The sequence below is a fragment of the Heloderma suspectum genome, chromosome 11 (genome assembly GCF_057233095.1).
Source record: "Heloderma suspectum isolate Gila_16-S chromosome 11, 16-S_ref, whole genome shotgun sequence".
Lineage (NCBI taxonomy): Eukaryota > Metazoa > Chordata > Lepidosauria > Squamata > Helodermatidae > Heloderma > Heloderma suspectum.
In genome coordinates this window covers 44166185-44227132 of record NC_139468.1, presented here as the reverse complement: position 1 = coordinate 44227132, position 60948 = coordinate 44166185, and the positions used below count along the sequence as shown (strand labels likewise).

The 60948-nt window shown below is 54.8% G+C and overlaps 2 protein-coding genes across 11 annotated transcripts; both read left to right on the top strand.

The window, feature by feature from the left end:
• The first annotated feature begins 783 nt into the window (after positions 1 to 783).
• Positions 784 to 23432, top strand: FURIN (furin, paired basic amino acid cleaving enzyme). 2 transcript variants are annotated; one of them, XM_084817716.1, is made up of 16 exons: positions 784 to 1236; positions 4662 to 4992; positions 9445 to 9543; positions 11123 to 11218; positions 12007 to 12135; positions 16537 to 16613; positions 16880 to 16968; positions 17118 to 17290; positions 17375 to 17587; positions 18970 to 19070; positions 19208 to 19311; positions 19398 to 19515; positions 20383 to 20562; positions 20644 to 20768; positions 21431 to 21547; positions 21952 to 23432. In XM_084817716.1, exons 2-16 carry the CDS (start codon positions 4813 to 4815, stop codon positions 22491 to 22493), a joined length of 2343 nt encoding a protein of 780 aa, XP_084673842.1. In that variant the 5' UTR covers positions 784 to 1236; positions 4662 to 4812; the 3' UTR covers positions 22494 to 23432. The 2 variants fall into 2 exon arrangements, with proteins under 2 accessions (XP_084673842.1, XP_084673841.1); XM_084817715.1 differs by having other exon boundaries at positions 964 to 1236; positions 11123 to 11251.
• Positions 23433 to 25423: 1991 nt separating this feature from the next.
• On the top strand, positions 25424 to 51582 carry FES (FES proto-oncogene, tyrosine kinase). Of its 9 annotated transcripts, XM_084817708.1 has the most exons (19): positions 25424 to 25497; positions 25936 to 26169; positions 32763 to 32936; positions 33129 to 33225; positions 38542 to 38725; positions 38859 to 38996; positions 39108 to 39233; positions 40448 to 40570; positions 42912 to 43098; positions 43467 to 43544; positions 43750 to 43959; positions 44975 to 45097; positions 45198 to 45251; positions 45785 to 45903; positions 46643 to 46737; positions 47445 to 47568; positions 48098 to 48255; positions 48562 to 48684; positions 51086 to 51582. In XM_084817708.1, the coding sequence occupies exons 2-19, from the start codon at positions 25954 to 25956 to the stop codon at positions 51226 to 51228; spliced, it is 2472 nt and encodes an 823-aa protein (XP_084673834.1). In that variant the 5' UTR covers positions 25424 to 25497; positions 25936 to 25953; the 3' UTR covers positions 51229 to 51582. The 9 variants fall into 9 exon arrangements, with proteins under 9 accessions (XP_084673834.1, XP_084673831.1, XP_084673837.1 ...); XM_084817711.1 differs by lacking the exons at positions 25424 to 25497; positions 48562 to 48684 and having other exon boundaries at positions 25873 to 26169; positions 51086 to 51565; XM_084817706.1 differs by lacking the exon at positions 25424 to 25497 and having other exon boundaries at positions 25873 to 26169; positions 38859 to 39233; positions 51086 to 51527.
• The last annotated feature ends 9366 nt before the right edge of the window (positions 51583 to 60948 follow it).

Sequence of the window (60948 nt, the reverse complement as noted above, 5' to 3'; positions counted from 1 at the left end):
TGAGCAGTTCCTTGGCATGGACTGCCCCGAAGGAAAACCTGAAGATGACATTGGTCTCTAGTTCCCAGTTTCTTATAGCTCTCATAAAAGTTTGAAACAGAGCTGAAGGAGCAGCCTCTATGAAGAACATGTCCTTATTTGTAGGTGCAGTCTGGGGTCATCATGCAAGATAGCCTGTTGTGCAAAAACAAGATCAGCCATTATAGAGAAAAATTATTCCCAACACCCTCCTCTGGAAGTCCAGAACCACACTGGGTATGAAGCTGGCGGGGGGCGTCCGCAAGCAAGCACGGAGGTTGCTGAAAGGGGTCAGCACCCAGTGGGAGAGCCCCTCTGATGCCCCAGGCCGAGTGGTCTCTTTCTGTGCAGCAGGAGATTGGCTCGCTTAGCGGAAGCACATCTTGGAAAGAGGGCCAGTGTGAGCTGCCCTCCGCAGCTCTGGCTTCCATCGCACAGAGGAAAAGCCTCCTGCCAATTCAAACCGCCCAACGGGGCACGCTGGGCAGGCAGCATTTCCCGTGACGGGGCGAGCAAGGCGTCGTCTGGCTCATTCCCCGGGTCGGCTAAAACAAGCAAACGGGCCTCTCACGGGGCGGGACGCGCCGGGAGAAGATCCGAGCGGACGCGGGCCGGGGGGAGGCGCGCCAGCTGCCCCGGGGGCTGCGCCTTCCCGCCCACGGACGGAGCCCCCGTGTCCCGTCGCTCCTCGGCGCCTCGAAGGGCCCCGGGAGGCGCCGCCGCCGCCGCCAGCGCCGAGGAGGGGCCTGCGCGCGCGCGCACGGAGGCCCCGAGCCGAGCTCGCAGGGCGGCGGCGGCGGGCAGAGAGGGGCTCGGCCCTGCCGGGCCAGCCGGAGCCGCCGAGAGCGCAGCCCGGAGCTCTCGGGCCCGCCTCGCGGCGGCGGCGGCGCCTCGCTCTCGGGGCCGGGCGAGGGGCGCGCGGAGGACCGCCTCCCGGCCGCTGCTGCAGTCGGGAGTGACGGCATCCGGGGGCGTCCGCCGCGCCCCGGGCCCCGGTCGGGCGAGCCTCCGAGCGAGAGGCCGCCCGCTGCGCCGCCGCCGCGCGAACAAGCCGCGCCTCCTCCGCCTCCTGCCCGCCCGCCCGCGGGGCGGGGGCTCCTCGGGCCGGGCCTCCGGTCCCCCCGCCGAGATGACGCCGCGCCGCCGCCGCCGCCGCCCATAAAGGGGCCGCGGATCGGCGGGCGCGGGCAGAAGCCGGAGCCCAGGGCGCCGCGCAGGGTAAGAGCGGGCGGGGAGCGCGCTCCTGGGCGGCGGCGCGGGGCGCGAGGGGCGCCGGCCCTGCCCGGCCCGGCCCGGCCGGCAGCAGGCGCGGGGTTCCTGGACGGGCGCCGCCGTGGCGCAGCAGCTGCTGGGCCAGCTGCGCCGGGAGCCCCGGACGGGCAGGCTGCAGCCGGCCTTCCCCGGCCTGTGCTGCCGAGGCCCCTGGCTCGAGGCCGGGCGCCTCCGTGCGCGGCGGGCCCGGCGCACCCCGCGGCCGTCCGGGCTGGGCTCGGGAGGGGCGGCGGAACAGCCCCACGGGCGGGCTGCGCGCTGGCGCCAGGAGCCCCGTTCGCCGCCGCCGCTCGCCTGCCTGCCTGCCTGCCTGGCTTCCTCCTCGCCATCTGGCCCGGGTATTAAGCCTTCAGCCGCGGCGAGGGAGGAGTGAGTCACGCTGTTTTCCAGACGAGCCTGGCCGGCCAGCTGAACGGCCCGGCCCAGGCTGCGCCCTGCAGCTGCGCGGCCTTTGCTGGCCGGGAGTCGGCCTGGGAAGTGCTGCTTCGCGCAGGCGTTGGTGGCCTTCCGGGGCGGCAGGCGAGGCGGGGGTCGCCTGAGCGGGCCCCGCCCGCGGGTCTCCTTGCGCTGCTCCGCGGCTGGGCTCCTTCCAGCGGGGCGGGCCTCGTCAGGGCGTGGAGAGCGGGCCCGGCGGCCAGTGGTGGGTTTCCACCTCGAGCCCCGAACTGTCCCGGGGCTGCAGCGCCCTGGACGGGGCCGGTCGCCCTGGTTCCCCGAGGGAGCAGGGCAGGGCAGAGAATGGACGCTGCGTTTGGGCCAAGGCCGCTGGCCCGGTGCAGCTGGGCGGGCCCGGGCGGGAGCGGGTAAGGCGGGTGGAGGCGGCTGGCCGGACCTCCCCTGCAGCCGCGAGAGTCAGTCGGGACGACCCCGCCGCCTCCTGGCCGCTCCTCGAGAGGCGACCGAGTTCTGCCGGATCGCAGGTGCGCCTTGAGGCGCCCCGGCCACTCTTCGTGACTCTGGGAGGAAGAGCGTCCCGCGCCAGAGACCTCTGGGGCTCGCGGAGGCTGAGCAGGCCACCCGGCGCTCGTGCGGCAAGGCCGGCCCCTTGATCCGCCTGGGCCTGGGCCTGGGCCTGGGCCTGGGCCTGGGCCTGGGCCTGGGCCTGGGCCGGACAAGTGCGGCGGCGCCATCAAGGCAGGAGCCTTCCGCTGAAACCACTGTAGAAGGTGCTGTTGCAGAAGGATTTGAGCCGAGTCGATGGGATTCCCTGGCCCTTTAACAAAATGATGCCCCAGAAATTTAGCATTGTGTTAATTTTGGGCTGAAAAATGAGTGCTGGCTACTTCATGCACTTTGCAGGAAAGCCGCTAGTATTTCAGGGGCTGTTCCCTTGCTCAGCTCTCCTAACACCTCCTTGGCTAATAAAAGCAAACACTGCTGGTCCTGCCACTGCTCACCCACAAGGTGCGAATCAGAATCCGCCATCGGGTGGCTCCAGGCCCAAAGAGTGACCAGCAAAGGTGCGTCAAGGAGAAAGCGTATTCCTGGACTCTGCCCTGAGCCTGAAGCTGAGGTCTTGGCGGTGGCCAGGAGTGCATTTGCACAGCTGCGGCTAGTGTGCCGACTGCACCCGTTCCTGGAGACATCTGATCTGGCCACAGTCATGCAGGTGGTTACTTCTTGTTTGGATCACTGTAACAGTGCTCTACAGGAGGCTGCCTTCAAAAACTGTTCAGAAACTTCAGCTGGCCCAGAATGCTGTGGCCAGGCTGTTGACCGGGGCCAGTTCCAGGACTCCCTTGTTAGCTACTAGTCTGTTACTGGCTACTGGACTGTTGCCGGGCAGAATTCAAAGCGCTGATGATGACCTGTAAATCCCTATATGGCTTGGGACCAGGCTACCTGAAAGGCTGCCTTCTCCCAGACAAGCCTGCCCTGGCCTTAAGATCTTAAGGAGAAGCCGCTTCCAGAGGCATGTTTGGTGGCGACCTAAGAGAGGGCCTTCTCAGTGGCTACTCCCTGCTGCGGGAGGGGAGGTTCGCTCTCTCTCTGCCTCCTTCCACCGGCAGGCAAGGCCATGCAGAGGGCAAATGGAATCGATACCTCACGTTCTGTGGCGAAGTCTAAAGTCCTTTGTAGTATTACTAAATCAACAGCAAGGGCTGAGGGCTCCGTGGGCGGCGTGGCTGGACGTGCAGGCAGGCCGAGTCCTGGATGCTTCTGGTTCTCTCACCGCGGCACACACGCGCATGTTCTCCACCCTGCTGGAGTGTCTGGTGCTCTCCGTCCAAGCCTCCTACAGATGTGTATATGGGAGATCAGCGGAGCGATGCAGATGTCTGTTGTGGTGCAGAAGGCAATGGAGACGCCTTGGCTGGGGAGATGGAAATGGGGGAGCAGCCAAGGCCAGAGGCGACGGGGCGGGGGGCTTCCTTGGACCATCAGCATGTTGCAGGAGGGATTATGAGTAGGTGACTGAAGGTATGACTGGTGATTCGCCCTTCCCACAAGTGGGTTTCCCATCTCTGCTGACTTGTTGGACCCAACAGCCTCATGGGTCTCCATGAGTCTCAGCCCAGTTCTTTTCTACCCGCCCCCCCAAAGCAGTGATAAATAAGGAATTGTGCAAATTGTGTGAGATGTACAAATATATATGTATTTCAGATATTTTTATACTGCCCTTCAGTGAAAAAACTCCCTGGGAGGTTCCCATATGTAAATGCAGTAGGCCTAACCTTGAGTGCACAGCATTTCCCTGTAGAATTCCGGAGCCCGTGATCATGATGTACGGCATGATGTACAGATTCCTAGTGCAGAAGGGCCCAAGTCTGATCCTTTGGCCCATGAGGCTGCCCCTCAAATGCCTTTTGAGCCGAGTGTGTAGTGAGGAGGCCAAGCATGGCCAGGGCGACCTGGTGGTCTGTTTCTGTGTTCCCAGAGGCCTGTGGGATGGGCAGGGGAGTGCTTGCACACGGCCCCAGCGGGCCCCGCTCTGTCCGTAGGCCTCATGGAGGCGGAGGGAGTCCTGATCTCTCCGCTCCCCTCCTTCACAGGGGCCTCTCGTACCCCCTGGAGGAGGGTCCCTGTCCTGTCTTGATGTTGACAGTGGAGCGAACAGGATGAGGCTGGCTGTGGCCACCCAGTGCCAGAGAGCTTTGGAAGTGGCCCATCAAGAAGGGGGCCTCCTCGCTTTCAGCACAGCTCTGTGCCCTCAGGCGTGTGGTAGAGCTGAGTGAGTCTTTGCAGGCCCTGGCAAGGAGAGGAATCCCTGTTCCTTGGCAGCCATTCGCAGTCTATGGGCTCTTCGTGTGTGTGTGTGTACGCGCGCGCGTGTGTGTGTGTGTACGCGCGCGCGTGTGTGTGTGTGTGTGTCTGCCCGCCTGCCTGCCCGTCTGTCCGTCCAGAGGCTGAGTCTTTCCCTTTGTCCCCAGGTGCTGTGCAGTTGAGTTCAACTTGTGAGCTTCTGCTCTCCCTGTCTGCCTGAGCTCCACCCTGATGGTTCCTCGGACTGACTGGGGCTTTGCTGGGCAGAGCGAGAGCCTGCTTTGAGGTGCTCCCTGGGCTCCCCCCCCCCCAGCTTTCATGGATCTGAGACCACCCTTGTTGCTTTTGTGGTGGACGCTGACAGCGGCCCTGGCCCTCCTGGTCAGAGAGGTGCTAGGCCAGCATATCTATACCAACACCTGGGCCGTGTTGGTCCCTGCTGGGCCCCAGGAAGCAGAACGGATGGCCAGGAAGCATGGGTTCCTCAACCTGGGTCCGGTGAGTGAGGAGTGTGATGCCAAGTCTGGCCCTGCAGCTCAGGGGAAGGGAGGCTATGTGAGCCCTTTGCAAGCATCACGGAGAGGGGAGAGAAGGACATGCGGGGAGCTCATGTCTCACGTTCTGAAATGGTCTCTGTGAAACAGATGCTTGCTGGGGTTTACGTATAGCTAGGTAGCTTTCAGAAGGACATGTTGTCTTGTCCACTGCTGGGGGTGGTGAGGGTTCCATGCACAAGGATCCACCCTTCCTCCTAGGCGCAAAGGGATGGTGCCACAATTTGTTGCAGGGCGTTGGGGGTGGATGGGACCCCTTTTGAAGGTTCTTTGGATGATCACAGCAGTTGGGACGAGGAAGGAATTTACTCCCAGGGACCTTGGCCTTGTGTAGCCTGCAGGGTTTCTTTGCCCTGGAAGACATGGATTCGTTACCTTCCAGAAGCTGCTTTGAGCTCTTTGCTCTGTTGGCCTCTCCTACTAGAGGAATATTTCCATTTCCTGCACGTGGGTCCCAGCCTGGAATGGGATTTGGGGAGAGTCGTTTCCGACCTCTGTGCAGGCCCTGTGGGTGAAACGTGGCAGGTTCCAGCTAGAGCTGGGGCACTCAGCCACGTATTTGTCCTTTCCAGCTGCGTGTGCTGCTGGGGCGGGTTCCAACATGAAGTAGGGAGCTGATGTTTGCCTCCTTTACAAGACAGCATTTGTTGCTGGCTGTTTGGGAATTGTCCTTTTTGGGTGACTGGTCAGCTCCGTGCTCCAGTGGGCTCTTATCTTGGCAGTGTGGATGTGGGCAGTGGGCCCAGCTACCCTGTGTTGATGCAGGATGGGTGCCTGCTCGACCTGGCAGCAGACGCGGAGATGCCCGTCCCATCAGCAGAGCAAGGGTTGAAGGGTTCTGTGCATGGGCCTGGCTCCTGGGCCTGGCTGCATGTCACCTGCCGCTGGATAGGACGGCACTTGCCTCGGGCTTGTTTTCTTGCCCTGGAGCTGGCTGTGTTCTCTACAGCTGGTATTTCCCGCAGCCTCTCCGGGAGCTCAGCTGCCCTGGGCGGCCGCAGCTGCTCTGGGCTTCGGAGGGCCAGCACAAGCACCAGTCCTGCAGCAGCCTCCAGCAGGAGACGTCTGGAGGGAGTGCGAGGGAGTGAGTCAGGCTTGCGAGACCCACCTTGGGCTGGGCTGAGGACGGCAGCAGCCTCCTGTGGCTGTCGGGGGAGGGGAGGGGAGGGAGTAACACCCTTGAAGAGAGTTCTCTAGGAAAGCACTTCCGACATGGACTGGGAGCCCCCTGCCCCCGGCCACCTCCGGCGTGTGCGTGAGCGCAGCCCTTCAACGCGTGGCAGCCCCTGCGGAAGGAGTATGGCGCCCCGGCAGGACCTCCTGGGCTGCCTGCCTGCCTCTGTGTTCAGGCTCCCCCTGCAGAGCTAGGCTGAGGGCCCCTAGCCCCCTGGCACCTCTTCTGTGGGCAAAACAGGTTCTTCCTTCCAAAGACGTGCATTCTCAGCCAAGCACATGCTCTAGCCTCCCCGCTCCTCTGTATTTGAGGATCCACGAAGGCTGCCCTTCATTTGCCAGTGGCTCGAACCAGCCCAGGTTAATCTCCTGCACTGAGGGATGCTTTGTCACGGGAGCCTAGTTCAAGGCAATCCAGGAAATGGGAGGCACACAAGCCGAAGGGCTCTCCCTGCAGTGGTTTTGTGGAATCACCGAGTCATAGAGTTGTAGCGTTGGAAGGGGCCTGCAAGACCCTCAAGTCTAACCCGCTGCTCAATGCAGACATCCAAATCAGAGCATCCCTGACAGATGGCTGTCCAGCCTCGTCTTGAACGCCTCCAGTATGGGAGAGCCCACCGCCTCCCTAGGTCATTGGTTCCATTGTCATATTGCTCTGAGAGTCAGGAAGTTTTCCCCGATGTTCAGCTGGAACCTGGCTTCCTGTACCTTGAGCCCATGATTCTGTGTCCTGCACTCTGGGATGATAGAGAAGAGATCCTGGCCTTCTTCTCTGGGACAACCTTTCAAGTACTTGAAGAGTGCTATCATATCTCCCCTCAGTCTTCTCTTCTCAAGGCTAAACATGCCCAGTTCTTTCCATCTCTCCTCAGAGGGCTTTGTTTCCAGTCCCCTGATCATCTTTGTTGCTCTCCTGTGAAACCTCTCCAGCTTGTCTGCATCCTTCTTAAAGTGTGGTGCCCAGAACTGACACACAGTACTCCAGATGAGGCCTACCCAGTGCTGAGTAGCGGGGAACTAGTACTTCCCAGGATTTGGAAGCAGTGATTCTGTTAATGCAGCCCAAAGGAGCATTTGCCTTTTTTGCAGCCACATCTCATTGTTGGCTCATATTCAGCTTGTGATCGACAACAATTCCAAGATCCTTCTCGCTTGTAGTGTTGTTGAGCCACGTATCCCCCATCTTGGAACTGTGCATTTGGTTTCTTTTTCCTAGGTGCAGAACTTGGCATTTGTCCCTATTAAATGTCATTCTGTTGTTTTCTGCCCAGCACTCCAGCCTATCCAGATCACTTTGAATTTTGTTTCTGTCTTCCAGGGTATTGGCTATCCTGCCCAATTTTGTGTCATCTGCAAATTTGATCAGCATTCCCGGCACCCCCTCCTCCAAGCCATTCATACAAATGTTGCAGAGCACTGGGCCCAGGACCGAGCCCCGTGCTACCCCGCTCGTTACCTCTCCCCAGTTTTAGAGGATCCCATTGAGAAGCACTCTTTGAGTCCGATTCTGTAGCCAACTGTGGATCCACCGGATCGTTGTTTGATCTAGTTTCTGGCAGTGAAATCCCTTGGGACCAGGCGATGTGGGGAATAGTGCCTGGAAGCCTGTTAATTCCATGTGCTGGACTTCTGCAGAGTCTGCCATGCTCCTGCCAGTGTCTGGGCTCATGACACTCAATCTGAGGCAGGGTGCCAGCCTTCTGTCAAGCAGCTGTTCTCCTTGTCCTCCAGTATTTTTCTGAGACAGCCTGTTGCATGCAGAAGGCAAAATAGCTCAGGACCCCTATATTTCCATGCTCGCTAGTGGGGCAGGCAGGCGCTGTAGGCACGCAGAAGTGTGATCTCCCTCTCTTGGGCCTGAGTGAAGAGAGACCCCACCCTGCGCCCAAGCTACACATTTGTCCTGCTGGGCTCTCGATTTATGTCTCTACGGAGGCAAGAAGGAAGCAAAGGGATGACACCTCTTTGGGAAGCTGTGCTGCCCCAGGCACTATTGGGCTGGGAGGGGCAGGGGTGGCCTGCTTTATGCTGGGCCCAGATTTCATGCAAGAACATAAGAACAGCCGTGCTGCATCAGTGTCCGTCTAGTCCAGCATCCTGTTCACACAGTGGTCAGCCAGCTGCCTGTTGGAAGCCCATAAGCAAGGCATGAGGGGAGCAGCACCCCCCGCGCAGCTGGTGTACAAAGGCATACTGGAGGCAGCGTATAGTCAGGACTAGGAGCCCTGGGTAGCCCTCCCCTCCATGAACTTATAAAGCCATCAGAATTGGTGGCCATCATGGCATCTTGTGGCAGCCAGTGCTGTAGTTCAGCTATGCACTGTGAAGGAGGACTCCCTGTTTGTCCTCCGCCTCTCACTGATCACTTCCTGGGATGGCCCCTTCGATGCCAGTATTATGAGAGGGAGAGGGAGGAGAGCCCCCCTGGCTTCACAACATGCGTGATTTTGTTCCCCCGTCATGTCCCGTCTGGCCTGCCTGCTCCTGAGCTGAGGAGCCCCGGGCGTTGTCCTGGGCACAGCCCTCCCCGCCGCATTCCGTGGCAGCAGCGTCACAGAATGGCTCACTTGGCCCAAGATGTGGCTGAGGGAAGCGCCATGGCTGCTGCACTTCCCCTGTGCAGGCTGGAGGACCCTCATGGGCCTTGGACGCAGAAGTGCTGCCTGTGGCCCAAAGTGCACCGGGGGGCACCTGTGGCCCTCGGCCTCCTTGCCAAGGCCCCTCTGAGAGCCCTCCGCCCAGAGGGATCTCGCTGTCCCCTGACAGCCCGCCCTGCCCTGGCTGGTGCCGCTCCCCAACGGATGCCCCTCGGGGTAGAGGGATTGTGCCTGGGGTGGGGGTCCTGTGGAGGGCAGCTGCTGTGCCCTTCTCTCCGCCTCCCCCCGGGACCAGCACTGAGGTTCCTGGAGCTGCTGCTCTGATCTGGCACGTGGTGCTTCTCTGCAGGGGCCTGTTTAAAGATGAGAGATTGAGGCGAGAATCTCCTCAAGCCTGCAGCAGGGGAGCGTGGAGATGCCAGAGGGCCGCCTGGCAGGAGCGGAAAAGGGCCTCCCTGCTTGGGCAGGAGCATCTCCTCTGTGTGGCTGGGCACAGCACGGGGGCCTGCAGCTGTGGGCGGAGGCATCTCTCCTGTCTGGGGCAGGGGGGCCGGGGGTGCTCTGCTGGAGCCAGGCGTGGGTTTGATTTGGGGTTTCGTGTCTAACTCTCTTCTCCCACATTGTAGATCATTGGAGACTATTACCACTTCTGCCACCGGGCTGTGGCAAAGCGATCCCTTTCGCCCCACCGGTCTTGGCACAGCTCCTTGGGCAGAGAGCCGCAGGTGAGTGCGTGTGTGTGTGCAGGCATGCAAGAGACCCTGGCAGAGTTGGCCCCAGTTGAGAGCAGCAGCTGACAGGGCTTGCTGTCCCAGTGCATGGCAGCCACCTCTGGCCCGTCTGCTGTCGAGGAGGTGTAGGCCTGCTGGGTTGCGGGGCCTGGGTGGCAGCCGCCCCTCTGGGCTGGCTGCAGGAAGCCGGCTCCTCTGAGCTGAGCCTGCCCCAAATGTCCCAGCTGGGGGAGCAGAAGCGACAGCCCGGTGCACCTCCTGCTGTTCTGTGCCCCATGTGTGGCCTGCGGCCTGTGGCAGTGGAGGCAGTGAGGCTGGTTTTGGGCCACATTGGCATGGCACCCTGGTTCCTGCGTGGGCTGGCCAGGGAAGCCCGGAGGACTGGCAGGCTGTGTGGGCACGTTCTCCGAGGGAGAGGAGCTCCGTCCCTCCCGGCTGTTTGTGTTCGTTTCATTTGTGTTCCCCCACACCTTCCTCCGAGGACTTCAGAGCAACACACACGCTCCCCCCCACCCCACCACACACCCTTTTTATCCTTGTGAGAGAGGTTAGGCTGGGAGATCGCGTGACTGGCCCTAGGTCACCCCCCGAGCTTCATGGCTGTGCAGGGAAAGGAAGGTGGGTCTTCCCTGTCCGAGTTGGATGCCCTCGCCGCTCAGGCATACCAGCTAGAGGGAAACCAGCCTGGCCTGCAGCGCTGGGGGTCTGCAGGCCAGAGCTGCAGGGAAGGGCCCTCTGTGGAAGAGGCAGGGCAGCCGTGCTCTGGAGCCCAGGTCCACGCCAGGCTGCCTCACGGGTGAGCTGATGGTGGAGCTGAGAGGAGGTCATCCTCGCAGAGCGACTTATGAGCAATGGCGAAGTCTCTCCGGGCGAAGGAAAGGTGGTACACTGAAGCAGGTGATGCAGCCTGGAAAAACTGATCACCTTTCAGCTCTCCAAGCCAGGGGTACAAAGCCAACAGCCCGCGGGCCAGCCCAGCCCGCGTGGCCTCCTGGGGTTCCTCTTTGGGCTTGGGCTCCAAGCACTGCTCCCTGAAGGGATTCCTTCAGAAGGCCCCCCCACCGCTATCTCCGCGCTCAGACTGGAGCTAGCAATGGGGTCGGGGGCATCGGGGAGAGTGGCTGCTCTTCCCCGCATGGGTGAATCCTGCCGCCCCTTATCCCCACTGAGAGCAGAGGAAGCAGTGGAGCTGTGGCTGGCCTGGGTCTCCTTCTCCATGCTGGGACACCCACTGAGCCATCTCTGCTCCTGCTCGGCGACGTGAGCACTGTGGGCCCTGTGGCCGGGTCTGCTGCAGCGTTCTCTGGCCTGGCTGCCCTCGGCCCTTTGGGGTCAGGGCCCGCTCCTCCCTGAATGGCTGACCTGAGCCACGGCCACCGCGATCTTTGGGTCCCCCTGCCCGAGGCCCCTGGCGGCCTGGCAGGCTCCCAGCTCAGCCTGTTGCTCTCGGGCCTGCGCTGGCCCAGGGACCCGCCTGCCCTTGAGGATGTGGTGCGCCTGGCACCTGGTGGAGTGGGGAGGCTGGCCAGCTGCCCATACGTGTCTCCCCCCCCCCCCCCGGTCGTTGCCTCAGGTGCACTGGCTCGAACAGCAGGTGGCAAAGCGCCGGACCAAGCGAGATGCCTTCCTGGAGCCAACAGACCCTAAGTTCCCACAGCAGTGGTACCTGGTAAGCGCCCCTGGCAGGAAGGAGGAGCCACAGGTAGGCAGGCAAGGCCCCCTGCATCTACTCTGGGAGAATGAAGCAAGCCCCCGGCCAGGCAGGCGGCCCCACCCTTGCCCAGTGCCAGCAGTGGCATCCAGCCCCATGGAGGGTCAGTTGATGGTGCCCTGATGAGACGGCTTGCTGGCTAATCCTCCTCCAGGGTCAGTCACTTGCTGCCTTGGGGATTAGTGGGCGCTTGTGAACAACCCCCCTCCTTGCTTGGGCACACCGGAGTGAGCCCGGGCACTCACCCTCGTCTGCCTGGTGGGCGGCCCCGATGTACTGGCGGGGGAGCGCACAGCAGCTGCCTGATCCTGCCTTCAGTAGGGATCTGCTCGCCCTCACTTTGGCAACAGCCCTCCCCGAAGGCTGGGGCCTCGCCTTGCGTGGCTGGTTTTCAGAAGGGAATTTGACACCAGCACAGAATCCGTCATGACGGAATCCTGATTGCACAAACAGTAACCAAGGATTCTGCTTTAGCAGTGGGAACTGAGGCGGGGCCGGGGGGAGCGTCGGCAGTCTGGTGGGCTGGAGTTTGCATTCTCCTATCCAGATGCTTGTGGGGGGCTTGATCTCGCCAGTCTAAGGAGGTGGGGAGGGAGGCAAGTGAGATGGCCTTGGCTACCCCAGCCTAGTCCAGGGGGAAGGTGGGGTGGTTGCCCTTGGGGGCTCTGCAAGCAGAACTGGGCAATGGCTGTGGCGCTCTGAAGCACCCTGGTGGGGACTGGCCTGCTGCTCGTTTCCCCCTCCAGTCTAACGGGAACCAGAGAGACCTCAATGTGCAGGAGGCGTGGCAGCAGGGCTACACTGGCCGTGGCGTCGTGGTCTCCATCTTGGATGATGGCATCGAGAAGAACCACCCGGACCTGGAAGCCAACTATGTGAGCAGAGGACAGGCAGGGCCCAGTGTGGCAGCTCCCAGCATGCCCCCCTGCATAGTGCCCACCTGCTGTGCCTTCTGGGAGCCTCCTTTGTCATGGCGCTGGGGTGGCGGGCAAATGTCCTCCCAGGACAGGCCTCTCCAACTGCCCAGGCCAGGGGTCTCCCACCTTTTGGGGCACATTTGGCCATCTGATAAACTGTCCTAAGCACCACCACAAAATGGCTGCCGTGGGAGGCCTGGCTAGTCACAAAGCACAAGGAACCTGCTCAGAAGACTGAGTACAAGGCAGGGGCAGGTTCTGAGCACCAGCACTCTAAACAGCTCCTTTGAACCCACAGTTTTCAGCGCTAACAGAAACCTATTTCATAGAAGGCACACTCTTTTTCTCCAACACTGGCCCTCCTGCCAGCCACCTCATTCCTCCTCCCCCTCATATGTACACACACTCGCTGTATGCACATGCCCCTCCATTCTCCCCCTCACTGCAAGCACATGATAGGATCCAGGATCTTTTCCAGGATCCCTCTGAAATCCCCCTAAGCCCCTTTCTCCCTCCCTCCCTCCCCCCCTTTCTCACAGACGTTCAGCCCCTGTCCATCAGACATACAAGCACACAGCCCTCCCAACCCCCAGCCCCTGCTGGCTTCCTCCACCCCCGAGCTGGCTTACTGCTGCCCTGCCTAGCCGCCCCCCCCAGCTTACCAGACAGAAGTGACAGGAGTCCCTTGTTCTCCCCCCACTCCTCCTTTTTCTTGGCAGCTGGCTGCAGTGCAGAGGAGAGCGTTGGCTTGCAGCCGCCCACCACCTTCACTTCCCGGAATGTCCCCGAGCCCCTTGTGTGGCCCAGAGGCGCTCATGGGAAATGGAAGTGGCTGGAGGCCCTCGCTTTGCTTGGGCGCGATCCCAGCGAAACCTTTACAAAAACCAAAGTGGGAGAGGCCAGGCACTGGAGCGGGAGCCAAGGAAGATGGCTGGGGACACATTGGCGCCCGTGGGCACTGCATTGCCTACTTCTGGCCTGGGCTGCATTTGCCCCAAATTGGGGCAGTTGCGCATTAGGAAGGAGCTTCCAGAGCAAAGACCTCAAGGAGGAAAAAGGAGGTGGAGCTGCAGCTCAGCGATTCCTGGGCGGCCTTGCAGGCAGGAGGTCCCCAGTTCAGGCCCTGGCTTATACAGTCCGGGAATCATAGAATAGCAGGGTTGGAAGGGGCCTACAAGGCCATCGAGTCCAACCCCCTGCTCAGTGCAGGAATCCAAGTCAGAGCATCCCTGACAGATGGCTGTCCAGCCTCATCTTGAATGCCTCCAGTGTGGGAGAGCCCACCACCTCCCTAGGTAATTGGTTCCACAGTCGTATTGCTCTCACAGTTAGGAAGTTTCTCCTGATGTTCAGCCGGAATCCGGCTTCCTGTCACTGGAGCCCATAATTCCGTGTCCTGCACTCTGGGATGATCGAGAAAAGATGCTGGCCTTCCTCACTGTGACAACCTTTCAAGTACTTGAAGAGCGCTATCCTATCTCCCCTCTTCTCAGGGCTAAACATGCCCAGTTCTTTCAGTCTGTCTTCATAGGGCTTTGTTTCCAGTCCCCTCATCATCTTCGTTGCCCTCCTCTGAACCCTCTCCAGCTTGTCTGCATCCTTCTTAAAATGTGGTGCCCAGAACTGGACACAGTACTCCAGAAGAGGCCTAACCAGTGCTGAGTAGAGGGGGACTAGTACTTCTCTGGATTTGGAAGCTATGCTTCTGTTAATGCAGCCTGAAATAGCATGTGCCTTTTTTGCAGCCACATCACATTGTTGGCTCATCTTCAGCTTGCGATCGACAACAGTTCCAAGATCCTTCTCGCTTCTAGTGTTGTTGAACCACGTATCCCCCATCTTGTAACTGTGCCTTTGGTTTCTTTTTCCGAGGTGCAGAACTTGGCATTTATCGCTGTTAAATGTCATTCTGTTGTTTTCTGCCCAGCGCTCCAGTCTATCCAGATCACTTTGAATTTTGTTTCTGTCTTTCAAAGTATTAGCTATCCCGCCCAATTTTGTGTCATCTTTAAATTTGATCAGCATTCCCTGCACCTCCTTCTCCAAGTCATTAATAAAAACGTTGAAGAGCACTGGGCCCAGGATGGAGCCCCGTGGTACCCTGTTTGTTACCTCTCCCCAGTTTGAGAAGGTCCCATTGATAAGCACTCTTTGAGTCCGATTCTGTAGCCAACTGTGGATCCACCGGATTGTTTTTTCATGTAGCCCACTTTGAGCTAGTTTGCTCATCAGGATATCATGGGACACTTTGCGAAAGCTTTGCTGAAATTGAGGTATATGATGTCTACAGCCTGCCCACAGTCCACAAGGGAGGTGACTTGATCAAAATATGAGATCAGATTCGTCTGGCAGGATTTGTTCTTGACAAATCGATGTTGGCTTCAAGTCATCACTGCATTGTTTTCAAGGTGCTTACAGATGGATTCCTTTATCATCTGCTCCAGAGTTTTCCCAGGGACTGAGGTCAGACTGACTGGTCTGTAGTTCCCAGGTTCCTCCTTTTTGCCCTTTTTGAAGATAGGGACAACATTAGCCCTCCTCCAGTCATCTGGCACTTCCCCCGTCCTCCATGATTTCTCAAAGAGAATAGACAGTGGTTCTGAGAGTTCTTCTGCCAGTTCCTTTATTACTCTAGGATGCAGCTCTTCTGGCCCTGGAGATTTGAACTTATTCAAAGTAATTGGACATTCCTTGGCCATATGCCTGTCGATCTCAAGCTGCAATCCTGCCCCTTCAGCCTGTACTTCGCCTTTGCTGGGGGGTCATAGACCCTCTTTTGGGAGAAGACTGAGCCAAAGTAGGAATTGAGCACCTCTGCCTTTTCTTTGTCCTCTGTTATCATTTTGCCATCCTTATTTAGTAGCTGAGCCACCCTTTCTTCCCTCCGTCTTTTACTATGCACGTAGCTGAAGAAAGCCTTTTTGTTGCTTTTAGCATCCCTCGCTAACCTCAGCTTATTCTCAGCTTCAGCCTTCCTGATGCCATCCCTGCAAGTCTGTGCTACCTGCCTGTACTCTTCCTTTGTTACTTGGCCTTCTTTCCACTTCCTATATGTGTCCTTTTTTGTTTTCAGGTCATCTCTAAGCTTTTTGTGAAGCCACGTTGGCTTTTCCTGTTGTCTTCCACCTTTTCTTCTTATTGCAATTGTTTGTAATTGTGCCTTGAGAATTTCCTTTTTTAAAAGCGCCCAGCCATCTTGGACTCCTTTTCTCATTGGAGTCGCTTGCCATGGGACCTTACTGATCATTGTTCTGAGTTTATTAAAATCAGCTTTGCTACAATCCAGGGTACGCGTTTGGCTACACTCGGCTTTTGCTTCCCTTAGAGCCAAGAACTCAAGTATAACATCTTCACTTTCCCCCAGAGTTCCTGTAACTGCTACTTTATCCACCAAATAGTTCCACCATTCTGTCCAAGAGCTCTTCATGTTCTCTTATTCCCTGGAGGGTCGACACTCGCCGCTCCAGTCCTCTTACTTTTTCTTCCACCATCGTGATCGTCTTGCACTTGTTGCAGGTGTAGGCCATGTTCTCAGGCAGGAAAACAAACATGGCACACACCTTGCAGGCCACCAGCACTAGAGGGTCTTGTCTTTCCATAGTCTCTTTTCCCTTTTTATATCTAGCTTCCCGGTTGTTTTAGAGTAGCCTGTGCCTGTTGCTCTGTTCACTGCACATTAAAAACAGAGTCCCGCTTGTATGGAAGTGTGTGTAACAAGACAAATAAATCTTTAAAAAATGTTAGCAGCCTCCCCCTTGGCCTCCCCTGCCAAACTCCTGTTTGCTCCCCCTGTTTGCTTGCTCTGGTCGCTCACTCTCTGGGAGCTTGCTTGCTTCTGTAGTCCCTAGACCAGCTGGAGCAGCTTCCTCTGCTCTGGTCTGCTCTTCTATGCTCTGCTCAGCTGGGAGGCGGGAAACAGACTGAAACCTCCTGCCCACTCAGCTGCTGGGAGTACTCAGCCCCCCCCCCCCAATTAATTGAAGCTCTCAGGGGCTTTTCCAGGTAGAACTGGGAATGGCTCCTGCCTGAACCCCTGGAGAGCTGCTGCTGCCAGTCGGTGTTGATGGTCTTGGGCTGGATGGACCCAGGGGGTCTGTCTCTGTCTGCAGCAGCTTCTGCTGCCCCCAAGACCCCTGCCAGGTTTGCCTGTGGAACGGTTCCCAGGCAAGTGGACTTGGGCTCCCAGCAGTGCTGCTGCCTCCAGTGGCAGCTGTTCTCCAGGCCTGCCTGGAACACAGGCGAGGGAGGCAGCAGCCCTAACTGACAGGAGCCCTGGTGCCTCCAGGGCAGGGAGCTTGAGGCGGAAGCAAATTCCCAGGCGACTTGGGGAGGGGTGATGCTGGACTCTTGTTCCTGCAGGACCCTGCTGCCAGCTTTGATGTGAATGACCAGGACTCTGACCCCCAGCCACGCTACACACAGATGAACGACAACAGGTGCGGGCCGCTTTGGAGCTCAGCTGCTGGAGACTGGTGGGCTTGGGCGCGATGGGGATTCCTGCTTGGCCTCTCGTGGAACGCATCCTGCCCCTGCCAGCGCCACAGCTTCCTCCTCTGCCCACAGCTTGTGTCTTTGTTGGCACACTGATGCTCGTTGGAACACAGGCTGTGGGGTGGGGAGGAGGGAGATGCCTGGGGCAGGCCAGCCTCCCCCTGTTCCTCCTCTCCCAGGCCCAGCCTGACCGTCCTTTCTCCTGTTGTAGACATGGCACTCGGTGTGCGGGCGAAGTGGCTGCTGTGGCAAACAACGGCATCTGTGGGGTGGGCGTGGCATACAATGCCAAGATCGGAGGTGAGCTGCCTGCGGGAGGTGGGCGCCTGTGTGCCAGCCTGGATCAGTGTGCCGCCTCTTGGAGGAGGAGCCCCGGCCGGCTCTGCAGGCTTCCTCTCTGGGGCTGCTGGCTTGAGGCAGCCTCGAAACGGCGACTGTCTTTGCCTCAGGTGTCCGCATGCTGGACGGGGAGGTGACGGATGCCGTGGAAGCCCGCTCCTTGGGGCTTAACCCCAACCACATCCACATCTACAGCGCCAGCTGGGGCCCCGAGGATGACGGCAAGACGGTGGACGGCCCTGCCCGGCTGGCTGAAGAGGCCTTTTACCGCGGGGTCAGCCAGGTATGGAGGGGCTGGCAGCAGGGAGGGAGGGCTGGCCGCTTGTGGGCCCCCTTTCCCATCTGCCTCACTGGGCCCTCCCCGCAGGGCCGCAATGGGCTGGGCTCCATCTTTGTCTGGGCCTCGGGGAACGGCGGCCGTGACCACGACAGCTGCAACTGCGACGGCTACACCAACAGCATCTACACGCTCTCCATCAGCAGCACCACGCAGTACGGCAACGTGCCTTGGTACAGCGAGGCCTGCTCTTCCACCCTGGCCACCACCTACAGCAGCGGCAGCCAGAATGAGAGGCAGATCGTGAGTCCCTCCCGGGCCTGTGCGGGGCGGGCTTGGGGCTGCGGACGTGTGCCCGTGTCTGATCGTGGCCGTGATGCCCACGCAGGATCTGTAGCTGAGGTCATTGCACTGTGGCTGTAACTGGAGCCCCGGGTGGGCAGCGAACCCGAATCGACAGTGGCTGCCTGTGTCGTTTATTATGGAAACGGGAAGAATAATTATGTGAACAGGATTCAAGAGGGATGACCCATTATTTGATGTACTCTGTAGAGGAGATTAGGGTGGGAGGTAGGGCCCCAAAGAGACCGAGCAACGTGTGTGGGATAACACTCAGGAAGGAGATGGGAGGCTCACAGGCCCACGGGTGGTCTAATTCAGTTAAAGATAGAGACTGGTGTGCGAGAGAAGCGGGCAGCTGTCCTTCGGTTATGGAGGTGAGGAAGAGAAGGCGGAGGAGCCTCGAAAGCAGATATGCCCTCCCGAAGCGAAGGGCACCCAAAAGTACAGAGTCTGTTTTGGGGACGGAGCACTGGGGCTGTGTGGGCTGCTGCTTGCCCGCTGTCGGTGGGTGAGGATGCCTTGCTTCTTGGACAGGGGGCGCTCCTTGTTCTGTACAAATGCCCAGGGGAAAGGCTACGATGGGGACGCGGGTTGGCTGTGCCCTTGGAGGTTCCCTTGAGCCCCGTAGGGCATGGAACCGGGGTTCTCCATGAACCCTCCAAGCTTCTATTAAGAGGGGTGTGGAAGAGGTGAGGGTCCTCTCTCACTGGGAAGGAACAAACTCACTTAGAGGCAGGTAGAATTACTGAACTCATAACTGCAAAGATTTGCCTTTTAAATCCATGGTTTGCGGTAGGATCTCCCCCCCCCCCCCCAAGAGCAGACTGGGAATGTTGATGACACTGAAGGTTTCATTTCCCTGCCATGGGTGTCTTCTGCAAAAAGGTGCCCAGTGCAAGACCTTGGGTGCTAAGGGGTGACTAAACACCAGGGCATCCTGCCTAGTGCTTTTCCTCTCCAGGGCTCTCAATAGGCCAATGAAAAAGCCGCCCAGAGAGCTTCGGCTATTGGGCAGTATAGAAATGAATGAATGACTGAAAAGCTGTGCCCAGGTGACTTGACAGCATTAGGAGCCCAGGAGGGAGAAATTCACTGGCCCTTTCCAGAGGTCCCAGGCTTGCTGGCCAGTGGGAGGGGAGCGCCTCCGTGTTCTGTGCCAATGAAGGGTGGACAGCCATGGTGCACCGCCGCTTTGCCCGGGCTCTGCAGCCTTGGCTTTGTCTGCCTTCCCAGAGGCCATGGCGCTTGCCCAGTGGTCATGATGGTGGTGAGGCTGTGCCTCTTGGGGCCGGGTGCCCTGGAGCTGCGTTCGCTCACCCTGGGCCCCCTTCCTCTCTTCCCAGGTGACGACCGATCTGAGGCAGAAGTGCACAGACTCGCACACGGGCACTTCGGCCTCCGCGCCCCTGGCCGCTGGGATCATTGCCCTTGCTCTGGAGGCCAAGTACGGGAGCCAGGAGGGAGAAGCTCTTTGGGGCGAGCCGCGGCAGGGTGTGCACGTGTGGGTCTCCATCCCTGCGGGCGATGAGAGGGGCGGGGGAGCGCTGTTCTTTCCCATGACCCGGTGCTCCTTCTCTGCAGCAAGAACTTGACCTGGCGTGACATGCAGCATCTTGTGGTGCGGAGCGCCAAGCCTGCCCACCTCAACACCAACGACTGGGCCGCCAACGGGGTGGGTCGCAAAGGTAATGGTGCAGTGAGGAGGTGGCAGCTGTGTGAGCAGGAGGGGGCTGCTGGCCCTCGCTCACCTTCCTGTCTCGTCTGTTTGCAGTCAGCCACTCCTACGGCTACGGGCTCCTGGATGCGGGTGCCATGGTGGCTCTAGCCAGGAACTGGACCTCGGTGGGACCGCAGCGGAAGTGCAGCATTGACATCCTCGTGGAACCAAAGTTTGTCCCGGGGGTGGGGGGTGGGGGGCCTGGGAGCTGAGTGTCCCGCCAGGGAAGGGGCTCTTGCCTCCTGATGCCAGAAGCAGTTTGGCAGCTTGGGCATCTGGAGGACTGGCAGCGAGGGGGAGCGGGTACCTCAGGCTGCATGGCACCTCCCTGGAGTTGTGTGTGTGACAGAGAGAGGGCCCAAGAAGCCTAGAGGCTAGATGGAGAGTGGCCTGGAAATCGGGGAAGGAGAGGTGGCTGCAGCTTCCCTGGGAATGAACTGGAGCCGGCTGGCTGGCTGCATTAGGGGCCCCCCTGCCCAGGGGTGGGAGCCATGGTGGGGAGGGTCAGCATGAGCCAGACGGCTCTGCAGGCCTTTCCAGGATTCCACAGAGCTGCCACCGCGGTGCTGGGGCGGCTCGTGCCCTGCTCTCCTGACTTGGCCTGGAGCCAGGGATGGAGTGGAGCTGGCCTGGAGACTGATGCTGTGTCTGTTGGGGAGGGGGATGCTCCTTGTGTGTGTGGGGGAGAACGAACATGTTTTGGGGCTGTGTTGCTGCTGGAGCTTGGATAATTGGTGGGGGAGCCTTCACTCGAGGCTCATAGCCCTGCTGCAAAGACCTCTGAGGAAGGGGTCTGTCCTGATGCGCACTTCCAAAGTGTGGCACAGCCAGCAGGCTGCTGCTCCACATGGCTTCTGGGGGAGCGGCTTGCTTCTGGAGCCAGCACCACCTCAGTCCCCCCTGCAGGCCCGAGCTGAAGGGCGCTGCTGGAGCAGGCCTGCACGGCTCCTGCGGGTGCCGCGTTGGGATGGGGCTGGGCAGGCGGCTGTCTCGCACTGCTGGTGGCGGCCTTTGCGCTGAGCGCCTGGGTGTTCTGCAGGGACATTGGGAAGCGCCTGGAGGTGCGCCAGAAGGTGGACGCCTGCTGGGGGAAGGCCAGCTACGTGAGCCAGCTGGAGCACGTCCAAGCCCGGCTCAGCCTCTCCTATAACCGGCGAGGAGACCTGGCCATCCACCTCGTCAGCCCCATGGGCACCCGCTCCACCCTGCTGGCTGCCAGGTAAGCCCGCCCCTGCCCCACCCCTGCCGAAGGCCTCTGCCCCCTGGGGCTGCCCTAACGTCCCCTCTCCCACCTGGCCAGGCCCCATGACTACTCTGCCGACGGCTTCAACGACTGGGCATTCATGACAACACATTCATGGGATGAGGACCCAGCCGGAGACTGGGTGCTGGAAATAGAGAACACGAGCGAAGCAAATAATTACGGTAACACTGTGCCCCTCTTCTCTTGCTTTGCTTCCTTTGGCATGGAAAGGATCCGTCCACCCAGCCATCCCTTTTCTCCCCCAGCATTTTCTGCACCTTGTCCTGTTGGCTGTGATCCAGGCGTCGCGTGGTCCGCATATCGGGAATGCGCCATGCCCTTCTGCCCCCCCTTCCCCGCAGCGGCTTCATTCCCTGCAGCTGCAGCCATTTGGAGGTGCAGGGAGGAGAGGGGCCTTTCCCAGCTGCCTGCCTGGCCTGTTTCTAGCCTGGGATGGGAGCGGAATGGAACGCTCGCAGGGGCTGGGTGTGACCCCTGCCTCCCCACTAGCAGCCTCCATATCACCTGGCCCCGAGCTGGGGGCTTTTGCTGTCTTTCCCCCTTTGCGTAGGTGCTCCTGGAGGGCAGGCACAGGCCCAACCTGAGAGAGCAGCCAGGTGCGGGTGGCACGCCTTGGGCAGGAGGCATCCTGGGAGATCTCAGCCGGGCTTCCAGAGCTCCTCCTGGGGGCTGTACAACGTCGCCAAGGCTCTGGGCTTCCTGCTCCTTGGCTCAGGGCTCCCAGGGCCCAGCTGAGGGGAACTGACGGGCCTGTGGGGGCAGCAGGGAGGAGGGCTCGTTCTCTGCCCTGCCTCACTTCCCTCCACCCTTCTGCTCCTCACAGGCACCCTCACCAAGTTCACCCTGGTTCTGTACGGGACGGCCGCTGACCCCCCCAGCTTCTCCAACCAGTTCGAGAGCAGTGGATGCAAAACCCTTGCCACAAGCCAGGCCTGCGTGGGTAAGCTCAGAGGAGCCGTGGCTCTTGGGAAGCTGAGCCTGGCCGTGGCAGCGCAAGGATCCCTGCTCTGCCCGGAAACACCCTGTGGGCCACGCCCTTCTGTGTGTCCCTGGGGGATGGGGCAGGCGGCACTCTCAGTCTTCCCCAGAGAGGAGTCCTCCTCCCTCCTCCTGGCACACGGCTGCCGCCCAGCCCTTGGTGTCTGTCGGTTGCTGGGGTGGGTGTTGCAGCCTGGCCGACTCCCTGGGCAGAGATGCTGCTCTCTGCGGGGGCAGGAGACCCGGCAGGTGGGGGGCCTCTTTCTCCCTGGGCTGTGAGCCACCTGGCTGCTCCGCTGTGGCTCGTCTTGCCCAGAAGCGCGCAGAGGCCTTACCTGCGGCTCTCCCTCCCGTGTCTCCTTGCAGTGTGCGAAGAGGGCTTCTACCTGCACCAAAAGAGCTGTCTCAAGGCCTGCCCCCCCGCCTTCACCCCCGGCCCCGCCCCGCTGGAGAACAGCCTCGATCCGCGCCTGCGCCCACACCTCTGCGTGCCCTGCCACCCGTCCTGCGCCACCTGCCTGGGAACGGGGCGCACCCAGTGCCTGTCCTGTCCGGCACATGCCCACTACAGCAGCCAGGAGCAGACGTGCTCCCGCCAGACCCAGAGCAGCCGTGCCTCGCCTGCCCTGGGGGAGGGTGTGGCTCTCAGCAGCCCCCCATCCAGCCTGCCCGTCCTGGTGGCCAGCCTGAGCTGTGCCTCCATCATCCTGGTGTTCATCGTGGTCTTCCTCATGCTGCAGCTGCGCTCTGGCCTGCGCCTGCGTGGGCTCAAAGTGTACTCCCTTGAGCAGGGCGGCATCATCGCCTACAAAGGGCTGCCGTCGGACGTGTGGCAGGAAGGACCGGAGGAGGAGGAGGAAGCTGAGGGCGAGAGGACTGCCTTCATCAGAGACCAAAGTGCCCTTTGATGAGCCCCCGGCCCCCGGCACTGCAGGGGGGCTCCTGGGAGCCTGAGCCACCACACCCATTTGCTCTGGCTCCCCTCCCTCCTTGGGCTTGTGGCCAGATGCTGCTGGAGAGAGTGCTCAGTCCCCCTGCTCTGGTCTCAACTCACCAAAGCGATTTTTTTAGAACCAGTTTGTCCCTGTTGTGACGGGAGGGGCAGAGGTCCCTTTTCCCTGCTTGGGGTGGGGGCTGCTGGCAGTGGCTGTGGGAGTGGGGAGCAAAGGCCCCTCTCTCTGTAGCCTGAGCGAGAGCCTTATGACTGGGCCCCCATCCTGTGGGGCAGGGGGGCATGTCCCCAGCCCCTCTTCCCTGCCTGCAAGACACGCCTGAGCTCTTCTCTCCTGCCCCCACCCCATCTGTGGGGCTGGTGCCTCTGGCCTTCTCCTTGCCAGCCACACGCCCTCTGCGTTGCAGAGATGCCGCCCTGGTGTGGGCAGGCGAGCCGGGCTCCTCCCTCACGTGTGTCTCTGGGATTTGGCGTCCCACGCCATGCCCTCCCTGTGGCCTGGAGCGGCAGAGGGGGCATGGCTGCTGGCTCGCCCACTGAGCTGCACCTGCCGCCTCCCTGGATCTGCCCAAAGTCACTGGAGCTTCCACCTTTCCTCATGTGCCTTGTTGCCCTTCCTCCTCTTCGATGACAATCTCCCGCTGGCCCTGGGCTCCTGCTGCCTGCCTCTGGCCCTGTGCTGCTGGCCCCAGGGAGGGGCTGCCTGGTGGAGGCTGCGGTTGGGGCAGGAGAGCAGCTGCCCAGGACTCTTTTTCTATGATAACTTTTTGGTGCACAAATAATTTCTTGTAATTTAAACCAGGAGCCGATTCCTGTGGCCAGTGTTTTTTAATTTAATGGATGTGGATATAACGCTAGAGAGATTAAAGTTTATTAAATGTTGGAACTATGCAAACTTGCTTTTCCCTGCTGTGTTCTCTGGACAGACCTTTCACTCCATGCCCTGTGGGTTTCGCCTTTTTCTGTCAGCCAGTCCACGCCCAGGCCTTCTCGGGTTGGCAGACGTCGGTTTGTTTGGAAAGGGCCGCAGAGCCCAGTGTGCCAGCGTGCTTCCCAGACGCAGCCCTTCAGCTATGCACAGGAACAAGAGTCCCCGACACCCTGTCACAACACACATCTTTACCTGTCTGGGAGATGAATATTGGCTTCACCCATATGCAGGTTGCCATCAACCTGCATGTGCAAGCCATCAGTCCGGCTAGCTGGTTTTGCATGTTGAAGGTCGTCCTCGTGAGCCTGCATCTGCCTCAGCAAAGGGCTCGAGTCCTGGACAGCTGCTCTACATCAGAGGTGGGCGGACTTCGAGCTTGTGGGGTCTGCTTCGTTTCTGCAGAACCCCAAGATCCCCCAGCCTGACCTAGGTGCAAAATGCTGGTTAGGGGCACCCATTGACTACTGCAACCCATGAGCCATCAGCTGGGCTGACCTGTGTATACAAACCTACACCTGAGTAAGATCAGTGATTCTAGCAGCGCTCAAATTGTGCATCTCTGCCAGCTAAAGATGTAGGCAAAGGCCAGCCCTTTTACAAGCAAGGAACACCAAGGCTGTGAAATAAATGGCTGACACAAGGCAAGCCATGGCAGGGAATTTGTTTTAGATTTCAGTTGCTACTCTTAGGGTGCAACCCAATGCATGTTGAGACAGAAATAAGTCCTACAATTCCCAGTATTCCCCACCCAGCATGGTCTGTGGGGGCTTACTGGGAGTTGTAGGATTTTTTTCTGTCTAAACACGTATAGGATTGCGCTCTTAAACTACTGGGAGATGGAAATCCTTGCCCACCTACCTTCTGCACCCTCTTGCCATAAAAATGCATCTAAGTATTTGCTTAGATGGCCCTGAGCAAGAGAAAGGAGGGTAAACCCTGTGGCGTGGTAGAATTCTATGCCTAATTTGGGAGACCGGGTGTCAAGAGGGAGCCCGAGTATGTTAAGGCAAGCAAGACAAGGGGGAATGGCTTGCTCTGCCTCAAAAAGGATGTTTTAGCGCTGGATAAGGTATGGAAAAGGACAACCAAAATGGTTGGGCTGAAGCACCCGCCCTGTGCTGAAAGGCTGCAATGGTTGGAGCTTTTTAGCTTAGGAAAAAAAGGCGATGTCAGGGCATGATGGAGATGTACAAAATTATGCATGGTGGGGAAAGGGAAATGTTTTCCTCCCTCTCTTTTAACAGTAGAATCGGGGGTCATCCAATCAAACTGGATGTGTGAGATTCAGGGCGGGGTGGGGTGTCTTTCACACAGCACATTGCTAAACTGGAATTTGCTACCCACAGGGTGTGGAGATGCCACCAACTTGCACAGCTTTAAATGGCGATTAGCCAAATGCGAGGAGGAGGCGGCCGCCAACGGCCACTCTGCTGCCTCCCGTTTGGGGAGCAGCGTGCCCCCAAATGCCAGTGCTGGGGGGCAAAGGGAGGGCCTCTTGAGCTCATTGTGGCCTTGCCAGCGGGGCACCACTGTGGGCGCAGACAAGCCTGTGGTCTGATCCAGCAGGGCTTCACTTAACACATCCGACGAAGGAAGCCTGCACACAGGAGCTCCTGCTGGGGGCAGCGGGCATGCCAGAAGCCTCCCTGAGCCCCAAGCGCGGGATTAACTTCCCGCACACTTCCTTTGCCCTGCAAAAGGGGCCGCTGGCCAAGCCGCAGGCCGGGCCCGAGCACAGCTGGCGTGGGGGCTCCCTGTCCGGCCGGCCCCCCAGGGGCACGACTGGCGCTCCTGCGAGGGCCAGGGTGCTCTTGGCCAACGCCCGCCGCGCCCCGGCGCTGCGCTTCCCCCGGGAAGGAAGGGCCGCGCTCGGCCTGCAGATTTCGGGTGGGGGGGGAAGCAAGAGTGCGCAAGAGGGGGATCTTGCAATGCGGGGGGGGAGGCTTCCTGTTCCTCTTCCGCGCTCAGGCCGCCCCGAGCAGGCCGGCGCCGCTTCGGGCAGCGGGAGCACGCACCAGGGTCGCGCGAGGTACGTCCACAGGTGGCGGGGAGGGGCGTGAGCCCGCGTGCCCTGCGGTCAGCTCGGGCCCACCGGCCGCAGCCGGCGCCCCGAGCCGTACCGCCGGCGGGGGCCTCGGAGCAGACGGCGTCCCCGGGCGGGAGCGTTGCCTCTGCAGCCCGCGCGCCCACCCCCGCGGGCAGGAGGGAGAGCCGCGGCGCCGTGGCTGCCGCCGGCCTCCGCTGCACTTGGTGGCAACCGCGGCCCGGCCCCGGCGCCCCACATCCAGCCGGCTTGCGGGTCTGAAACGCAGGTCGCCCAAGCCCGCCGGGGTGGGGGCTGTCGGCTGCCCGGCGGGCGCCCCCGCCCAGGAGCTGTGGCAGCTGCCCAGCCCCCCGGGGGGGCGCGAGCGGAGGGGCGCGCCGACGCCGGGCAGAGCGGGGCCCTGACCGCCCGGCGCCTCCGCAGGGCAGGAGCCGCGCCGCCATGGGCTTCGGGCCGCAGTGCGGCTGCCCCGAGGGCCACAGCGCCCTGCTGCAGCTGCAGGAGGCGGAGCTGCGCCTGCTGGAGGCGCTGCGCAAGTGGATGGCGCAGCGAGCCAGGAGCGACCGGGAGTACGCGGCCCTGCTGCACCAGATGCTCGGCCTGGCCGGCAAGCAGGACAGCGGCGCGCAGCCCGGCGGCCGCGGCCAGGTCGGCCAGGTAGGTCGGCGCGCCTGAGCGAGCGGGCGGGCGAGGGTCGCGGGGCGCCCGCCCCGCCCCGGATGCAGGGGAGGGCGCTGGCGGGCGGGCGGGAGGCGGAGATTCGGGGGGAAGTCGAGAGATGAGCCGCGCCGAGGTTCGTCGGCGCTCTTTACGGATCGGAAGTCACGTTGCTTCTGAAGGCCTGCCCCCCCCCGCCCTCCAGATACTTCGGACTTCCACTCCCATCAGCCCCCGGCAGCAGGGCCGACGGCCAGGAATGCTGGGCCTGGTGGTCCGAAGCATCTGGAGGGCACCAGGTTGGGGAGGGCTCCTGCGGGAACATAACGTGGCCTTTCTGTTCCAAAAGTTATGTTATATATAACTTGGTTTGCTCATAAAATTATTATGTTTAAAAGCTTTTAAAGGTAAACTCGGCAAATTCGTATTGTCTGAATAAACTATACTTTTAAATTTATTGCCAAACACGATAATTTTATGAGCAAATCAAGATCTAGGTTCTTATTTAACGTCTGACCAGAGGGAACTTGAGCAAGTAGTCCCTGACTCAGCCCAGAAGCCAGAGGAAGCAGCGTCAAGCATGCAGATGGCCAGCTGGCCTTGGCCAAGCTCATGGAGACACCCCCTGCGATGTCGGGGGACAGGCCCTTGGGATGATGCCATCCAGCCCCAGGGAGTCAGCCAAAGCACCATCTGGCTCCCAGGGGCTAAACAATTCCCCACCCTGATCTAGTCAACACATACATAGACAAAGGAAAATAATTTTCCATAAATATCCTCAAGCAGGATCTATAATGTAGCCTCAGTTTTTCCCCTCATGGTAATATGCTGCAGCCTGGGCTGCAGCTCCTGGATCTCTAGGCCCTGGCAAAGTGTACCCCCCCCCCAAGCTGGGTCCCACCCGGCTTTGCCCTGCTTCCTCACCTGATGCTCTTCTGCCCATTTGCTAGGCCGTCTCCCCACTCCTGTTTTCCTTGTCATGTGTGGATTGGAAGAAGGGAGTCAAACTGAACCTGAATCTGTGAAAAGGATCTTGGAGTTGTAATCAATTACAAGCTGAAAATGAGTCACCAATGCGACGTGGCTGCAAAAAAAAAAGGCAGTGCAGTTTTAGGTTGCATCAATAGAAGTATAGCTTCTAGATCACAGGAAAGAATACTTCAACCTTGAATATTGTGTCCAGTTCTGGACACCACACTTTAAGAAGGATCCAGATAAATCAGAACAAGTTCAGAAAAGAGCAAAAAAGATGATCAGGGGACTAGAAACAGGATTTTCTACGTGAGGCTTTTAACCTGCCGCTTTACCAAGGTTTCTGCTTCCGGGTTTTTTGTGGGATTAAGCTCAGCTCCTTTACATGGGTTTTTTTTTCCTAGGGTTTTTCTTTCTCTGCCTTTCTATATGTTCCATTACACAACCACTAGGTAGCGCTGTGGTATAGTGAAATTGCACAAATACACCAGGGTTTCATGTCACCATTCACAGAATTCCAGGCTTTCCCCATTAGGGACCCCCCCCCCCCAATAATGGTTGCAGAGTACAGAGAGGCCCTGGAGGATGACAACGTCATGCAAATGACCATAAGCGAGGAATCACGAGCACACAATAAATGCCTTGTGTAGAAAGGCTCCAAGTCCCACAACAGAAGACTGAAGGAAATGGGTATGTTTTGCCTGCAGGAGAGAAGACTCGGGGGGGATATGATCGCACTTTCCAAGTACCTAAAGCGTTGCTGAAGAGAAAGGGGCCGCAACTTGCACTCTATCATCCAAGACTGCAGGACACAAAATAACAGGCTTCAGTTACAGGAAGGCAGATTTCGGCTGAACCTCAGGAAAAACTTCCTTACGGTCAGAGCAGTCAGACGGTTGGACCAGCTGCCTAGATTGGTGGTGGGCTCTCTGTCACTGGAGGTAGCCAAGCAAAGACAGGACAGCGTATGTGTTGTTGTTGTTGTTCAGTTGTTAAGTCGTGTCCGACTCTTCGTGACCCCATGGACCATAGCACGCCAGGCCTTCCTGTCCTCCACTCTCTCCCGGAGCGTGCTCAAGTTCATCTTCATTGCATCGGTGATGCAATCTAGCCATCTCATCCTCTGCCGTCCCCTTCTCCTTTTGCCTTCAATCTTTCCCAGCATCAGGGTCTTTTCCAGGGACTTTTCTCTTCGCATTAGGTGGCCAAAATATTTGAGCTTCAGCTTCAGGATCTGCCCTTCCAATGAGCAGTCAGGGTTGATTTCCTTTAGGATGGACTGATTTGACCTCCTTGCAGTCCAGGGGACTCGTAAGAGTCTTCTCCAGCACCACAGTTCGAACGCATCAATTCTTCAGCGCTCAGCCTTCCTTATAGTCCAGCTCTCACAGCCATATGTTTCTACTGGGAAAACCATAGCTTTGATTAGACGGACCTTTGTCGGCAAGGTGATGTCTCTGCTTCTTACTATGCTGTCTAGGTTTGCCATAGCTTTCCTCTCAAGGAGCAAGCGTCTTTTAATTTCATGGCTATGGTCACCATCTGCGGTGACCTTGGAGCCCAAGAAAATAATATCTGTCACTGCTTCCATTTCTTCTCCTTCTATATGCCAGGAAGTGATGGGGCCAGATGCCATTAGGGTGGTATCGTCTGCGTATCTGAGGTTTTTGATAATTCTCCCAGCAATCTTAATTCCGACCTGTGATGCATCCAACCTGGCGTTTCTCATGATGTACTCTGCATATAAGTTAAATAAGCAGGGCGACAATATACAGCCTTGTCGTACTCCTTTCCCAGTTTGGAACCAATCGGTTGTTCCGTGTCCGGTTCTTACTGTTGCTTCTTGACCCTCGTACAGGTTTCTCAGGAGACAGGTAAGGTGGTCTGGTACTCCCATCTCTTTACGAATTTGCCACAGTTTGTTGTGATCCACACAATCAAAGGCTTTAGCGTAGTCAATGAAGTAGAAATAGACGTTTTTCTGGAATTCTCTTGCTTTCTCCATGATCCAGCGAATGTTGGCGATTTGATCTCTAGTTCCTCTGCCTCAGCAAACCCAGCTTGTACTTCCGGTAGTTCTCAGTTCACATGCTGCTGAAGCCTAGCTTGTAGGATTTTGAGCATAACCTTGCTGGCGTGTGAAATGAGCGCAATTGTACGGTAGTTTGAACATGCTTTGGCATTGTCCTTCTTAGGAACTGGGATGTAAACTGACCTTTTCCAATCTTGTGGCCACTGCTGAGTGTTCCAAATTTGTTGGCATATTGAGTGCAGCACTTTAACAGCATCATCTCTTAGGATTTTAAATAGCTCAGCTGGAAGACTGTCATCTCCGCTAGCTTTGTTGTTACTAATGCTTCCTAAGGCCCACTTGACTTCACTCTCAAGGATGTCTGGCTCAAGTTCAGTGACCGCACTATCATGGCTATCAGGGACATTCAGATCTTTCCTGTATAGTTCTTCTGTGTATTCTTGCCACCTCTTCTTAATCTCATCTGCTTCTGTTAGGTCCCTGCCTCCTTTGTCCTTTATCATGCCCGTCTTTGCACAAAATGTTCCCTTGAGATCTCCGATTTTCTTGAAGAGATCTCTAGTCTTTCCCATTCTGTTGTTTTCCTCGATTTCTTTGCATTGTTCATTTAAGAAGGCCTTCTTGTCTCTCCTTGCTACTCTCTGGAACTCTGCATTCAGTTGGATATATCTTCCCCTTTCTCCCTTGCTTTTCGCTTCCCTCCTTTCCTCAGCTACTTGTAAAGCCTCACCAGACAGCCACTTTGCTTTCTGGCATTTCTTTTTCTTTGGGATGGATTTCGTTGCTGCCTCCTGAACAATGTTATGGACTTGCGTCCATAGTTCCTCAGGCACTCTGTCTATCAGGTCTAATCCCTGAAATCTATTCCTCACCTCCACTGTATATTCATAAGGGATATGATTTAGGTCATACCTGAATGCTTTAGTGGTTTTCCCTGCATTCTTCAGTTTAAGCCGATATTTTGCAACAAGAAGCTCATGATCTGAGCCACAGTCAGCTCCAGGTCTTGTTTTTACTGACTGTATGGAGCTTCTCCATCTTTGGCTGCAAAGGACATAATCAATCTGATTCCGATATTGACCATCTGGTGATGTCCATGTGTAGAGTCGCCTCTTGTGCTGTTGGAAAAGAGTGTTTGCTATGATCAGCGTGTTCTCTTGGCAAAACTCTATTAGCCTTTGTCCTGCTTCATTTTGTACACCAAGGCCATGCCTGCCTGTTATCCCGCTGATTTCTTGACTTCCTACTTTAGCATTCCAATCCCCTATGATGAAGAGGACATCTTTTTTTGGTGTTAGTTCTAGAAGGTGCTGTAGGTCTTCATAGAACTGATCAACCTCAACTTCTTCGGCCTCAGCGGTTGGGGCATAGACTTGAATTACTGTGATGTTGAATGGTTTGCCTTGTATTCGTACTGAGATCATTCTATCGTTTTTAAGATTGTACTCCAGTACTGCTTTTCCCACCCTTTTGTTGACTATGAGTGCTACTCCATTTCTTCTAAGGGATTCTTGCCCACAGTAGTAGATATAATGGTCACCTGAATTAAATTCGCCCATGCCTGTCCATTTTAGTTCACTGATTCCCAAAATGTCGATGTTCAATCTTGCCATCTCATGTTTGACCACCTCCAACTTACGTTGATTCATTGATCTTACATTCCAGGTTCCTAAACAATATTGTTCTTTACAGCATCGGATTTTCTTTTCACCACCAGACACATCCACAGCTGAGTGTCCTTTCGGCTTTGGCCCAGCCGCTTCACTCTTTCTGGCGCTACTTGGAAATGCCCTCTGCTCTTCCCCAGTAGTATATTGGACACCTTCCGACCTGAGGGTCTCATCTTCCGGCGTCATATCTTTTAGCCTTGTGATACGTTCCATGGGGTTTTCTTGGCAAGAATACTGGAGTGGGTTGCCATTTCCTTCTCCAGTGGACCACATTTTGTCAGAACTCTCCGCCATGACCTGTCCGTCTTGGGTGGCCCTGCACGGCACAGCTTATGGCTTCACTGAGTTACGCAAGCCCCTTCACCACAACAAGGCAGATCCAAGAAGGAGCAGCGTATGTGAGGGCTGCTTTAAACTGGATTCCCGCACTGAGCAGGGGGCTGGGCTCCATGGCTGCAGTGGCCCCTTCCAACTCCAGGATTCTATGAACCAAACACCGTAACAGGCCTCTACTGTTTCCTGAACCAGAATAGAACTTGAACTATTACGTGTTGAACTGGAATCAGAACAGAACCATGAGGAGAGACAATCAAGTTACCAGCTTGAAATAAGGGTTTAAACCAAAGGACAAAATAGCTGATGTGATACTAAAATCAAAAGACCGCATAGCATAAAACCAATCTCTGGGAGAATATACGTATTTCTATATTTGGGGTTTGCACAGGTTTCTATACTCAGCTGTCTTCAAGAGGCAGGGGCGAGACTATGGGTCGTTTGGTCTGTGGAAGAGATGAACACGTAACATGTATGCAAGGTGATACAACAATACCAGATAGGCAACATGCAACATACGTGGTGTCTACCATGTGGCCTTAACATCGTTAAGGAAATATCCAAGGCAGGTTAGGGTGAGCAGTCAGGAATTAATTAAAGCACTTCACAGCCGTGGGAGAGTCAGTCGAAACTGAGTCTCTCCAGATACAAAAAACAGGATGCATTTACACAGAGTGTTAGTTGGAGAACAAAGAAAATACAGTAAGAGTTAATTTAGCCCAGCAACAGTCTTAGCACAGCTGCCTTCTTATCTTCGGGGATGAGCTCCTTTGGTGGACAGGAATTTCTTGCTTATAATGAATTACAACCACCTTCTCGTGGTCAGACACACACGCAGGCTCTCAGTCCCATCAGGCAGCTTGCCTGAGCCCAACCACTTCCAAGGCCTAGTTAGGCCGGCCTTCACAACATGGACTGTACAATGATGAGAACACAGGGGTCAAAGGGGGCCCATTCAGGTGGATAGATGCTATGAACATATATCTTGACAGGACGAGAGGTGACAAACAAAAGGAAACCCTTAGCCAGCCTGTGTAGATGTTGGGTGCTCATTCACCTTCCATCCATCCATCCATCCATCCATCCATCCCTCCTGTCTGATTGTCTGTGTGTTTGTGTGTGTGTCTGTCTATCCATCCAGCTATAAATAAAAGCAAAGCAGTAGCAAATGAAAGCAGGCACTCGGAGTTTATGTTTTGTTTCGTGCCTGCTTCCCAGTTCTCATTGGTGACACCACTGCAACAGTTTTGGAGCGATTCACTCACTCCATCCCACTGCGCCATATATTTAGATTTTATCATGTGAACCAGAACTGGTTGCTGAACCTTTATTGATCTAAACTGGAACCAAACCAGAACAACTCCAATTGCAGCAGCAGCAGAACCAGAACCGGAACCGAACCAAGAAATTGAGTGGTTTGACTCCTTGCTTGTAAGCCACACCCATGAAGGGGGAGGGGCCCCCTGCCACTGTGGTGTGGCTGCTCAGGGCGTGGTGGAAGTGGTGCCGGAACCCCCCCGGCCTCGGGAAAGGCACTCTCTGCGCCCAGCTGCCTGCCCCTGTGTGTCTCCCCTTCCTGCTTGCAGTGTTGGTGGTCGCTGGTGACCCAGACTGAGGCACTGAGCCAGATGCTGCAGCGCCATGCAGAGGCGCTGGTCTCGGGGCCCCTGAACAAGCTGGGCCTGCTGATCCGTGACAAGCAGCTGCTGCGCCGGAGCTACAGTGAGCAGTGGCAACAAATGAGCCAGGATTTCATCCGGGTACGGCTGCCTGCCCTGCTTCCCTCCGACAGAGTGGTGACCCTCGTGGAGACGTGGGCCTGCTGCGACGTGGGAGAGCTCTCTGCCTCTGCAATACCTAGAGGCGGGGTGGGCGGGGGTGGCCCCTCTGGGGCCTGACGCCCAGACTGCCAGACTCAACCCTTCCAATGACCCCCTCTCCGGCTTTTCCAGACCACCCAGCAAGAGCCTGAGCGGTTGAAGGGCCAGTACCGTGCCCACGTCCGGGAGAGCGCCCAGGCCAAGCGCAGATACCAGGAGGCCAGCAAAGGTGGGCGTGGCTGGAGCCCTTGGAGCCGGCAGGGGCCGCGCAGGGGGCCGCAGGAATGCCTGGGCACTGCAGCAGCAGAAGAGCCTGATGTCTGGCCGGCCGCCTGCTTTGTGCAGCAGCCAGCAGACGTCTCCCGGAAGCTGCCTAGCAGGACTCGAGGGCAACAGACCGCTCCTGCTGCTCTCGCACCCCATTGACTGGGAGGCAGCACAGAGCCATCCTGATGAGTAGCTGCTGATCGCCTTCTCCATGGGCTTGTCTGCATCCTGCAGTGGCGCGTTCTGTTGCTTAATTGTGTGCTGGGTGAGGAAGGGCGCGGTCCTATGCGTGTTTAGACAGAAGGAAGTCCTACAACTCCCAGCATCCCCTGGCCAGCATAGCTATGCTGGCTGGGGAATGCTGGGAGTTGTAGGACTTCCTTCTGTCTAAACACGCATAGGATTGTGCCCAAAGTCTTTCCTTTCCCCTGTCCTAAATCCCCCACCATTCAGCTTCGTAAGGTGACCCTATTGGGATCTAGTATTATGAGAAAGGGAGGAAAACCTCTCCCTGCCCACTGCCCCTTCCCCATGCATCCTTTTACTCACCTCTGTCCTGTTCCCTCTTACTCGCCTGTTTTCTAAGCGTAAAAGTCCCAAAGGTTGTAGCCTTTCCTCAGGATGGAGCCGCTCTGGCGCCCTGATTGTTTGGGCTGCCATTTTCTGCACCTTTTCCAGCTCTGCCATATCCGTTTTGAGATCATAGAATCATAGAATAGTAGGAAGGGGCCTACGAGTCCAACCCCCTGCTCAATGCAGGAATCCAAGTCAGAGCATCCCTGACAAATGGCTGTCCAGCCTCGTCTTGAAGGCCTCCAGTATGGGAGAGCCCACCACCTCCCCAGGTAATTGGTTCCATTGTCGTATTGCTCTGAAACTTAGGAAGTTTCTCCTGATGATCAGCCGGAATCTGGCTTCCTGTCACTTGAGGCCATTATTCCGTGTCCTGCACTCTGGGATGATCAAGAAGAGATCCTGGCCTTCCTCTCTGTGACAACCTTTCAAGGAGTTGAAGAGCGCTATCAGATCTCCCCTCAGTCTTCTCTTCTCAAGGCTAAACATGCCCAGTTCTTTCAGTCTCTCTTCATAGGGCTTTGTTTCCAGTCCCCTGATCATCTTTGTTGCCCTCCTCTGAACCCTCTCCAGTTTGTCTGCATCCTTCTTAAAGTGTGGTGCCCAGAACTGGACACAGTACTCCAGATGAGGCCTAACCAGTGCTGAGTAGAGGGGAACTAGTACTTCCCGGGATTTGGAAGCGATGCTTCTATGAATGCAGCCCAAAATAGCATTGGCCTTTTTTGCAGCCACATCACATTGTTGGCTCATCTTCAGCTTGTGATCGACAACAATTCCAAGATCCTTCTCGCTTGTAGTGTGGTTGAGCCACGTATCCCCCATCTTGTAACAGTGCATTTGGTTTCTTTTTCCTAGGTGCAGAACTTGGCATTTGTCCCTATTTAATGCCATTCTGTTGTTTTCTGCCCAGCACTCCAGTGTATCCAGATCACTTTGAATTTTGTTTCTGTCTTCCAAAGTATTAGCTATCCCTCCCAATTTTGTGTCATCTGCAAATTTGATCAGCATTCCCTGCACCTCCTCCTCCGAGTCATTAATAAAAATGTTGAAGAGCACTGGGCCCAGGACTGAGCCCTGCGGTACCCCACTCGTTACCTCTCCCCAGCTTGAGAAGGTCCCATTGATAAGCACTCTTTGAGTCCGATTCTGTACCCAACTGTGGATCCACCGGATCGTTGTTTCATCTAGCCCACTTCGAGCTAGTTTGCTCATCAGGATATCATGGGGCACTTTGTCGAAAGCTTTGCTGAAGTCGAGGTATATGATGTCTACAGCATTCCCACGGTCTACAAGGGAGGTTACTTGATCAAAAAATGAAATCAGATTTGTCTGGCAGGACTTGTTTTTGACAAATCCATGTTGGCTTCGAGTAATCACAGCATTGTTTTCAAGGTGCTTCCAGATGGATTGCTTTATCATCTGCTCCAGAATTTTCCCAGGGATTGATGTCAGACTGACTGGTCTGTAGTTCCCAGGTTCCTCCTTTTTGCCCTTTTTGAAGATAGGGACAATGTTAGCCCTCCTCCAGTCATCTGGCACGTCCCCCGTCCTCCATGATTTCTCAAAGAGAATAGACAGCGGTTCTGAGAGTTCTTCTGCCAGTTCCTTTATGACTCTAGGATGCAGTTCATCTGGCCCTGGAGATTTGAACTCATTCAAAGTAATGAGGTGTTCCTTAACCATATGCCTGTCGATCTCAAGCTGCAATCCTGCCCCTTCAGCCTGTACTTCGCCTTTGCCAGGGGGGTCATAGACCCTCTTTTGGGAGAAGACTGAGCCAAAGTAGGAATTGAGCACCTCTGCCTTTTCTTTGTCATCTGTTATCGTTTTGCCATCCTTATTTAACAGCTGAACCACCATTTCTTTCCTGTGCCTTTTACTATGCACGTAGCTGAAGAAAGCCTTTTTGTTGTTTTTAACATCCCTTGCTAACCTCAGCTCATTCTCAGCTTTAGCCTTCCTGACGCCATCCCTGCAATTCTGTGCTATCTGCCTGTACTCATCCTTTGTTACTTGGCCTTCTTTCCACTTCCTATATGTGTCCTTTTTTGTTTTCAGGTCATCCCTAAGCTTTTTGTGAAGCCACATTGGCTTCTTCTGTTGTCTTTCAGCTTTTCTTCTTGTTGGAATTGTTTGTGATTGTGCCTTGAGAATTTCCTTTTTTAAAAGCTCCCACCCATCTTGGACTCCTTTTCTTGCTAGCATCGCTTGCCATGGGACCTTACTGATCATTGTTCTGAGTTTATGAAAATCAGCTTTCCTAAAATCCAGGGTACGCGTTTGACTACACTCGGCTTTTGCTTCCCTTAGAACCAAGAACTCAAGTACAACATGGTCGCTTTCCCCCAGAGTTCCTGTAACTGCTACTTTATCCACTAAGTCATCTCTGTTGGTTAGGATCAAGTCAAGGATAGCCGATCCTCTAGTTCCTTCCTCTACTTTCTGTAGGAGGAAGTTATCCACCACACAAGTCAGGAATTTCCTGGAGGGGCCATGTTTTGCAGAATTTGTCTCCCAACAAATATCGGGGAAATTGAAGTCCCCCATGACTACTGCATCATGCTTCCTTAAAACATTGGCTATTTGCTTTTCAAAAGTTTCATCCTTGTCTTCTTCTTGATTGGGTGGCCAGTAGTAGACTCCGACCACCAGGTTACTTTTATTCTTTGCTCCATTTATTTCAACCCAGATGCTCTCGATGGGGCTACCAAGCTCCTCCTCCTGTATTTCTGTGCAGAGATATGTATTTTTCACATACAGTGCAACTCCACCTCCCTTTCTGTTCCTCCTGTTCTTTTTGAACAAGTTATATCCTTCAATTGCTGTATTCCAGTCATGAGAGTCATCCCACCAAGTCTCAGTTATACCTATCAGGTCATAATTTCCCTCTTGTATTAAGAGTTCAAGTTCGTTCTGTTTGTTTCCCATACTCTGGGCATTAGTATATAGACATCGAAGACCATGTGCTTCATAGTCTGGCTTTCTTCCTACATGTGTCTGAAGACTATTATTGGGCGCTATCAGAGCTGTTCTCTCCATTGCAGTGCATGCGCCTATGTCCATTGTTACCCCCAACATTACACCTCCCTTCCCCGTAGGATTCAGTTTAAAGCCCTCCTAATGAAGTTCTTCATGCTGTGGCCAAACACATTCTTCCCAGCCTTTGTGAGGTGCAACCCGTCCCTTGCCAACAGCCCATCTTCCAGGAAGTATAGCCCGTGGTCCCAGAATCCAAATCTCTCTCGTCGGCACCACCTTTGTAGCCAGTCATTCACCTGTAGTATTTTTCATTCCCTTTCTATCCCTCTTCTAACTACTGGAAGGATGGATGAGAAAACTATCTGGGCCCCAAAGTTCTTGAGTTTCCTTCCCAAAGCTTCAAAGTCTGACGTGATCTCTTCGTAGCTCTGCTTGGTGGTATCATTTGTTCCCACATGGATGAGAAGAAAGGGATCCCTGTCAGTGGGCTTTATGAGTGCAGGCAACCTTTCAGTCACGTCTCTAATCTGTCCTCCCGGGAGACAACATACCTGGCGAGTCCATGGGTCTTCGCCACATACTTGGGTCTCGATCCCATGCAGCAAGGAGTCTCCCACTACTACCACTCTTCTCTTCTTCTTCTTGTAGGCCTGGGTTTCATCGCCTCTGTTTGACTGACCTTTAGCCTCTTGCTCACTCTCATGCAGGTTCCCCTGTGATTCTTCCTCTGCAGGCTGTCCTCCAGTCTCATCCGCAAGTACCTGGAATCGGTTCCACAGCTCCACTCCTTCCACTGGTGCAGAGTGGCGTCTAGTTCTTCTTCTCCTAACTGTCACCCTTTTCCAAGGAGTATCCTCTATTCCATTTTTCTTCACCTCAGCATTTCCCACTGCCTCATCTTGCTGTTGCTCTTCAAGCTTCTGGTCTTCCCTTTGCTGCTGTAGTTCCCCCATTCTGTCCAAGAGCTCTTCATGTTCTCTTATTCCCCGGAGGGTCGACAGTCGCCGCTCCAGTCCACTTACGTTTTCTTCCAGCAGCGTGATCAACTTGCACTTGTTGCAGGTGTAGGCCATGTTGTTCTCAGGCAAGAAAACAAACATTGCATACACCTTGCAGGTCACCACCACTGGAGAGTCTTGTCCTTCCATAGCCTCTTTTCCCTTTTTGTGTCTAGCTTTGTGATTGTTTTAGACTAGCCTGTGCCTGCTCCTCCACTCAGTAGAGGTTAAAAGCAGAGTCCCACTGGTGTGGAAGTGTGTGTTACAAGACAAATAAATGAAAAAAAAGTTAGTAAAAAAATAAAAAAAATGTTAGGGACCTCCCCTGCCGAACTCCCCTGGCCAACTCCTGTTGGCTCCCCCTGTCCGCTCACTCTGTTCGCTCGCTCTCTGGGAGCTTGCCTGCTTCTGTAGTCCCTGGACCAGCTGGAGCAGCTTGTGTGGCAACCAGAACTGTGGGCAGCATCCCCGCATGTGCTCATGCCCTAGAGTTGCAGAAGCGCATTCCGACATTGGCCACGCTGTTTTCTGTTCCTTCCCTAAAGATCCTAAGCGTGGGATTTGTCTTTCTCACAGCAGCTGCAGACTGGGCCAGCCTTCCCTTTGAGCTGTGTGGCACAGCCTCAAGAACCTTTTCCTGGCTGCTGCATCGGTTTGCCTAGTAAGGCTGCTGTATGTGCAGCTGGTCCAACTCTGATCCTACTCTGGTGTGGCTCTCCCTGCAGAAAAGGAACGCGAGAAGGCCAAAGACAGATATGTCCGGAGCCTCTGGAAGCTCTACTCCCTGCACAACCAGTACGTGCTGGCTCTGAAGGCTGCTGAAGTGCAGCACACCACCCACTACCGGCAGACCCTGCCCAGGGTGCGCCAGTCCTTGCACAGCCTGCACCAGGAGATGGCTCACATCACGTAAGGGCGGCGGCAGTGACCTCAGCAGCTGCTCCCTCCCTGGCTGGGTACGGGGATGGCTTGGGCTCGGGCGCTACACCTCCGCTGGCTGCCCCAGTGAGTCACCGGCCCGGTGCTGTTTCTGCACCAACAGGAAGGCAGCCTTGCAGGAGTACGCCAGCATCGCCAGCCTGGTGCAGGAGGAGATGGTGACTGTGCACCAGGCCATGGGCCGGGCCATTGAGCGCCTCCAGCCTGCCACGGAGTACCAGGACTTTGTTCCCCCGTGCAGGTACTGCCTGCTGGGCTGTCTGTCTCCGGGGCTGGGCTGTGCTGTGCCTGGCTTGGCATTGCCCAGCAAGCCGCCCCTCCCTCTGGCTCTGGGCCATGTCTTTCTCCCCAGGTGTGGGAGCGAGCCCCCAGTCATGGCAACTTTCGACAAGACGCTGCTGGAGGAGATGGAGACGGCGGGCCTGCAAGCTGGGGAGCTCCAGCTGAATGAGCTCACCCTAGAGAGCATGCAGCACACGTGTGTATGGGGAAGGGGCTGCCCTGGGGCTGGCGAGGGCCAGGGCCTGGACGGAGGAGTGTGGCTGTGCCCTTCTCCCTTCTGTCCAGCCCAAAAGGGCACCGGGGGGGGGGGTCCCAGGGGGAGACCTCCCTTCCATGGAGCACATGCTGGTGCCTGATGCTGTGCATGGAGAAGAGGCCGAGGCCGGGAGGCTGGGCCCACCCTCCTGGTGGGCCCAGCGCCATGCTCTGGCTCTGCGTCCTGCCTTGCTGGAAGCTCAGCAGACCACAGGGGAGAGCTGGAGGTGGCTTGTGACCCTTGTGGCTCCCATCACCTCTGTCTGTGTTCTCTTATTTTTTTATTTATAACATTTCTTGGCCATTTTTCAGGGCTGAAGCCCTCCCAAGGCGGCTCACGGCAATAAAATACATAAAAACTGTTAAATTATTGAAAGTGATAAAAACATAAGAACAATAAAAGCAACAATAAAAGCCAACAATAAAACCAGCAACATTGTTAACAGTGGTACCAGCAACAATAGCAGTCATATCACGAGAAGGCCAAGGTAGAATACTGTTTTCTTAAAAGTCTGCAATGATGGAGCATGGCGGGCTTCCGATGGCAACTTATTCCAGAGGTGTGGGGCCACTGCAGAGCAGGCCCTCTCACGTGTGGTCACCCATGTGATTGCTCTCACAGGTGGGCAAATGAGAAGGGCCTCTCTTTCTGATCTTAAAGTGTGGGCAGGCTGATAAGGGTGTAGGCGGTCCTTCAAGTAACTTGGTCCCAAACCATTTAAGGCTTTAAAGGTCAAAACCAGCACTTTGAATTGGGCTCAGAAATGCATCGGTAACCAGTGCAGCTGGCAGTATAGGCGTTACATGATTGAATCGCCTCGCCTCCACCAATACTTGGGCAGCCGCATTCTTCACAAGCTGGAGTTTCTGAACTGTCTTCAAAGGCAGCCCCAAGTAGAGCGCATTACATTAGTCCAGCCTGGATGTGACTAGTGCGTGGATAACTGAGGCAAGGTCCGTCCTCTCCAGAGAGGGCTGCAGTTGGCGTACCAGCCTAAGCTGGTAAAAAGCACTCCTGGACACTGCAGCCACCTGGGCTTCCCCAGTGAGCTCAGAGTTCAGGAGGACTCCCAAACTGTGCACTTGGTCTCAGGGGGATACCAGTGCTGTGCCTGGCAGGAGGCTGAGGCTGCTCCCTCCCTCCCTCCCCTGCAGCCTCGCCTCCCTGGAGGAGGAGCTGGCAAGTGCCATGGAGAGCAGTGCTGGCCACCAGCAGCGTGTCCAGATGTTGAAGGCGGAAATCCAGGATGCGGAGGCGGCTGGAGCCCCTGGAGAGCGGTGAGACTGCAGAGCAGCCCTCCCCAGCCTGGGGCTCTCCTGAGGTTTGGATGACAACTCCTAGCAGAAAGCAGCCTGGAGGACACCAGGTTGGGCCTGTCGGCTGTTGAGGGAGGCCGGGCTGGGGAGATGCCAGGCTGCGCGCCACCCGAGGCGCAGAAGCAGCACCATGAGCCGTGTGCTCGCAGTACCCAGAGCATTGTGGCCTCATTGTCCTCGTCCTGTGGGGGACTTCTGCACCCAAAGTAGGCAACTCCCTCGGCGGCAGCTCTTCGCTTGCCTCACTGCTGTGCCCTGCTTCTGTGCCGCCGCAGCTCTCGGCATGAGCTCTGTGTTTGGCTCCGCTGCTCATTTCCGTTCTGATAATTTGCTGTCGACTAATTTTTGACAATTATTAATATTATTATGGATTGGTGTTCCAATGTATCAACACCACCACAAAGTTAATGAAAGGATGATTTGCTACAGCAATGTGTTGTGAAATTTTGCAGCGTAGCTCAATCCTATTGAGATAGATGGTCGCCTCTCTTCCCTCTGTGCTCCGGCTGCCCCACAGCTTGCTGTAGACGCCTGATTTCGGGTGTCTAAGCGCAGCTTTGGGGTGGGGGTGGGAGCGGGGCTGGAGACCACATCAGAAGCTGTCTAGAACAGTGTCTGTGGTCTCCCCCCGCCCCTGGGAATGCCCCCTTTTCGCCCCGTCCGTGCTCCGTGTTACAAGCAGGCACAGAGGGGCAGCCACAGCAGTCCTCTCTGCCCCGTCTGCGAGGGGGTGGGGGTGGGGAGCACGGTTCCCTGGCAATGAGCTTGGAGCTGGGAAACGGAAAATCCCTATCTCCCCTGGACGCTGTCTAGAGGACATAGGGTTGCTCTCTTAAAGAAAGAGACACATCTTAATAAAATAAATAAATCTTAAGCAAAAAAATGTAACTATGATAACTCTAAAATGAAGAAATGAACTTAATATCCAAAATAAAAGATATCAGACAATATCAGAAGAAGCAGTAGATTTTTTTTCTTTTTTAATCTTTAAACAGAAACAAGTTAATTACCACAAGTTCTAAAAAGGGAGGCCAACTGCTTATATACTTGCCTATAGCTTCGTGGTGACTGAGGGCAACCCTTTCTTTAACTGTCAGATCTAACAGATCTTCTAAGGGCACAATCCTACGCATGTTTAAACAGAAGAAAATCCTACAACTCCCAGAATTCCCCAGCCAGAATGCTTGGAGTTGTAGGACTTTCTTCTGTTGAAACATGCGTAGGATCGCGCCCTAAACGTTCTCCTACAAGTGGACAAGCAGTCCACAAACTTGGCCACCTCACTGCTCACCCCTGACTCTAGAACCCTGATGATCAAATTAGAAAGCACGGGTCCCTATACAGAGCCTTGGGGGACCCCACTATTTACATCCCTCTGTTGCGAGAAATGTCCATGGATTCCTACACTGAGCTACCTGTTCTTTAACTAGCTACTGTTTCATAAGGCGGAATATTCTGGCTGCATGTCAGACTTCAAAAGCTATCTGTCCAATCCTCAGTGAATGACATCAGATTTCAAGACCTTTTAACTTTTCCTTGAACTATTATTTCTATTTTGAACCTCTGACCCCCATCCATGCCGTGTTCCCAGGATTCCTCATGATCTAATGCTGTGAGAAGTAGTGAGGGACTTCTTGTGTTAGATACAACATTTTGCAGCTTTTGTATGTCGGGGTGGAAGACCTGTTTCCCCCTAAGGGCCACTTTTCCTTGGGAATGACCTGTCCAGGGCTGTATGCTGGGGTGGGGGCGTGGAGCTGAGCCAAAGGTGGGTGGGGCCAGGGCCTCCCCACACTGGCTTTCAGACCCACACTCCATTCTCTCAATCCCTTCTCCCTCTCTTCCCACTTCACCCCCCCTTGCTACCCGCCCCCCATGACATGGGCTCCCACAGGAGCTTTCTTCCTAAGCCCCATGGTTGTGCAGGGGGGATTTTGGGGGCTGGCAGTGTGCTGAGAGGTGAGGGAGGGCCTTTCCCTCCCCCACGGGGCAATTAGGTGAAGGGAAAAGGTCCCGTTCAATGGGATCCCCCCACGCCCCCAACCTCGTAGCTACACATTGGGTGGATGAGAAGGTGCCAGGGGCCAGATCCAAATGTCCCTACCTCTGCTGTGTGCTCTGTAAAGCACTGTTTTCTGCAGCTCGCAGTGTCCCATCTGATCATCTTCACCAGTAGCTGTGTCCTTTTACTGGCCCGTGGGGGTGGGGGGGGGGAACCCACACACAGGAATGACACTGACCCGTATGGTGCCTCACCGCCACCCCTCACACGAGCGGGTGTCTCTGCCTTTCTCTTCGACAGCATCCTACTGCTGGGGAAGCGCCAGGCCCTCCATGAAGCCCTGCACCTCTTCCAGCTCGCCCAGGGAGCTCAGGACAAGCTCCAAGCCCAGAGGGATTTGCTGCGGCACAAGCTGGATGCCTTGGGATCCAGGGAAGCCCCCCCTGCCCCGGCGCTGCAGGAGGACAACCTGGCCCTGTCTCCTGGGGTGGGTGCAGGCCCCCTGGCGGGTCTGGGAACTCCCGGGGGCCCAGCAAAGGACCGGGGGGCTCGCAAGCACCGTCGTCTGCCCTGCCTGGACGGCACGGCACCTCCCCCCAGCCGCTTGGGCTTGGTGCTCCTTGGAGCAAGAAGCAGGCCGCTCCAGCTCTCGTGGTCCCTGGAAGCCCTCTCTGGGGCACTGGACCACAGGCCTTTGGGGCATGGCTCCTGGGCCTCATGAATGGGCAGCCGGTGGCCTTTGCAAATCAAGCCCTGCTTGGCTGAGCCAGCCAGTGCCCCTCCGCCCCACTCTGTGTGCCCAACAGCCCCCCCCCCCCGAGTTTGTACTCACTCTGGGCCCTCCTCCTCTGGCAGGAGCAGGATGGAAGTCGGATGCCGGCCCTCGAGGCCCTGAAACACCACATCACAGGCATCTTCCGCCCACGCCTCTCGGTGAGTGCCCCCCACTCCAGGGTGAGACGCCTGCCCACCTCTGCCCCACTCAGCTGTGCCCTCTGGTGGCTATGCCTCCACTTCGTGTGTGGTGGGGAGGGAGGACTCCTGCTTTGGCCCCACGCCTGGCCTGGCCTGGCCTTCCCCGCTGTGGGGGCTGCCCACCTGGGCGACTGCACGCTGTCCCTTTCCTCTCTCTCCTCAGCTGCCACCCCCGGTGGCCCTCCTGCCAGAGGTGCAGCAGCCCCTCAGCCAGCAAGCCTGGTATCACGGTGCTGTCCCCCGTGGGGAGGTCCAGAGGCTGCTGCAGGCCCCAGGGGACTTCCTGGTCCGAGAGAGCCAAGGCAAGCGGGAGTACGTGCTCTCGGTGCTGTGGGACGGGCAGCCCCGACACTTCATCCTGCAGGCGGCTGACGTGAGTGACCACGGAACAGCGAGGGCAGGGGAGGCCTGGGGAGGGAGAGGGGCCGCGCCTTCTCTGAGGCAGCCCCACTGAGCAGCCGGGTGGCATGCTGCATCTGGGCCCGCACGCGGCCTTCTTGCTCTCCGATGGGCGTGAGCGAGCCATTTTACTGTTATGGTCAATGGCCAGCATATCAAATAAAAACACAGAAAACACAGAAAATCCACACAGAAAACATGAGACAAAATAAGAGAAAAATATAAGGTGAGATGAAATGTGGAGAAATCAGGCAACAATATTATAAAGTTTGTGATCATATTGCAGTCTCCCAAGGAAGGTTACAGTCTCCGAGGTCAGTTCCTGGTGAGTTTTGCATGCCGCAGCACAGGATTCGGCAATGCTAAGAGTGGTGGCTGCATTTTGATCAGAAAGAAATGAAAAGACATAAAAAGCATCTGAATAACTGGGTGGTTTTAATAAAAGAGGTTCAATAATTTTTTTGCGTAGGTCACAGTAAAAGGAGCAATACAGGAGAACATGAGTGACCAATTCAGCTTCAGCTTGGACAGCCACCTGTCAGAGATGCTCTGGCTTGGATTCCTGCATTGAGCAGGGGTTGGACTCGATGGCCTTGTAGACCCCTTCCAGCCCTACTATTCTACGATTCTATGATTCTCCAAAGTCCCAGGGGCACTTGCATTCATGGTAGGGGTTTTTATGATGTCTTCCCTCCAGAAGCTGAGGGGAGGACACTGAAGCTTGCCAGTGCGAAAGCTCTACGATGCTTCTGGACCAGGATCACAGATAGATGGTTTGCTGGCTTATTTGGCTGGAATGCTCTGTCAGTCAAAATGCGGTTCGAGGTCAGGCTTAGGACACACCTATTAGGATAGAGTGGAGGATAAATCAAGCAAATTAACTGGCCACGCAGCTTCTTTCCCATCACCACTCCTACCTACCAGAGCAGGACCTGTGCCTACGTGCTGCATCGGACTAACAAGGCTGCTCTTGTGGAATTTCTCCCTAGAACCTGTATCGCCTGGAGGGTGAAGCTTTTCCCAGCATCCCACTGCTCATTGACAATTTCCTGAAGTCCAAGCAGCCCATCACAAAGAAGAGTGGCATCATCTTGGCTAAGCCCATCATCAAGGTACTGCTCTTGACCAAACCCTCCCCTACCCCTGGACAGGGCTAAGTAAGGGAGGCTCACATGGAGTTTCCTGCCCTGTGACTGACTGCTCTTGCTCCAGGACAAGTGGGTGTTGGACCATGAGGATGTGCTGCTTGGAGAGCGTATTGGGCAGGTGAGTAGCCCTCAGGATGGCAGTGATGATGCAGGCGGAGGGAGCACGCTGGCTGGGCATCACCTGCAGGCTATTCCGCCATCTTGGATTGACTAAAGCCATGTAAGCCAGGCATTCCACAGCTTTAAGAAACTTGCTGCCTCTCAGCCTTAGCTGCTGAATGGGAATAACCCAGCACAGATGGGCAGAACCCTATTCCGGTCCTGAGAAGGGTCCTGATCGGAGGGCCTCTCAGGTGGCAAGACGGCTGGGCCTGCACATGTTGCAGCCTGCCCTGGGCAAGCTGCACCTTGGCTGGCCACCCTGCTTCCTTGCCATGCTGCTCTTGCCCGTGGTCCCTGGAGCAATGCAGGTCTGCTGCACAAACTAGATTCCGAATGCACAGATACCTGCAGGATGCAACCAGGAAGCAGCCTGGTACTGCCCTGCCTTCCTGGACCAGCCCTGCTTCTGAACCATGTTTCCATGGGCAAAAGGTGAGCTGGGTAGATGGGAAGCCAGCAGTGCCCTTGGCTGCCTTCTTCTTTCTCCAGGGTAACTTTGGAGAGGTATTTGGTGGGCGCTTGCGTTGCGACAACACTCCCGTGGCTGTGAAGTCCTGCCGTGAAACTCTCCCACCAGAACTCAAGGCCAGATTCCTGCAGGAGGCCAGGTGCGTGTGGAGCAAACCCTGGGCAACTGAGGCTCTTTTATCAAGGGTCATCTAACTATTGGAGACCTTGGCTAAACCACTCTGGGAGCTTCCTTACAAATGAACGTAGGGACCCATGTAACTACTGGCAAGTCAGACAATTGGTCCATCTGGCTCCATATTGTCTGCACAATAAAAATGCCTCTGGATGCGCTGCCTGTGAGTGGCTTTCCAGGATTTGAGGCAGTAGCCTTTCCTAGCCCTACCAGGATGTGCTGGGGTTTGGATGCTGTGAATCGCCCAGAGAGCTTTTGTTATTGGGCAGTATGGAAATGTAATAAATAAATGTGGCACTTTTTGTATGCATAGAAAGTGTGTGCTCTTCTGAGGGATGGCTCTTTCCCCAGTCCACTAGCAGGTGGGTGGGGAAATGCGATTGTTCTCCCTCCCGTGGTTTCTTTGGAAGAGGTCTTTCGAAAGACGACCAAGCTTGATCAGCTGGCACAGGCACTTGGTTAATGGCCAGATCCCTGTGAATTCCCGGCACAGAGCGACTCGTAGGGAGCTTGGGATCAAGGGCAGCCTGCCAGTGAGGCTGTTGCCTTGCTGCGGCGTTCGTGCTTTCCTAGCCCCAGAGGCTCCCGCTCAACGTTTGTACGGGAGGGGGCCGGCGGCTTGCAGCGCAGCTTCGGTGCTGAGGAAGCCCGCTGGCATGCGGTCTGCCCTCCCCCAGTTGTGTCTCCTTTGGCTCCCCTTGCAGGATCTTGAAGCAATACAGCCACCCCAATATTGTCCGGCTCATTGGTGTCTGCACCCAGAAGCATCCCATTTACATTGTCATGGAGCTAGTTCAGGGTAAGTCTAGCCTTTCATGTGCCCTTTGCTTTTTTCTACAGCCTTGGGGCCCTTAATTTAAAGCTCTCGAAAATGCACGTGCTCTGCAGCTGGTGAGGGGAGACCACTTGGGCCATCTGGTTTGCACAAAAGAAGTTTCTTCCAAGTCTTGTGATGTTGCAGGGCCCATCAAGAACAGTCTCTGGTGTTGCCATCAAATGTACAGTAGCTGTTCTCCACAAAGCTGCAAATGCTTGTCTTCTCTCCCTCCCAACCGGGAAGGCATCTCCACCCATGTGCCTCTCAAGCAGACCCTAAGGGCTGACCTCCAGGCCCTTTGTGGTACCCACCTGCCCTGGCTCCTGGCCTGAAAGCACAGACAGGCAACACATGGCCTGCAGACCGCACATGGCCCATTGCTCCCTGCGCAGCCCACTTTCCCCCTCTTTCCTGATGGCTAATCGGCTGGGTGGTGGCGGCAAGGAATAGAACACATTGCTGTTTCCCCACTGCTAACAGCACTGGGGAAGCCGCAACCTGGATAAGGGATATTGGGGAGGGGGAGGCTATAACCTCTCCCAACCACCCTCTTTGGGTGGAGGGGTGTATACGTGTGTGCGCGTGCGCGGTGCATGCCCTGACCCATCACACGCACGGGACGTTACATCAGTTGGGTTACATCAGTTGGGATGCCATTGCTGAGTTGTCTGCCACCGCCCCTTCCGCAGGAGGTGACTTCCTGACTTTCCTGCGAAATGAGGGAGCTCAGCTCAGAGTCAAGGAACTTCTGAAGATGATGGAGAATGCTGCAGCAGGGATGGCGTACCTGGCGAGCAAGCACTGCATCCACCGGTCAGTTGTCCCAGCCCACCCCATGGCTGTGTCAGGAGTGACTCCCTCCCTCCCCGGCCAGGAATGGCAGTTTTTGCCCAGGCTCCTCCAGTGGCTTTCCTGCCATCACACATCTCCCTCCCTCAAATGCTGCCATCTTCACCTCACCCAGCCTCCAGGGCCTCCTGTCCCTTGGACCGTAGCCTTAACAGAGCCTTGGTGGAGGCCGTGGTGTGATACTGGTGGTGCTCTTATCCTGTTGAAGACTGGAGCATCAGCCAAAGGCATGTTCCTTGGAGAAAAGGCAAAGCTGTGGCCATGGGTATTTTCTGCCTCTTCTTCCTCTAGCAAGAAGGGAAGAGAATTAGCCAAATGCAGCTGTGCAGCCAGCTTAGGCACAGGCCCGCTTGGAGGTACCAAATCTAGTACGCAGTGTTTGGAGGCCCCTCCAAGGTAGAGAGGAATTGCTGGGGTGCTCCAGGCATTGGCATATATAAATCTGCCCCCAAGCATTGGTGTCAGTGGTGTGTTTGGGTCTCCCACCCCCTAGGGACCTGGCAGCACGGAACTGTCTAGTGACAGAGAAGAACACTCTGAAGATAAGCGACTTTGGGATGTCACGGGAACAGGAGGATGGTGTTTACTCCTCCACGGGTGGCATGAAACAGATCCCTGTGAAGTGGACGGCTCCAGAGGCACTCAGTTACGGTACCTACAGCTGTGGCTCTAGGGCAGTGTACTCAAGAGGTCCATTCCAGAATGGCAAGCAGGGGAGAGAAGCCAGGAGGCCTTCTGATGAGCCTCTACAGGGGAGAGAAGCCGGGAGGATATCCTGATGAGACTCCTCAGGACAGTTGGTTCATCTCAGCTGCTAGTCACAGATCGTGTGTCTTCCTCTTGGTAGTAGATGGGTCTGGGTACCCAGGAGACCAGGATCATGTGTGACCTGGGCACCTTTCACCCAAGACTCCAGAAAGTGCCACAGCTCAATGCGCACTCTTCCTTCCCCCTTAGGCCGATACTCCTCAGAAAGTGATGTCTGGAGCTTTGGGATCCTGCTCTGGGAAGCCTTCAGTCTGGGTTCTACACCATACCCCAATATGAGCAACCAGCAGACCCGTGAGGCTGTGGAGAAGGGTGAGCCCCAGAAGGGTGGGCAATTGGGTGGGGTCTCAGGATCTGCTTGGACCTGGAAAGTGAACACCCTTCTCCTGGCACCCACGAGGCACAGTCTTTTGACTTGGGACTTCACAGCTGCCATGAGAACTCTGGGGCTGTCTCGATACATCACTGGCCCAGCACGCTCTGCAGGTCACACTTTAGATCTGGTATTTTTGACTAAGCAGGAAGTCTGGGGAAGTGTGTGCATTTGGGTTGTTCTGTGGACCCCATGGTCAGACCACTTCCTGAAGAGATTTAGATTGGCAGCTGCCATTTCCCTCTGCAGGGCTGGTGGACCCATTAAGTTGGTCTGCCCCTGGAGACTTATGGAATGTGATGGATTTCTGAATGCTCTTGGGGAGTTTCCAGCTGACATGACTGGTGCTCTTGTCAAAGTCCTGGTCTCCCTTTGGAGATGGAACAGGCCTGTGACATGACTGCTCCCATGTGTTCTCTTCTGTGCTGCAGAGCAAAGTTAGCTTCCTGGTTGACCAGACAGTCCAGTGCAATGAAGCAGGGACAAGACTCCACCTAAGTGGCACAAGTCTCATGGTGAAAATGACCAAGTATAAGCCATGCCTACTTTGTAGGCAGTGATGGCAAAGTGAAGTTACTTCTCCGCTACCATTACATCCTCCGGTAGCCATCTAGCAGAGCTTTTCCAGGGGGTAAAAGGTTTATTACAAGTAAAACCTGGAAAGAATACATTAGAACCCTCAAAGATCTGCTGTGAAAGATTTGCAAGATAGTTTGACAATGAAATCATTCCTATCCAAGCTGATCTTGACCCCACTGTTAGTGCAGTTCCTATGGAGGCATCCAAAGCACCATCTAGTCCGGTTCAGGATGAGTTTCAGTTGCTGTGGCCTGATGTGGACAAGGTGCTTGAAGGGGTTCATCCAACCTCCTGTGTTCTTGACCCTTGCCTATCTTGGCTAATTACAGCTAGCCAACTCCAAGAGAAGATTACTGTCTCCTTGGGAGAGGAACAGTCCCGACTGTCTTGAAGGAGGCCGTTGTGTAACCACTCCTTAAGAAACCCTCTCTGGAACTGAAGATCGTAATGATCACCCAATTGCAAATCTTTCCTTTGGGGGCAAGGTGCTTGAGAGTGTGGTGGCTGTAAAACTCCAGGCTCTCTTGAAAGAAATAGGTTCTCTGGACCCATTTCAATCCATGCTCAGACCTAGTTTTGGCAGCCTTGGTCACCCTGATGGATGACCTTTGTTGGGAGACAGGGGAAGTGTGACCTTGTTGGTTGTCCTTGACCTGTCAGCAGTATTCAATACCATTGATCTTGCTGGATCAACTCTGTGGGTTGGGTGTAGGGGGTGTGGTAATGCAGTGTTTCCAGTGCCTGGTTTCAGTAAGGGGTTGGATGAGGGTCAATAAACAGAAACCGAGTTCTAACAAGATGGAGGTAATACAGGTTCAGGGAGTTGATCTTCGACCTGTTCTGGATACTACCCCTGAAGGAGCAGGTTTGCAGCTTGGGGGGTGGGGGGGGCAAGGTTGCTCCTTTGTCACTGGAGACCCAGGTTGCATCAGTGGTGTGGAGTACCTTTTACCAGCTTTGGCTCGTTCACCAGCTGTGGCAATTCCCTAGACAGTAAGAATGGGCCATGTTCTGGTAACCGCCCAATTGGATTACTGTAGTGCATTATACCTGGAGCTGCCCTAAAAGTTAACTCAGAAGCTTCAATTAGTTCAGAATTTGGCTGCCAGAATTCTAACTAGTACAGCCAGGTTTGTTCATCTTACTCTACTATTAAGAGAACTGCACTGGTTGTCTCTTCACCTCCTGGCCCAACACAGGGTGGTGGCCAGTGCTTACTTTTAAAGCCCTAAACAGCTGGAGACCCAAATATCTGAAGAAGCGCCTCTTCCTATACCAGCCTGCATATGTCTTGAGATCTTCTACTGTGACTCAGTGCCAAGTGCCTTCCTCATCAGAATTGTGCTGTGTAATTAAAAAGCAGAGGACTTTCTCGGTGGTGCCGCCCTGGCTTCCCTCCCTAAGGAGACATGCCATGGGCTTGCTTCAAAAAGCTTTTAGATGACTTCTGAAGGCATTATTTTGCCAGGCATTTTAAAGTGCATATAATTCCTCAATGTAGTCTTCTAAATGTATTGTTGTCTTTTATTAAGGTCAGGTTATTGTAATATGATTTGTAGATGTGTTGTATACTGCCCCAAAAGCTTCATCTTTGATGAAGGGCGGTATCAAAATATTTTAAGTAATAAGATAACCTTTCGCCTGTACTTACACTGAGTTTAGAGTCCCAGCAAAGCATTCTGTGAGTTGTACAACAAAACACATGCTTGACTCTCTTCCTTGCCATGTCCTTGTGTGACTCAGCTCTACCTTTCCTCTTAGGAATCCGGCTGAGTGCCCCAGACCAATGCCCTGTGGAGGTATACCAGCTCATGCTGAAGTGCTGGGAATACGAGCCACAGAACCGACCGAACTTTAACACCATATACCAAGAGCTGGTTGTCATTCAGAAGAGGCAACGGTGAGAGCGCTTCTCTCCTGGACTTCTGGCTGGCACTCTCATGCCCAGGCTGGAGCTGCCTGCCCACCTGCTTAGGGCTGCGTCTTCAAACCATGCCTTTTTCTTTTGCTTTCGGCATGTCCTTCTGGTCATATGGACCTTGTTCCAGTCTCCAGGTAGCCTGACCCCCAAAGTCTGCCCGGCGCTTCCAGCAGTGGTGGCCAGAACAACCCCAAAGCTTTGCTCTCCAAACTCAGCTGTATCCATTTCCTCTGTAGTTGAATACCACTATAATAAAGGCTCAAACAGAATGTTTTCATTGTTCCTTTTCGAAACGGGTCCCAAACAATGAGCACCTGATTAAAAGCAGACACAAGTTCTTCTTCATGGTCTTTGTGCATTCACACATATGGGCTCTGCGCCTGCGTGGAGACTCACTCTGGAAACTTCCAAGCTGCACAGATTTTTGGCGGGAACCCCTCCCCCACCGTCTCTGGCATATTTAGCATAGCTTCCCGCCTTCCCCTCAGTTCCTTTTCGACTGCCTTAGTGTTACTTCGTGGGGAACGTCTTTCGACATTCTGTCATGCTGTATTTCTATCTTATCTAAACCTCATTTCTTCCTTCATCTTATTTTTCTTTATCTTCAAAATAAGAGATAGCAGAGAGAGAGAAAGAGAGAGAGATGGAGATTGTTGGTGGTGTTGGGGAGCATTGTTCACCTCAGCAGTGACGCGTTTTTTCTTCCTCAGCCTTTGGCCCCAAAGCCTCTGTTTAGAAGATGCACTGCCTGTGGTGGTAAGGTGCCCTCTTTGGATGACCACTCCTTATGTCTTCTTTGGGGGAATCCCACAAGGTTGAAACTTACCACCACTGCCAATCGCTATCAAAACAGGCTCGCAAGAACAGGTCCAATCGACTAAAAGTGATCCTGTGGCAACGGGCCCTTCAGGCGGTTGACACGCCTAAGGCGCAAACCCCCAGGGACCTGCCCTCCGCAGCCCCTTCTACAAGTACAGAAGCGGTCATTGTGACCCAATCTCCACTGCCCCCTCACCACTGAGCTGGTGCGAGTGGACCCACCTACTCTGGGAAGGAGCTTGGCCATTTCGGCGGCAAAAAAACTCAAAATGGGCAAAGCAACCTAAACCAGCAGCAGATGCACTGGAAAAGAAGAGGAAAAAGAAATCATTCAAACAACAGGAAGAGGAGCAGGATCTCCCACCTCCTCCTCCGTTACTGGATTCCCCTATTCATGTTGTGCCCACCACACACACAACTACTCCGGAACCGGCCCCTACGGTCTTGGAGGGTGAGTTGAGGGATACACCAACCCCACCACCCCGTCTGACTCAGACAGCCACAGGACGGAGATCCAGGTCTCCAACACTGCGTCATTATGACATCCAGTCACCTCGGTATTGACCCACACTTTCCCCTCGACAGCCTTCTTGATACCGATCTCTGGATCGATACCGTCAGGATCATTGGCTGGGACAATATGATCGTGATCGCTCACATTCTCCATCCTGAGATTGGGACCATTTTTCAGCCTCATTGTCTCCCCCCCACCGACGGTGTTTGGATGTGGATTGGAGACTCCATAGGGACCACGATCTCTTCCTCAATCGCTCCCGCTGCCTAGGAGTTACTTTGCCATTGCATGCTCCTTTTCAGTCTGGAAAATGCTCCGGCTGTGACACCCAGGACATTTTCTTCCCTCCTCCTCTGGTACCGAGGTGCTCGATGTCTCTAGTGATACACCAAACCAGTTGGGACCATCAAGCCCCACCACCTCCTGTTCCACCTCGTGCTTCTGCTGTGCTTCAACAACCTACTCAATCACAGGAAATCTGGGAGGACTACCAATCTGACTCCTCCCCATATTCCTCGGTACCTCCATCTCTCTCATCACCAGACGATGTCTTTGGGACACGAGATAGAGCCTCGCCCTCTGAAGACATGGGCGACTTCTCCAAACAAGTGCCATCCAGTCCGGGTCACCCCACCTTTGGAGGTCCTCCACAAAGAAACTCAATCTCTCTTATGAAAGGGCACCATTCAATGCGTTCATCCAAACAGCGGTACTGAGGGGTTCTTCTCCAGTACTTCACAGTATCGAAACGGGATGGAGGACTTCGGCCCATTCTCGACCTTCGTGACCTGAACAAGTTTGTCACCCCCAGGAAGTTCAGGATGACAACTCTAGCCACAATTCTCCCACTCCTACGGAAGGGCTCTTGGTTCGCCACGATCGATCTCAAAGACGCGTACTTCCACGTAGCCATAGAACGCTCACACAGACGCGTACTTCCACGTAGCCATAGAATGCGCACACAGGAAGTTCCTCTGCTTTGCGATCGGAGTGGAACTGTTCCAGTTCAACCTCTTGCCATTCAACCTCTCAACATCCCCACATGTATTTACCAAGCGCATGGCTGTGGTCTGCGCTTACCTCCGTCTTCAGGGAGTAGAAATCTACCTGTATCTAGACGATTGGCTACTGGTGGCCTCCTCCCGAGAAGCTCTACTGCGCAATACCGTGACTGCCTTGTATCTTCAGGCATTGGGACAACGAATCAACAAGTCTCACTTGACCCCCACTCGAACAGTTCAATTTATAGGGGCCGTCCTTGATTCCAAATTGGGCCTGGCATACCTACCGATGACTCGTATCACAAACCTCATCACGCAAGCCACATCGATATTCTCTGCCCGTTGTGCCAGGGCACATGACATCCAATGCCTCCTTGGTCACATTCCATGGTATCGGTCGTGGAATGGGCTTGGCTACGAATGAGACCACTTCAACACTGGTTCATCCAGAACTTCGACTTAACCTGCAACCCTCTCTTTGTGACATTCTCAATACCGGAGGTCATTGCTCTCAGCTTGGACTGGTGGATGGACTCCAGGCATCTGACCCAAGGGATGCCATTCCTTCTTTCTCCTCCATCCAGGGTTCTCACCACAGACGCCTGTCTCCTAGGTTGGGGAGCGCATTGCAGCCCCCTTCAAGCACAAGGTCTATGGTCCTCCAAAAAAACACTATACCATATAAATTTCTTGGAGCTGTTGGCAGTTTGAAAAGCTCTCCGCACCTTCAAACCGTACCTCCGACATCGACACATCGAGACCCTCACGGACAACACCACTCTGGTACCTAAACAAGCAAGACAGAACACACTCCTCCTGCCTCCTTTCTCTTACTCTACACCTTTACAACTGAGTCATTGCCAAGGACATTCGCTTGACTGCTCTCCATATAGCAGGACAAGAGAACCTGTTGGCAGGCTCTCTCAGCCACTTCCTCCAGTGCTCCCACGAATGGCAGCTGGCCAAGACAGTCCTGCAACTAATTTTCAACCAGTGGGGCTGACCAGAGATCAAGCTCTTTGCGACTCCAGCGAGCACAGCCTGTGAACAATTCTGCTCCAGAGTCGAAGTCAGCCACGGATCACTCGGCGATGCCCTTTTCCTAGAATGGAAGGATCGCCTATTCTATCTTTTCCCTCCATTCCCACTCCTCATGACGGTGATCTCCAAAATCAGATAGGACGCCATGAACTGCATCCTGATTGCCCCTTGGTGGCCCAGACAACCCTCGTTCACGATGCTGTCTAACCTAGTGCACAGACACCTCCTACCGCTACTGCGGATAGACAACTTGATTTCCCGGGACCGGGGCAGGATCCTTCATCCCGATCTCCTCACCCTAAACCTCACGGCATGGAGCATCCAACCACCCACCACTTTTCCCCACTGATTCCACCAACAGTGCAGGCTGTACTTGATGTGACGAGGCAATCATCCACGCGCCGCTCGTACTTAGCAAAATGGGCTTCATTTGTTCAGTTCGCGACCGAAAACAACTGTAACCCTAATGACTGTAGTCTAGTGGACATATTGTTTTTCCTCCAACATCTTTTCAGCAAGGGCCTGAAGCACTCCTCCATCAGGGGGTATGCTTCAGCAATTTCTGCTATGAGGGGCAACATTGATGGGTGCTCCATATTCAGCCACCCCTTATGCAAGCAATTCCTGGGAGGACTCAGAAATGTGGCTCCTCCAGTGAGAGACTTCGTTCCTCAGTGGGACCTAACCCTGGTGCTTAACACCCTCACGTTGGTACCATTTAAACCACTTGCTGCAGCGGACCTGAGGCTACTCTCTTGGAAGGTCGCCTTCCTGATAGCCATTATGACATCGAGGAGAGTGAGCAAACTCTCCACGTTGCGAATAGACTCACACTGTATTTCACAAGGAAAAGGTGGTCCTGTGGCCAGATTTAGCATTCCTCCCAAAGGTGGTCACAGACTTCCATCTTAATCAACCAATCATGCTCCATGCCTTCTTTCCATCCCTAACTTCTGATTTGGAACAACAGCTACACACTCTAGATGTCTGGAGAGCACATGCCTTCTGTAAGTCATGGACCGAGCCTTTCCGCAACTCACAACAGCTCTTCCTATGCTATGGGGGATCCAATAAGGGCTCTCCAGTCTCCTCTCAGAGGCTGGCATCCTGGATCGTACACACTGTTCGACTGGCATACGAGGTTGCCAGGAAACCCCTACCGACTCGAATCTGAGCGCACTCGACAAGGGGAGTGTCGACTTCCACTGCCTTTGCAGGAGGGGTTCCCATCCTAGACTTGTGTAAGGCGGCCACCTGGTCTAAGCCTTCTATCTTCATTAAGCACTACAGACTGGATGTCCATGCTCAAGCGAACTGTGCCTTTGGCAGGGCTGTGCTTTCGTTGGTACTACATCGAGACACCGACCCACCTCCAGTAAGTTAGATTGTTATCGGAGACCACGAAGAAGAAAGTCAGGTTGCTTACCTGTATATGTAGTTCTTTGAGTGGTCATCTGTGCATTCACGCAACCCCCGCACCGTCCCCACTTTGGTGTCAACTGATCTGTTGGTACCAAAGTGTTCTCCTTGGTCTGGGACTACTTGCGGTCTCAAGGAACTGAGGGGAAGGCGGGAGCCCACGCTATATATGCCAGAGATGGTGGGGGAGGGGTTCCCGCCAAAAATCTATGCAGCTTGGAAGTTTCCCGAACGAGTCTCCACACAGGCGCAGAGCCCATATGTGTGAATGCACAGATGACCACTCAAAGAACTACAGTTACAGGTAAGCAACCTAACTTATTTCACCATAGAAAAGAATGAAGATATCTGGCAGACCAAATGTAAAGCTACAGGAAGGGAGGTTGAGGAAGGAGTTTGAGGAGCAAATTGCTAGAATAGTATTTTATTTATTTATTTCATTTCTATACCACCCAATATCCGAAGCTCTTTTTTCTTTTCTTTTCTAGCGTTTAAAGCACTTTGCATGATCTCAGTAATCCTTATAACAATCTAACAGAAGCAGAAAACCAGTCAGAGAACTAGTAGTACAATCCTTAGGTGACAATGGTGTCCAAAAATATTGAAGGAAGAAGGGGCAATTGCAGAGAAACTAAACATCAGTAGCATACACACATGAAAGTAATCTAAATTGGCTATAGCCCCCTCCCACCAAGAAAGAGATCTTGACATCACTGCAAAGGACAATGAAGCGATCAACTACAGGAGTGCCTCCAGCAACACCAGATAGGCCACTCAAGAAGATCAGCCTCAGATGGCCTTCTCTCTGTCCCATCAGCCAGGACAGCTAGGCTGGTGAGGACGAGGGAGAGGGCCTTCTCTGTGGTGGCCCCCACTCTGTGGAACTCCCTCCCTAGGGAACTCCGCCATGCCCCTCTTTAATGAGCTTCCGCCATGCATTAAAAACATGGTTGTTCAGGCAGGCATTTGGGGTGGGCTAGGGTAATTTTAGAAATGTGATGTTTTTAAGGTTGAATTTTATTGTATAAATGGCTTTTATTGTTGTACATCGCCCAGAGTGGCTGGGTGACCGGCCAGATGGACTATTAATAAATTGAATAAATAAATAAACAAACAAATAAATAAATAAAATAAAACAGCAAGTATTGATGCCTTCTGCCAATAGATGGTTCAGCCATCTATTGGCAGTTAGGAATATAAGAAGTTATATTCCATGTAAGTTGCCTTATATGGAGTCAGAGAACATGGGTCTGTCTAGCCCAGTATTATTCACAGTGACTGGCAGCAAAGGGCTCTCCAGTTTCAGGCAGGAGTTTTTCCTACTGTACCTGGAGATGCTGGGGATCGAAGCTGGGACCATCTGCATGCAAAGTCACCTCCATCTCAAAAATGATATTGTAGAGAAGATACCAAAAGGTATCTATAACTAACAGGAAGATGGGGCATCTCCCCTACAAAGAAAGGCTAAAGAGGGTGGGCTGGAAGTTCCCTGCTCCTGTCTTAACTGTGTGCTTTTCAACAGTGGAAACAGGTGGCCTTGGGAGATGTTCAGTTCTCTTTTGGTGGAGATATTTAAACAGATGGACAGCCATCTCTCATGGATGGTGTAGTTGCATCCTGCATTTGCACAGAGGGTTGGACTAGATGACTTCCAGGGTCTCTACGAACTCTAAGATTCAGTACCCTTCTGCACAATTTTCATGAGGGGAACTGGGAACTGCACCTCCATGAAATAAGGTGCTTTGCCTATGATAAACCAAATTATGCAAGATATCTACCAGCACACGATGTGCAAATTACCAGTCTTGCAGTGGAACACCCTGATGAGTATGAAGAATTCAAAGATTATCTATTTTCTGTTCAAATCTCTGGCAAGAATCCCTTTGGGCACCTCCCCTTAGCGCAAACCACTGAAGTTATGGTGAGAAAGGACACACCGACCCCCAGGGGGCACAGCACATCTATTGGCCTCAAGTCTAGTGCAGGTAAAAAGGCATAGAATCATAGAATAGTAGGGTTGGAAGGGGCCTACAAGGCCATCGAGTCCAACCCCCTGCTCAATGCAGGAATCCAAGTCAGAGCATCCCTGACAGATGGCTGTCCAGCCTTGTCTTGACTGCCTCCAGTGTGGGACAGCCCACCGCCTCCCTAGGGAATTGGTTCCATTGTTGTATTGCTCTAACCGTGAGCAAGTTTTTCCAGATGTTCAGCTGGAATTAGCTTCCTGTAACTTGAGCCCATTATTCCGTGTCCTGCACTCTGGGATGATCAAGAAGAGATCCTGGCCTTTCTCTCTGGGACCACTTTTCAAGGACTTGAAGAGCGCTATCATATCGCCCATCAGTCTTCTCTTCCCAAGGCTAAACATGCCCAGTTCTTTCAGTCTCTCCTCATAGGGCTTTGTTTCCAGTCCCCTGATCATCTTGGTTGGCCTCCTCTAAACTCTCTCCAGCTTGTCTGCATCCTTCTTAAAGTGTGGTGCCCATAACTGGACACAGTACTCCAGATGAGGCCTAACCAGTGCTGAGGAGAGGGGAACAAGTACTTCCTGGGATTTGGAAGCTATGCTTCTATTAATGCAGCCCAAAAGAATCATAGAATCATAAAATAGTAGGGTTGGAAGGGGCCTACAAGGCCATCGAGTCCAACCCCCTGCTCAATGCAGGAATCCAAGTCAGAGCATCCCTGACAAATGGCTGTCCAGCCTCGTCTTGAAGGCCTCCAGTGTGGGACAGCCCACCACCTCCCCAGGCAGTTGGTTCCATTGTCGTATTGCTCTTACAGTCAGGACGTTTTTCCTGATGTTCAGCTGGAATCTGGCTTCCTGTAACTTGAGCCCATTATTCCGTGTCCTGCACTCTGGGATGATCAAGAAGAGATCCTGGCCTTCCTCTCTGTGACAACCTTTCAAGTACTTGAAGAGTGCTATCATATCCCCCCCCAGTCTTCTCTTCTCAAGGCTAAACAGGCCCAGTTCTTTCAGTCTCTCTTCATAGGGCTTTGTTTCCAGTCCCCTGATCATCTTTGTTGCCCTCCTCTGAACCCTCTCCAGTTTGTCTGCATCCTTCTTAAAGTGTGGTGCCCAGAACTGGACACAGTACTCCAGATGAGGCCTAACCAGTGCTGAGTAGAGGGGAACTAGTACTTCCCGGGATGTGGAAGCTATGCTTCTATGAATGCAGCCCAAAACAGCATTTGCCTTTTTTGCAGCCACATCACATTGTTGGCTCATCTTCAGCTTGTGATCGACAACAATTCCAAGATCCTTCTCGCTTGTAGTGTGGTTGAGCCACGTATCCCCCATCTTGTAACGGTGCATTTGGTTTCTTTTTCCTAGGTGCAGAACTTGGCATTGATCCCTATGCAATGTCATTCTGTTGTTTTCTGCCCAGCGCTCCAGTGTATCCAGATCACTTTGAATTTTGTTTCTGTCTTCCAAAGTATTAGCTATCCCGCCCAATTTTGTGTCATCTGCAATTTGATCAGCATTCCCTGCACCTCCTCCTTCAAGTCGTTAATAAAAATGTTGAAGAGCACTGGGTCCAGGACTGAGCCCTGCGGTACCCCACTCGTTCCCTCTCCCCAGTTTGAGAAGATCCCATTGATAAGCACTCTTTGAGTCCGATTCTGTAGCCAACTGTGGATCCACCGGATCGTTGTTTCATCTAGCCCACTTTGAGCTAGTTTGCTCATCAGGGTATCATGGCGCACTTTGTCGAAAGCTTTGCTGGAGTTGAGGTATATGATGTCTACAGCATTCCCACGGTCCACAAGGGAGGTTACTTGATCAAAAAATGAGATCAGATTTGTCTGGCAGGACTTGTTCTTGACAAATCCATGTTGGCTTCGAGGCATCACTGCATTGTTTTCCAGGTGCTTACAGATGGATTGCTTTATCATCTGTTCCAGAATTTTGCCAGGGATTGATGTCAGACTGACTGGTCTGTAGTTCCCAGGTTCCTCCTTTTTATCCTTTTTGAAGACAGGGACAACATTAGCCCTCCTCCAGTCATCTGGCACTTCCCCCGTCCTCCATGATTTCTCAAAGAGAATAGACAGCGGTTCTGAGAGTTCTTCTGCCAGTTCCTTTATTACTCTAGGATACAGTTCATCTGGCCCTGGAGATTTGAACGAAATGAAATCACTGCAGAGCAATCTGGGACAACGGAGAGAGATGGTGTAAAGCAGCAAAAGGGAATCTTCCCTCGCCATGCAGACCTGCCAAGGCCAAGCATGCAGAAGGCCGAGCAAGCCATAGAAGCAGCTGTGAGCCGCATGCAAAGCTGGGTGAGCCCATTCGCTGGATGCGATGGTATCACCTCTGTGGCAACAGCAGCTGCTCCTGAGGACCTTGCCTCGGGGAGATGGCATGCTTTTGCCCGAGGGTGAGGCTGGAGAATGCCCCCTCCCCGCCCCCCGGCCGCCAGACGTTTCACAATGGCATGACTGGAAACTTCCAGGAACACGTGCAAAAAAGGAACAAAAGTGAGGCCCAAAGGGAGGAAAATCCTTCGAGGTCCAATTGTTCCTGAGATTACTGAACGCTGTGCTGACATTGGGAAAATCAGGTCAAGCCTAGGCAGAGGGTCTAATTGGAACACGTACATTCATTGGCTGCTAAGTCATTTTAAGGGCTCTGCAATGAAGAAGCACTGAAGATCTTTATTGAGTTGAAGCAAGTTTTTATTTTGACCACTGTAGAGTCAACAGCGTCACCTTTTTTGGGGGGGCACCTCCAAAGCATTTCAAATATGGAGACCTTGGCAAAACAAGTTGGGAGGGGTATGGTTAAAATTGTGATTACACACAAAACCTCATGGGTGCTGCATGTTTATCACCAATTTCCTAACTCTTGAGGTAAACCTTACCGGAAAGAACGGTCAGCATTGCTCGTTGAAGATAACTGGCA

What these genes read in the sequence shown, in the direction of transcription:
- FURIN (XM_084817715.1), top strand. Translation starts at nt 4,813, where the DNA reads ATGGATCTGAGACCACCCTTGTTGCTTTTGTGGTGGACGCTGACAGCG. An exon ending in GCCAGAATGAGAGGCAGATC is followed by an intron (nt 17,588 to 18,969) that starts GTGAGTCCCTCC and finishes CTCTCTTCCCAG; the next exon opens with GTGACGACCGATCTGAGGCA. An exon ending in CAACGGGGTGGGTCGCAAAG is followed by an intron (nt 19,312 to 19,397) that starts GTAATGGTGCAG and finishes GTCTGTTTGCAG; the next exon opens with TCAGCCACTCCTACGGCTAC.
- FES (XM_084817705.1), top strand. Translation starts at nt 25,954, where the DNA reads ATGGGCTTCGGGCCGCAGTGCGGCTGCCCCGAGGGCCACAGCGCCCTG. An exon ending in ACCTGGCCCTGTCTCCTGGG is followed by an intron (nt 43,099 to 43,466) that starts GTGGGTGCAGGC and finishes CTCCTCTGGCAG; the next exon opens with GAGCAGGATGGAAGTCGGAT. An exon ending in TCATCCTGCAGGCGGCTGAC is followed by an intron (nt 43,960 to 44,974) that starts GTGAGTGACCAC and finishes ATTTCTCCCTAG; the next exon opens with AACCTGTATCGCCTGGAGGG.